At 41.1% G+C, this 72,089-nt stretch overlaps 2 long non-coding RNA genes across 4 annotated transcripts; one reads left to right on the forward strand and one right to left on the reverse strand.

Annotated features, from left to right (window-relative positions):
- Positions 1–26,391: 26,391 nt before the first annotated feature.
- On the reverse strand, positions 26,392–59,419 carry LOC131277728 (uncharacterized). 3 transcript variants are annotated; one of them, XR_009184839.2, is made up of 6 exons: positions 58,918–59,412; positions 51,079–51,168; positions 45,732–45,763; positions 45,456–45,625; positions 35,808–36,245; positions 26,392–26,475 (listed from the first exon to the last, which is right to left on the reverse strand). It is a non-coding gene; the product is annotated as an uncharacterized lncRNA (long non-coding RNA). The 3 variants fall into 3 exon arrangements; XR_009184838.2 differs by lacking the exon at positions 26,392–26,475 and having other exon boundaries at positions 35,690–36,245; positions 58,918–59,419; XR_009184840.2 differs by lacking the exons at positions 26,392–26,475; positions 35,808–36,245 and adding an exon at positions 36,278–36,329 and having other exon boundaries at positions 58,918–59,419.
- Positions 59,420–67,631: 8,212 nt separating this feature from the next.
- Positions 67,632–68,330, forward strand: LOC131277729 (uncharacterized). The gene is made up of 3 exons (XR_009184841.2): positions 67,632–67,660; positions 68,051–68,160; positions 68,247–68,330. It is a non-coding gene; the product is annotated as an uncharacterized lncRNA (long non-coding RNA).
- Positions 68,331–72,089: the final 3,759 nt, after the last annotated feature.

The following is a 72,089-nucleotide window of genomic DNA, read 5'->3' on the forward strand; positions in this document are numbered from 1 at the left end:
TCTGAAAAAAAAAAAAACAACTATAAAGGTAAACTACAGATGGGGAATAATATTTGCAAACTTAACTATGACAAAGAAAGAACAGATACCTAGAATATCTGGAGCTAATAATGGAACAGGTATCTAGAATATTAGCAGTGGATGTGGTTCAAGGAGTTGAGTGCCTGCTTCCCACATGGGAAGTTCTGGGTTCAGTTGCAGGTACTTGCTAAAAGAAAAAGAAAAAACAAGCAAAGAAATGAAAAAAAAAATTCAGGGGAGCCAATGTGACTTAGTGGTAGAGCACTGGCTTCCCACTTACAAGGTCCTGGGTTCAACCCCTGACCCTGACATCAAAAACAAACAAACAAAAACAAAAAAAAACACACAGATATATAGAATAAATTAAAAGAATTTCCAATATTGTCAAAATTCAACCATGAAAAAACAATTCTATTAGAAAATGGGCAATATATATGAGCAAACATTTCACCATAGTAGATAAATAGATGGGAAATAACTTCAGGAAGAGATGCTGTATATAATTAGCCATTAGGGAAATGCAAACTACACCATTATGATATATAACTACACATGATTAAAACAACTAAAATGCTGTTGGTGACAACACCAAATGCTGGTGAGGATGCAGAGAAATTGAATCTCTCATACACGGCATAAGAGAATGTAAAATGGTATAGTCACTCTGAAAACTAGTTAGCAGTTTCTTATAAAACTAAATATATATTTATCATACAGCCCAGCAAGTGTACTCCTGTACATTGACCACATAGAAATGAAAATGTATTCCCAAACTAAAGCATTTGTTTGTTGTTTGAAAAGATTTAATCAAACTGATAAGCCTCTAGCTAGGCTAACCAAACATAAAATAGAGAAGATAAAAATTACTAATACCAGGAATAGAAGAGGGGTCATCACTACTGGTTCCACAGACATTAAATGGATAATCAGATAAGACTATGAACATCAATGTGTCCAATAATTTGATAACTTAGATGTAATCACTCAAAAGTTCTTGAGAGGTGCAAGCTATCAAAACTCACACAAAAACAAATATAAAATCAGAATAGCCCTATAGCCATTAAAAATTTGAATCAATAATAACATTTCAAAATGAAAGGACCTGGTTCAGATAGTTCACTGGCAAATTCTACCAAACACTTAAGGAAAAATAAAACCAATTCTCCACAGCCTCTTTCAGAAAACAAAGCAGAGGGAACATTTCCTAACACGCTCAAGGAGGCCAACATTATCCTAATGGCAAAACAAGGAAAAGATATTACTAATAAAAATCAAGTGTTGAGGGAAGCGGACTTGGCCCAGGGGGTAGGACATCTGCCTACCACATGAGAGGTCCGTGGTCCAAACCCTGGGCCTCCTGACCCGTGTGGAGCTGGCCCACATCCAGTGCTGATGTGCACAAGGAGTGCCCTGCCATGCAGGGGTGTCCCCTGCATAGGGGAGCCCCACGCACAAAGAGTGCACCCCGTAATGAGAGTCACCCAGCATGAAAGAAAGGGCAGCCTGCCCAGGAATGGCACCACATACATGGAGAGCTGACACACCAAGATGATGCAACAAAAAGAAACACAGATTCCTGTGCCACTGACAAAGACAGAAGCAGACAAATAAAAAAGCACACAGCAAATGGACACAATGAACAGACAACTGGGGTGGGTTGGAGGGGAAATAAATAAATAAATAAATAAAAATCTTTTTTAAAAATCGCATGTTGAAAAAGCTACATAATGAAAGGTAAGTCTCCCTCTCATCCAGCCCCTGTTCCTTTAGTTCTTCCCCTGCCCAGACACCCACTTAACAATTTCACACATCTCCTTGCTGGATAGGCTGTCCAGGCAGAAGTATATATGCCTGTATCTGATTGTACAGCCTATTTTTTGCATTTTTTTACTTGAATTAAGTTATTCAGTCATTAAGCCAATGTTTCTTAAAGAAATGTCCAAAATAGACCTACCAGCATGACCATGTAACAAAGTCACATTAGGAAACTCTTAGTGAGAGGGAGTGACATGAAAAGGCAGAACAGACATAAACCAGGACTGCCCTAGACAAGTGGGAGCACACAGTCATCTTGGAGCTCATCCACCTGTTTAACAGCTCTATGGTAATCCAGTTCATGGACTTACTTTAGTTGACATATCAGTGATCTGGAGTCCCAAGGGTCCACGAAGACAAATGTACCACCTCCAACTCCAGCAGCAGAAGGTCCAGTATTAAAGGATAAGAAACTCAGCACAGGGTCTGAACCCTCCCTAGTGCACAGGACTAACACCTCCCACAAACACTCCAGGATGCAGAGCTCCAGGCAGCCTAGCACCTGAGGAGCCACAGACATCACCAAAGGCCTGGTGGAAGGAGCCTGGAGCTGAGCAACATGGGAGAGAGGGGCAGGACAGCTTCTAGCACTGCCCACATGCAGGCCCCACCCAGACCTCAGTACCCAGCCAGGCCTCAGACTGGGATGGTCCTGGCGACTTCTTGGTTCAGGTACCCAGGGCTCAGCTATTGGGTCATCGGAACCAATCCTCAACTTCTGAGGTTTTTTCCAAATCTTTAACATTCTCCATTTAATTTTTAGGTGCATTCAACTTTTCACCTTTGCTTTCTACTTAAGCATTATCTTGTCAACCTATTTTTTAGAGATTCCATTTCAAGTTTGAATTATGTTCCCATTTTTCTTATTTTTTAATTTCTTCTCATTCATTTTTTTGTTTTTTAAAATTTATCATGTCTTATATAATTTTCTTTTTTGTCTTTATTTTTTTTAATGTTAAATTTAAAAAATATGAGGTCCCCATATACCCCCACTCCCTCACCTCACTCCTCCCACCATAACAACAACCTCCTCCATCATCATGAGACATTCATTGCATTTGGTGAATACATCTCTGAGCACCACTGCAATCATGGTCAATGGTCCACATCATAACCCACACTCTCCCACAGTCCACCCAGTGGGCCATGGGAGGACATGCAATGTCCAGTAACTGTCCCTGCAGCACCACCCAGGACAACTCCAAGTCCCAAAAATGCCCCCACATCACACATCTTCCTCCCACTCCCTACCCCCAGCAGCCATTATGGCCACTTTCTCCATACCAAGGCCACATTTTCTTCTATTACTAATCACAATAGTTCATGCATAGAATATCAGTAAGTCCACTCCAATCTATACTCTATTCCTCCATCCTGTGGACCTTAGAATGGTTGTGTCCACTCCACATCTATATCAAGAGGGGGCTTAGATTCCACATGGATGCTGGATGCAATCCTCCTGCTTTCAGTTGTAGGCACTCTTGGCTCCCTGGTGTGGTGGTTGACCTTCTTCAACTCCATGTTAGTTGAGTGGGGTTAGTCCAATAAACCAGAATGTAGGAGCTGCAAGTCTGTTGAGGCTCAGGGCCTGGCTATCACATGGGCAGTCCAGAGATTCAGGTCCCCTGGGTATACATTAAACCCCAGCAACAACTACAGTTCTGGTAAAAGTAACAGGAGAGACTTGTGGACCAAGATCACATCTGAGTCCAGCTCCACCACACAGAAACACAAACTCCAAAGTAGGGGCAATTGGCATGGCACTGAACTCCATCTGCCATGACCATAGAACCTGTGGGTCTCTGTAGCCCTCAGAAGAACCAATACCTGAGGTTGTATCTACTTTATCTGTCTCTGGGACTCTGCTGAGGCATGCATAAGGGTGACCCCTCTGATAAACTCCCAGCTCTTTTTGGAGACTCATAGCCATATAAACTCATTTGTCCTTTCCATTTCCCTTTTCTTCAGGTCAAAATGTATTTTTAACTCCTGGTATTATATGTAGAGTGAGATATTCTGCTGATCTGAGTTGACCCTTTTATTCAAGGTCATTTTCTAGTTACATCATCAGCTGGTACTTGGTAGTAATCCCTCAGCACCAGGGAGGCTCATCCCCAGGAGTCATGTCCCATGCTGGGGGGAAGGCAACACATTTACATGCTGAGTTTGGCTTTGAGACTGGCCACATTTGAGCAACATGGAGGCTCTCAGGAGGTAACTCTTATGCACTCTGCAGCTCTAGGCCTTGTCCTTATTTCAGGTGCACAGGCTCACAAGCATAGTCATGGTCTTTTTTGGCCTTTGCCATTGCACTTGAGGGATTGTTGCTATTCCTTTAGGGACTGTGATAGAGCTCCCCTGGCCATTTTCTTAATGCCTTATATATTCTTTTCAGAAACTATATGTCAGTATATGACATAGGTCATGATGAAGAACTTTCATCCATTTGTTGTGGGTTACTCCACACTTACTCCTTTTCTCCCTATATTACTTTGGTACTTGAACGTAACATGAAATTTTTCTGTTGGTATGCATACAATTTTAAAACATTATAGACAAAACTGAGATTCAAAATAGCTTCAGTGAAGCAGAGATCTGTTTCTTTTCCTAGACTTTTAATGAAATTTTTTAAATTATGCAACTTTCTTCCTGATATTTCTGGATTCTCTACTTCTACCACTCTTAAAAATGGGTCCTCACTCTCATTACCTCTATTGCACCTTCTGTTGTTCATTTTCTTTCTCTATCTGACTACCAAATATTCCTTTTACATATACTCTATTGAGGAGAAACATTATTACATTGGCAAAATCTTGTCATTCTCTATGAATGTCTATATATTTTCAAAATCAATTACCTATAGTTTATTTCAATAAGTTACATTGGATTTCATTTCTGAATTATCTTATTATTGCATATTTATATGTATTGTATTTCTACAATCACTAGATTTTAGTTTCTTATATATATTTTATAGTGAAATTTCTTTGTTTTTATACTGAGTCATTTGACTACAGTTTTTAATTTTATATCAATCTATTTTCATACATACTTGGTATTAGCAATGGCAGTCTATATTCAACAAATTTTTAAAAGTATCTATTGCTTCAGATTCACAATCACATAGGTTCAGTGTCATTTATATCTGGACTACAATATTACCACTATATGGCTTTATCTCTATCATCAGGCAAATACACTGACATCCCCCAAAGTAATCTTTATATTTCCCATGGTCCTCAAGGATTCTGCTTAATACTTGCTCTTGCTATGGTTAAAAAAAACACAACAATATTTTATAAATAACCTCTAGAAAGAAAAATTAATTTAATAGGGTTTACTGAATTTTTAAAATTTAAGAACACAAACATTTATGTATATTCTGTCATGATCTTATTATTAAAACTTGAACACAAGTACATTAGTAAGAAACATGTAATTCAAAACCATACAAATATAGGTCTACAATTAGCTCACATTCCAGGATTTCAGAAATGCACTCCCAAGCATCCTATATCCTGGGGGTTTTCTGCTTCTCTCTGAGTGGATGGTCATTTGTGGAACTCATTCCACTCTGTTCTGAGCTGCATCTAAATAACCCACTGCTAAAATAAGCAATAATAAAATACTGAATGTCTTTCCCATGAGGTCAAGAACAAGATACATTAGTTCATTTTCATCACTGCCATTGAACACTGTACTGGAAATTCTAGCCAGGGCATTAGGCAACATAAAGAAATAAAGTCATCAAAATTGGAATGGAAGAAGTAAACTATCTTTATACACAGATGAAAGAATGCTTTCAACAGACAGTCCCAAGGAATCCACAATACAACTGGAAGAAATGGAGATTAAGCAAACTTGCATTCTACAAGACATGCACTCAAAAGTCCGTTTTGTTTATATAGCAGAAAATAATATGAAATTGATTTTTTAAAGAAAATCCATTCATTTAGCCTCTAACAAATAAAATATCTAAGAATAAATTTAATGAAAGGGTGAAGACTTGAATAACTGGCATACATACATGGAAGAATTTAAGAAGACATATACATATGGCAAGACAACCATTGTTAATGGTTGATGGGACTCATTTGCTCTAATATCAATACTACACACAGGGAACTACAGATTCAATATAATAGTTATAAAAATCCTGGCAGCCTTATTTTTTTCTTACAGAAATGGAAAAACCAATTCTCAAATTTACATGACATCAGTAAGGGGCTTGACTGGTAAAACAATCACCTATTTTTCTTGTGAGATTGGGTAGATTAATTTATGTAACATGAAGACATTTGGCTGACTTAGATATGTAGGATTTGTGGGATCCTATAAGGGATACTGGGGTCACAGAAAAGAGGGATTAATTCTTCCCCTTAATGGAGAGACATCATTTTCCTGCAAGTCTTGAGGGGACTCAGAGGAAAGGATGTGGAATATCTCGGAGAACAGAGCTGTGTCTCTCCTTTGGGGGATTTTTGTTCAGGCTGGGTAAAGCTGTTGGATCTCAGAAGGAAGTGGAGGTCTCTGAAAGAACTAATAATTCACCATGTCCCTTCATCTGTATACCATAGGTCATAGGACCTGCAGTGAGTTAAGCATAAGCAAAGGTATAAACATTCATTCAACAACACTACTGACCAGTAAAATTCATGTGAAAACTACAAGGTCTCACTGCTACATCTCTTGGGAAGGGCATGATCTGGGAGAGGAAGGACTGAAATAGGAAAGGTGCACACACCAAGCTGCTCAGAGAGTTATTCAGGTCTTTCAACAGGGAGCCAAGTGTTGTTGACCACCTCCAGATAAGTTCTCATATCACTGATTGGACTTTTCAAATGCAAAGTTTTTATTTCTGTTGATTTACTACTTTCTATCTCTTTATTAATATTCTCTATTTGGTGAGACATAATTCTCATATTTTCCTTTTACTCATAAAGCATATTAAAACTAGTAATTTATAATCTTTATTTATCAAGTTCAAAATCTGGGCTCCAGAATGAGGAGGATGGCGGTGGAGTAAGGAGCTCCCAGAGTCAGCTCCTGCTACAGAGCAGTCAGTAAACACCCAGAGCTATCTGGAGCTAGGTGAAGCATCCATCTGGGGGCTCAAGGAGGCCAGAAGAGCATCCTGCCACATCCTTGAAGGAATGGAAGGAGGAGACTGCCCATCTGCAGAGAAAACTTGTAAGTAGATCACTCCAAACCACGGAGGCCAGTGCCCATCCTCTACTGAAGGTATAAGCCACACCACAAGCTGTTCTATGGCTGGAATTGAAAGCTCCACTTCCAAAAATTGGGGAGGAAGAGATAGTTGGGCACCAACTTCAGCTGCTGATGAGTAAATTTAGTGGGCCAAAGTATAATCCTAAGAACAACTAAAGTTTGGGACTGTCCATGTCAAAAAGAGGCTGGTAGCTGCCATCTTCACTCCACACTTGGCATGAGGGGAAGCAGGGTGGACTGACAATCACAGAGCTGGTGGGGACCAGTTTCCTTCAATCCAGGTCAGATTGCAGCTCTAGCCTAGGCACCAGTGTCACCTCCAGCAGGGAAGAAGCTGCAGGGACCTGCATCAGCCTCTCCAGGAAATTACCAGCCAAGCCACGAAGGCCAGTGTTTATTCTACTTTGGCAGCATGAGCCACCCCAGGAGCTATTCTGTGGCTGGAATTGGAAGCTCCATTTCCAAAAAACAGGGAAGAAGGAGATGGTTGGTCATGATTTCAGCTACTGATTAGTAAATTCAGCTTACTAAAGTCTAACCCTAAGAACAGGTAAAGTATGAACCTGTCTAAGCTGGAAAGAGTCCAATGGCCACCATTTTGACTCCAAACCCCAGCCTGAGGGGAAGCTCGGCTGACCAAAAGTCATGGTGATGGTAGGAACCAGTTTCTTTCACCCAGATGAGCCTGCAGTCCTAGACTAGGCTTCAGCCCCACCTCTGGTAGGGAAGAGACTGGCCGGCCCTGCACCGTCCTATCCAGGTAACTTCAGGTACATTTGGCTGGCACAGACTGAATAATCAGAAGTCTATCAGGTCAACAGCAGTCATCTTGAACCTGCACTGCATAGATTGCTGCCCACACCTGCAGCTCCATCCTCACCCCAGGCAGGGAAGAAAGGGATGTGAAACTTCATCAGTCTCTCTGGGCAACTAGAGTCTAGGGCTGCATACTTGGGATTATTCTGTCCCAACCCTTGGAAAGAAGAAAGTTGGGAAAACCTTCATTGGTCCCTTAGGCAATGCAGGCAGTTTGAGCCTCCACAGCATATAGCACCTACTGCACAACCAGGAAGGGAGAAATAGCAGGAAGTCCTAAACTAAAGAGAAAACCTCACCCAAAATAAATACTCTAATAAGCCAGACGCCAAGATACCAACATAAAATCACAATGCACACCAAGACACAAGAAGAAATGGCCCAGTTAAAGGAACAAGATAAGCCTCCAGATGACATAAAGGAGCTGAGACAACTAATTGCAGATGTTCAAACAAATCTCCTTAATAAATTCAATGAGATGGCTAAAGAGATTAAGGATACTAAGAAGACATTGCATGAGCACAAAGAAGAATTTGAAAGCATACATATAATAATAGCAGATTTATGTGAATGAAAGGCACAATAAATGAAATTTTAAAAACTTTGGAATCATATAATAGCAGATTTGAGGAGGTGGAAGACAGGATTTGTGAGCTTGAAGAAATGGCCTCTGAAAGTGAACATACAAAAGAACAGATGAAGAAAAGAATAGAAAAATTGAACAAGGTTTCAGGGAAACTAAATGACAGCAAAAGAAATGCAAACATATGGGTCATGGGTGTCCTAGAAGGAGAAGAGATAGGAAAAGGGGCAGAAAGAATATCTGAAGAAATAATGACAGAAAATTTCCCAATCCTATTGAAGGACATAAACATCCATGTCTAAGAAGCAAAATATACTCCCATCCGAAAAAGTCCATATAGACAAACTTCAAGACACATACTAAAAAGAATGTAAAATGCCAAAGACGTAAATTCTGAGACTAGCAAGAGAAAAGCAATGCATAACATATAAGGGATATCCAAAATGATTAAGTGCTGATCTCTTACCAGAAACCATGAAGACAAGACAATGGTGTGATATACCTAAGATACTACAAAAGAAAAACTTCCAGCCAAGAATCTTATATCCAGCAAGATTGTCCTTCAAAAATGAGGGCAAACTTAAGATTTCACCATTGTAAATTATGTTAGCTGTGGGTTTTTCATATATACCCTTTATCATGTTCAGAAAATGTCCTTCTATTCCTATCTTTTGCAGTGTTTTTACCAGGAACGGGTGCTTTAGTTTGTCAAATGCTTTTTCTGTATCTAAAAATACGATCATGTGATTTTTTTCCTTTTCTGGTCATGTGACATATTAATTACATAGACTGATTTTATGTTGAATCATCCTTGCATACCAGGGATGAATTCCACTTGATCGTGGTGTATAATTCATTTGATGTGTTGTTGAATATGATCAGCAAGTATTTTGTTGAGGATTTAAAAAATTGGCCTGTAATTTTCCTATCTTGTGGTGTCTTTGTTTGGCTTTTGGGTAATGTTGCCATTATTGAATGAGTTAGGCAATGTTCCTTCTATTTCAATTTTTTGAAAGAGTTTAGGCAAGATTGGTGTTAGTTCTTTCTGGAATGTTTGGTAGAATTCACCTGTGAAGTCATCTGGCCCAGGACTCTTCTTAGTTGGGAGGTTTTAAATAACTGATTCTCTTTATTTGTGATTGGTTTATTGAGATCAACTTCTTTCATCAATGTAGGCTGCTTATGTGTTTCTAGGAATTTGTCCATTCCCACTAAATTGTCTTTCTGTTGGCATAGAGACTTTCAAAGTATACTCTTTGGATAGTTTCTATTTCTGTGGGGTCAGTGGTGATATCCTCTTTCTCAGGTATATAGAGTATATAAATATGTTCAGATATTCATTGGGTATTGTCCTTCAAGGTAGACATGACAACTGAGGGAGTGTTGAGCTCTACTGCATTCCCCAATTTAACAGCAACAATCGCCCAAGTCCTAGGGCAAAGACCAGAGAAGGATGGTAGAATGATGGGCCCTTGATACTGAGAACTATGCTTATAAGCCTGTGTGCTTGAAATTTCAACTAGGCCTAGAGCTGCAAGGTACCTAAATGTTACCTCCTGAGAGCCTCCGTGATGCTTAAATGTGGCCACTATCTAAGCCAAACTCAGTATGCACTACCTTCCCCCCAGTATGGGACATGACTCATGGTGATAAGCCTCCCTGGTGCTGAGGGATTACTACCAATTACTAGCTGGTGATGCAACTAGGAAAAGACCTTCAATAAAAGGGTGAAATGGTAAAGACAAATGAATTCATATGGCTAAGAGATTTCAAAATGAGTCAGGAGGTCATCAGAGGGGTCATGCTTATGCATGTCTCAGAAGGATCCCAGAGATAGCAAAGTAGATACAACCCCAGGTAGTGGTGCTCCTGAGGGCTATGGAAACACACAGGTTCTCTGGTCATGGTAGATGGCTCTGGAGTTCAGTGCCTTGTCAGTGGGCCATACTTTGGAATTTGTGCTCCTGAGTGTGATGGAGTTGGACTCCATCTCTACACATGCCTCTTCTGTCACTTTTACTGAACATGTGGCTGGCACTGGGGTTGGTGTATGCTCAGAAGAATTGAATCTCTGGACTGTCCATGTGCCAGCTCGTCCCTGAGCCTCAGCAGAATTGTAAAACCTACTCTCTGGTTTCATTGACCTTAACCAGGTCAGCTAACAGGGAGGTGGGGATGGTCAACTACCACACCAGGGAACTGAGAGAGTAGACAACTACAAGCAGGAGAATTGCATCAATCAACCATATTGGATCTACACCCCCTCTTGATTTAGAGGTGGTGTGGACATCACAATCCCAGGGTCCACAGGATGAGGAATAAAATATGGATTAGAGTGGACTTACTGGTATTCTACTATAGAACTATTGTGACTCTAGCAATGGAAGAAATTGTACCATTGATGTGGAGATAGTGGCCACAGGTGTTGCTGAGGACAGGGAGAAGAAAATGGAGGTGTGAAATGATGGCATTTTCAGGACTAGGATTTGTCCTGAATGATATCTGAGGGAGAGATGCAGGACCTTATATATCTTACCACAACCCACTGAATGGACTAGGAGAGAGTGTAAACTACAATGTAAACTATAATCCATGCAGTGCAGCAGTGCTCCAAAATGTATTCACCAAATGCAATTAATGTGCCACACTGATGAAAGAGGTTGTTGATGTGGGAGGAGAGAGTGGCTAAGGAGTGGGGTATACGGAAACATCTTATTTTTTTAATGTAACATTTTGTGTGATCTATGTATCTGAAAAAAGACAAGAAAAAAATTTGCTAAAAAAAATGAGAGTTTAAAATATTCACAGATAACCAGAAACTGAGAGAATTTCTAACCAACAGATGAGATTTTCAGGAAATTCTAAAGGGTGGGCTAGAGCCTGAAAAAAAAAGACTGGAGAGATGGGCCTAGCAGAGAGTCTAGAAATCAAGATTATATCAGTAAAATAACTAAAAGTGTAAAAAGAGTGATGAAAATAAAACATGCCAGAAAACTCAAATACTCAGGAATAAACTTAAACCAATGTTGTAAAGCACTTGTATTCAGAAAGCTGCAACTCAATGTTAAAGGAAATCAAGAAATGCCTAAATAACTGGAAGAACATTCCATGCTCATGGATTGGAAGATTAAGTATCTTTAAGATATCAATTCTACTCAAATTGATACACAGATTCAATGCAATTCTGATAAAAATTCCACCAACATTTTTAAAATTGAATACACAGGGACGTGGCTATGGCTCAATCAGTTGGGCTCCCATCTACCATATGGGAGGTCCTGGGTTCATGTCCCAGGGTCTCTTTGTGAAAGGCAGGCTCACCCGCCACCCAGCCCGCAGCACTGTTGAGAGGCAACTCAACAAGGTGATGCAACAAAAAAAGGGAGACAAGTGAAAAAAAAAACACAAAAGAGAGCACAGCAAATGGACACAGAGAGCAGACAGCAAGCAAGCTGCAAGAGGGGAGGGGAAATAAATAAATAAGTACACACATAGAAGGAACACAGTGAATGGACACAGAAAGCAGACAGCACATCAAAAAAGCCACAAGATGGGGGATAAAAATTTTTTGAAAACATGACTATCTAATATTTGGAAGGGTAAGTGGTCCTCAATAGCCAGAAACATCTTAAAAAGGAAAAATGAACTTTCCTCTCTAGAGTTTAAATTGTATTACTTAGCAATCATGGTAAATACAGCATGGTACTGGCAAAAGACAGTGGAACCAAACTGATGGTTCAGAAACAGGCCCTCACATGTATGGTCAAGTGATTTTTGACTAGCCTGTCAAACCCACACGACTCAGACAGAACAGTCCATTCAACAAATGGTGTTGAAAGAACTGGATATCCAAAGCCAAAAAAAAGGAAAAAGTACCCCTATTTCACACCTTATCCAAAAATTAACTCAAAATGGATTAAAAAAATAAACAAATAAATAAAACAAGAACAATACAGCTTCTAGAAGAAATTGTAGGAAAATGGCTTCAAGACCTGGTGTTAGGTGGCAGATTCTTAAAGGAGATAAGAGAAGGACTGAGATGGACTACTGATGTTCAATGTATGTAGTTTTAAAAGCTTTAATGTAAATGTGTGGAAATGCATAGAGTGGATGGAAACACATAGTAACAGCTAGTTTATAAATGGGGATATGGCTGAAAATGGTAGAAGTCTAGGTATGTAAATGCCAATGAACAGAATGCTAGAGAATATTCTGGGAACTGAATAGCACAGTAAACCAAGAGAGGCATGAGAATTAAGGTTGATGGTATAGATGCAAGATTGTCCTTTGTTAGCTGGAGTAAATGTACTTATTGCAGGGTTGTGGGAATGTGAAGAAGCATGGGAAAGATACAACTGGAGTGACCTATAGACTGTGGATATCAGTAATAATACAATATTCTTTCATTTATGCCAAAGAATGTACAGTACTGATAATGGGGCAGTATGGAAAATGTGTGCTAAATGTACACTATGGATGTGGTAACAATCAGATGATATTATATTATTTGTAATAAATGTCCCACCACAGTGTGGTGTGTTGATAGAGGGGTATTGTTTGGGAATTCTGCATGTGTGCACAATTGTTTTATAAATTTACAACTTCTGTCATAAAAATATATTTTAAAAATAATAGCATGGATTGGGAAAACATACATGAAATAGAAGATAAGGACTGTTATTAGGAAGATTTTGACAATATTCTTTCATAATTTGTAACAAATATCTCACAACAATGCAAGGTGTTGGTGAAGGATTGATGAATGGACGCCTGTATTATATTATGCACGTTTGCTATGTAAGTTCCCAACTTACGGTTTTGTATGTTCATATATAAATGATATAAAGATAATAATAATAGGGTGGGTTGGGGAAAATACTCCAGTTAGTAATAATACTTTGACAATGCTCTCTAATCATTAGTTAAAAATTCTAACAACAATGCAAGGTATTGGTGGTATGGTGAGGTACAAGAGTCCTGTATGATGTTATATATGTGTTGTAAGTTCACAACTATTAATATTTGTTTATTGTTTATGTATGTTTACATGAGTGATATACTTCAATAAATTTTTAAAAATCTGAGTTTAATGGGGGATAGTTTCTATTAACTGTCTTTTACCTTGTGTGTGTAGTATTTTTTCTTGTTTCAGTGCATGTGCAAAAAACTGGATCTTTGAATATTTTAAGGTGGCCAGTCTGGAAATCCCAGTGTGTCAGAGCTGGACTCAGTTGCATTTTCCTTACATGAGGCTTTTCTGTCCCTTATATCTGAACCTATTTTTAGTACCAGAGTTAAGAGGTGTATGTCCAAGAGACTTAAATCTTTGGTCTGTCCATGTACCATTCGGCCCTGACTCTCAACAGATTTGCAACACCCACTCTCCAGTTCATTGGACTCACCCAGGACAACAAGGAGATGATGATGGACAACAAGCATGTCAAGGAACAGAGAGAGTCTTCAAATGGAAGCAAGATAGTCCCATCCATCTGCCCCATGGGATCTAAGCCCGCTCTCAGAGGTTAAGTGGGCATCACTATCCTAGAAACCTCCAGTTCAGGGAATGAACAATGGATGAGAGTAGACTTATTGTTATTCTACTACAGACTCATTATGATCCTGGCAATGGAAGAACTTTTATCACTGATGTGGAGGCAGTGGTCACTGGAGGTTCTGAGAGGAAGGAGAGGGAAAAACAGGTCTACTTTGGGGGCATTTTCAGGATGTGGGAATTGTCCTGAATGGCATTATAATGACAGATATAGGCTATTATATATCTTGTGATAACTTACAAAAATGTGGAGAGAGGTGGCAGACATGGCCCAGTGGTTAGGGCATCCATCTACCACATGGGGGGTCCACGGTTCAAACCCTGGGCCTCCTTGACCCATGTGGAGCTGGCCCATGTGCAGTGCTGATGTGTGCAGGGAGTGCTATGCCATGCAGGGATGTCCCCCATGCAGGGGAGCCCCACACACAAGGAGTGCATCCTGCAAGGACAGCCACCCAGTGCCAAAGAAAGTGCAGCCTGCCTGAGAATGGCACCACCCACATGGAGAAATGACACAACAGGATGATGCAGCAAATAGACACAGAGAGTGGACAACTGGGGTGGAGGGGAAGGAGAGAGAAATAAATAAATAAATAAATAAATAAATAAATAAATAAATAAATAAATAAATAATAAATAAATGTATGTATGTATGTATGTGGAGAGAATGTGAACTATAGTGTAAACAATCCAAGCTTAGTGGTCCAGTGCTCCAAAATGTGTTCATCAATTGTAACAAATGTATCACAGTAATGAAGGATGTTGTTAATGTGGGAAAGTATGGGAGGGTAGGGAGCAGGGCATATGGGAATTCCCTATATTGTTTATGTAACATTCATATAATCTAAGTATCTTTTTTTAAAAAAATATATAAACTATACAAAAAATAAAAGAATTATCCCTTGATCAAGGGTGATTTATCCCAGGAACAAAAGAGGGGTTCAACACAATATCATTCAATGTTATAATCCTTACTTCTCATGTAAGGAAATACTGCATGAACATTTCAATGAACAAAGAAAAGTTATTTCCAAAATCCAATATCCTTTTATGTAAAAAAACACTCTGGAAAATAGTTTGAGATATTAACTTCCTCAATGTGATGAAAGATCATGTACAATAACTCACAGCTAAAATTATAGTCAATGGTGAAATTCTGAAAATCCACAACCCAAAGCCAAGAACAGGTTAAGGTATATCAATTTCATCATTGCTACTCATTATTGTACAGGAAGTTCTGTCCAGAGCAATTAGGCAAGAGAATATAAAAGGCATACAAATTGTAAAGGAAGAAGTAAAGCTACCTCTTTACAAAGATTACGTGATCCTTTATGTACAAAATCCAAAAGGAAACTTAAAAAAAAGGATCTTCTAAATTAATTCAGTATATTTGCAGAGTATAAAACAAAAATCCAAAAATTAGTTACATTTTGACACTCCAGCAAAGAATTATCTGAAATGAAAATGAAAAGATTCTACTCAATTGACATCTAAAAGAAAAAGTCCTAAGTATAAATTTAATGAAATAGGTGCAACACTGTACACTAAACTAGAAAAAAGACTGCTGAACACAATTGAAGACTGAAACCAAAGGCAGGACATCCATTGGTCATGTCTCATAAGTCAAAGTATTGTTAATGTGTCAATACTACCCAAAGTGAGCTACAGATTCAATGACATATTTATCAAATTCCTACTTTACTTTTACAGAAATGGAAAACTTAATCCTCAAATTCACATGGAATCTTTAATTGTCTCACATTATAAAAACAACTTTGAAAAAGTATCAAAATACAATAAGCATGCTAACCAGAATATTACCCAAAATTATACTACATAACATGCAGTGAACCAGGTAAATCTGTTCTCTTCTCCAGGGTAATGTCTTACAACAGAACTAGATAAATTTGCTCTCTTTTCAAGGGTAAATACTTATAAACAGAAACAGTCCTTAAGTAACCACAGAAAGGGTAATCAAAATACCTACTATATGTTGCTCAATGAGAAACCAAATCCTTAGAATGAACGGAAAGAAAAGAGTTCTCAGTAGATAAACAGAAGGAATTAAAAGATGTAAATGAATATTTCAGAGCTCAGACTAAATTATCAAATACAAAAAAATTACTGGTGGACTTAATAAAATGCAGGCATCAGAGGAAAATACTGTCATGCTGGAAGCTAGATGAGTAGAAATCATTTAAGCTCAGTATATACACAGAAAGAGGATACAAAATTAACAGTCTAAAAGAACTGTAGGACACTTAAAGTTTTTAATATTCATTCCAAAGATGGAAGGAGATAGAAGGAATTTGATGTGAAATAAATATGTTAAAAGTGACTGAACACCACCCAACTTGCAAATACAGATCCCAAAGATTTCAGAAAATGTCACCTGGAGAAAATCCAGTCAAACAATTGAAGAAATGAAGTCAATCTTGAAAAATCTTGAAAAGAGGCACAGGAAATGAAACATCTTGAAAAGAGGCATAGAGAAATGAACATTACATGTAGGAAAATATTATTTTGAAGGACTATTTCCCATCAGAAAACATACATGGCATAAGGGAGTTTAACTTTAAAGTGCTGAAAGAAAGGAATTGTTATTTACCAAAAAGAGTTTAGGCTGCAAATGTTGCTTACACTTTGAAGGGAAAATTAAGAAAGGACAGACTGAAAAACAGACTTCTTCACTAGAGTCCTTCCTCTATAAGGATGTGAAAGGAACTGCTTCAGGCTGAATAGAAATGATACAAGAAGGAAGCTTCAGGAATAAAAGATATAGTCCAGAAATGGGTAAAGGAAATAACCTATTTTTAAACTTTAAAATTGTTTCTTATATTTTAAAAGATACAACATTTTTGTAAAAGTTAGACTCTACTCTGGGTGGTAGGACACCCTCCATGTAGAGGGAATGTAGGTGACCACTATAAGAAGTGGGGTTGAAATGATCCAAGTGCTTCAAAGGCTGTCAGTTGAATTGCTATGTTAACTCTAATACATTTGACTAGATTGGTATACATATGTTATTCTCAGAGCAATCAGTTCAGTGCCATGTCAGTTGACCCAACTTTGGAGTTTGTGTTCCTGAGTGTGATGGAGTTGGACTCAGATGTGACCTTTCTACACATGCCTCTTCTGTTACTTTCACCAGATCTGTGGTTGGTGCTAGTGTTGGTGTGTACTCAGGAGACCTGAATTTCTGGACTGTCCATGTGACAGCCAGGTCCTGAGCCTCAGCAGACTCGCAACTCCTACCCTCTGGTTTATTGGACTTAACCCAGCGACCTAACAGGGAGGTGAAGAAGGTTAACCACCACACCAGGGAACTGAGAGTGCCTACAACTGCAAGCAGGAGAATTGCATCCATCATCTATGTGGAATCTAAGCCCCCTCTCAATATAGAAGTGGAGTGGACACAACCATCCCAGGTTCTACAGAATGGAGGAATAGAGTATGGACAAGAGTAGACTTGCTGATAATGTACTATGAAACTATTGTGATTAGTAATGGAAGAAATTGTAGCATTGAGGTGGAGAAAGTGGCCATGGTAGCTGCTGAGGGTAGGGAGAGGGAAGAGGAGATATGTGGGGGCATTTTCAGGACTTGGAGTTGTCCTGGGTGGAACTGCAGGGACAGATGCTTGACATTGTATGTCCTGCCATGGCCCACTGGGTGGACTAGGGGAGAGTGTAAACTACAATGTAAACCATTATCCATGTGGTGCAGCAGTGCTCCAAAATGTATTCATCAAATGCAATGAATATCCCATGATGCTGAAAAAGGTTGTTCATGTGGGAGGAGTGGGTGAGGGGGGTGGGGGATATTTGTGGACTGCTTATATTTTTTAATGTAAATTTTTAAAAAATAGAGAGAAAAAAACAATTGCAAAAAACTCTAGAAAAATTGTGACCTAAATAGTCCTTTATCTAAGAGACACATATAAAGCACCTAAAACATTGGCATACAACTTGTGGAGTGAGCAACAGTATTCATTTCTCTTCGCTGAATACCTAGGAGTAGGATTGCTGGGTTAGAGGGGAAGTTGGTCTTTTCCAGCCATCCTCCCTACCAAGGTTGACCATACTACAGCAGGATCTGGGTGGCCACTACTTTTCAGCTGTGCATGGGTTGTCAGTCACCCTGGAGAAAATGCAAGATTTCCTGGTGCTGACCCCACAGCTCCTCCTATAGTAGGCTTCCAAGAGTCTAAGACCAATGACCCACCTGATTCTGCCCTGCAAGTTCAGGGGACTCCTGCCTTACATGGATGATGGCAGTGCTGGTGCTGGAGCAGAAGGTTGGGTATATCTACCATTAAGTCCTTTCTCAATCATACCAAACATGATTTTCAAACAACAGAGTCCAGTAATGCAGGAGTGTCCTGGGGGCTGGACCACAGGCTTTGACACACCAACATCCTGCCTGTGTTTGTGCATGCTCTTTCCTCCATTGCACCCCAGGCACAAGTCAATCAGGGTGGACTCTGCCTTTAATAGAGTTTTTCTGGACCATGGTAAGATATTCAGAGGCCCACCCTATGTATCTGCTCTTTATGGGAACTTGCCTGGGCAAGCTTTGCCCCTGCCACCAGCTCTGCACAGTCTTAGATGCGCCTCTTCGGCTCTGGAGCACAAAGTTTACATTTATGCTCCAGGTGTCAGTGAGGGCCTCTCCTCCTTCCTGGAAGACCTGGACCTCTAAAGAGAAACCTCTGTTCCAATTGCTCAGAAAGCAGCTCCATCCAGAACTCACAGACCTCTCCCATGACTTCATGTGCCAAACAAAATGCCATTTTCATGAGCCCATACAGCAATACTGGAGGTTTCCCTGGAGGGCAGGAGTCCAGATCCACACCCCTCCCTGCTGCACCAGAGGTCCTCAGAGAACATGAGCTGGATGGCCAGAAGACAATCAACCCAGCCTCACAGGTGGCCAGAGGAAGGTTCTAAGAGAAGATGGTTTAGATTTGTCCACAGGAATAAAAGGAAGTCAAGGAATTGCTCACCCAAATCTGATAGTTATACACAGAGTGAAGTGAAGACATTTGACTGCCACACAGGCAAGGGGAGGCTCGGAGGTGGCTGCCATGCCCAGCTAGCTAAATAGACCACTTATGTGGCTCTAGACTTGAAGATGGAAGCACATTCCTGAGCATCAATGCACTGGGCAGGGGGGAGGGGTGAAAGAAGACTGAGTCCATACTGACTGCAGTGCCACCAAGCCTTTAAGTTCCTTCCTTCTGTCTACTGTTTAATCCTGTCTTTATTTTTATGGTCAACTTCAGGAATTCACATCAATATACCCATTTTAACCCCCATCCACAGATATTGTTGAGATTCTTGCATTTACATATAAGTAGCTGTTTCCTGTATGCACATTAAGCAAATGTGATAAGATACAACACAGGATTGTTTGTTTCACTAGAATCCCATGGCTGTGGTGAGATACATGAATGGAACTGGTCACCTTTGGGCCACACTTTATACACTGGGCCATTGATTTGTTTCTTCTATTCAGCTTTGCACTCACTCTATCTCCCTGCTTCCGTCATCTCTGCTAAAACAGGGCAAAGCCTTGTGAAAACTCATGTAGTGAAGCATATCTCTCCTGTGAGATTGTGATAGACTAAATCATATCACATGGAGTGATCTCTGGTTGAGCTTCAGTTGACCTAGATATGTAAGAATTTGTGGGACTCTCTGATGATGTAGGCGTGTAATTACCCTCCTTAACAGAGGGATGCAATTCTCTCAAAGGTCTTATTGGGACACATAGGGAAGGTTGTAGCTCATCTCACAGAACAGGGCTGGTTGTTTTCTTTGGGGGTTTTGGGATTGGGCTGAAAGCAGGATGGGTTCTCAAAAGGTTGTTGAAGCCTCTGAAAGAACAAATAATCCACAATGTCTGCTCTTCTGTGAACCATAAATCATTGGATCTTGTATTAGTCAGGGTTCTCTAGGGAAACAATCAGCAAGAGACATCTGTCAATAGTATGTGATTCTATAAGAGTCTCTCACACAACTATGGTGATGCACAAGTCCAGGTTCCACAGACAGGCTGCAACCAGGGGCTGCAATGAAAGTCCAATGAAGGTTCATGACAAGTTCTGGGAGATGTTGGCTGTTGAAGATGAGCTGGGAAATCCTCTCTCAATGCTGGAATTACTTCCCTTTTTTAAGGGATTCAACTGATTGGGTTAAGTGTCACTCACTGCTGATTGCAATCTCCCTGATTGATGCAATTATAACCAGCTATCTATGATTTACCACTAAAATAAAGTTAATGGTGACTGAAGTCCATAAATACCCTTGTATTACAGTTAGTCCAGTGCTTGATTGGCCAAACAACTGGGCACAATTACATGGTCTGGTTGACACAATAGCCTAACCATCACAGTCCACCCCTTGTCAACCTGGTAACCATACACATTACCTTAAACCATACTTAGTCTCTAAGCAAAAACAGTAACAGACATGCATATATCTGTATTTCTGCCTAACAATGTTCAACTCTCTTGTGTACAACTGGAAACATATTAATTCCATATAGAATAGGGTGCAAGTTCTTGAGTAATATTCACTCTCAAACTTGATATCCTCAAATATTATGACATTAAATTGATAAAACTTGTTATATAAGGCAAAAGTTTGGGGAAGAAGACAAAGAAATTTGTTTTGTGTACATATAAAATCATCATAATAATGAAACAAGGAAGAAAGATTCATGACCATTTACTTTTCTAACTGGTCACATGACAAAGTTCATATTTATCTGCGGTCACCCCTCGGGCTGAGGTGTGGTTTGCTGGCCTGGCGGGGGAGCAGCCGCGGCAGGCCAAGCTGCTGCCCCCATAATAGGGTGGCTGGTCGGACTCACCGCCACCCGGATCTCCCCTTCTTGGCAGCCATGCTTCCATGGCCGTCCCTCCTCCCGGATGGCGCCACACGATGCCTGTGGGGCGGCACCCTTCTTCTTCTTTCTCTCTGCACAGGCACAGGGCGGAAAATTCCAGTCTGCCCTTTTCCCCTCCCCCGACAGCAGCAACAGCCAGGCGTGGGCAGGAAACTCAAGTCTGCCCTCCACCCCAGCAACAGCAGCCACCAATCCCTAAACCCTGTCCCTTCCCCCAGCAACAGCGACAGCCAATCCCTAACCACCACCCCTCCCCCATCCAGTACCGCCCACTGACCTTTCGCCGGCAACCAATCAGAACAGGGCATGGCTTCGACCAATCAGCCTTCCCCAGCCCCTATAAAACTGTTGCCTCTCCCTCACTAAAGTGGACTTGCGTGTTTACCTTGTCTCCGAGGTAGTTTTCTGCCATGCGCCCTCCAGTCCTGAGAGCCCCCGACAAGGGCCTGGCCTCCCTTGTCCCCAGTTCGTCGCCTGCTTCTCCGGGTGACCCCTTCATCGCCGGCTTCACCAGGCGACCCCATCAGCCGAACCATGCAACCCCTGTGAGACCGACCCCTCGTCTGCTGCCGGACTGACCCCTCGTCCCAAGCGGGACCGATCCCTCGTCCCAAGTGGGACCGACCCCTCGTCCTGAGCTGGACCAACCCCTCGTCCGCAGCCAGACCCCACCTCTACCGACCGAGCAAACCGTCGCATTTATCACTTCTTCCACTACCCATTCCATGTTTCCAAACCATCAGAAAGCATCTCAGCTGGCCATGGTTCTTTGCCTGGTGGGGTGACTGAAACTTTCATTCCTGAAGAATATGGGCCATTGTTAGTCCTGCTTGGATTGGGTTGTTGCAAATTTCCATTGACATTAATCATAGGACATGGCAGTACTAGGAGATTCCCTACAGGATCTCGTGTATTCCAGGCAAACTCTTCTGTACTCCTATTATGTAGATGCAGTAGTAGTTCCCCTTGACAGTCAGGATCAATCACCCCAGCCAGTACAGTAATTCCCTTATTTGACTGTTGATTCAGAGGTAAGAGATCTGGTAGCAGTTTTAACTTCCATTTCAATGGAATCATTGTTGTGTTCCCTGGTGACAGCACTCCTTCTTTTGTGACTAAAACCTGTAGGCCAGCAGAGTTTGAGGTTGCAGGGACAGGAAGCAAAAATTTTCCTGGTGGGTCACTAGGTGTAATAGTCAGTGGTGCCACTCCCCCTTCTACCCCTTGATTCCTGGACCCATGGATCCTGGTTATGGGAGAAACAGTGCCATAGAGTGGACACTGATTTAAAGCATACACAGCCTCCTGGAGAACACTGCCTCAGCCCTGCAAGGTATTGCCACCTGGTTGGCACTGTATTTGAGTCTTCAAAAGGCCATTCCACCATTCTATCAACCTAGCTGTTTCAGGGTGATGGGGAACATGGTAAGACCAGTGAATTCCAAGGGCATGTGCCCATTCCCACACATCATTTGCTGTTAAATAGGTTTCCTGATCAGAAACAATGCTGTGTAGAATGCTATGGAGGTATATAAGGCATTTGGTTGGTCCACAGATAGTAGTTTTAGAAGAAGCATTGCATGCAGGAAATGCAAACCCATATCCAGAGTATGTGTCTTATTCCAGTTAAAACAAATCACTGCCCCTTCCATGGTGGAGTGGTCCAATGAGGTCATCCTGCAACCAGGTAGAAGGCTGGTCACCTTGAGGAATGGTGCCATTTCAGGGGCTGAGTGTGGGTCTCTGTTGCTGGCAGGTTGCGCAATCAGCAGTGGCTATAGCCAAGTCAACCTTGGTAAGGGGAAGTCTATATTGCTGAGCCCATGCATAACCTCCATCCCTACCTTATGGCCACTTTGTTCATGGGCCCACTGGGCAATGACAGGAGTGGCTGGGGAAAGAGACAGCATTAGTCACAGAGCAGGTCATCTTATTCACTTGATTAAAATCTTCCTCTGCTGAAGTCACCCCCTGGTGAACATTCATGTGGGACACAAATATTTTCATGTCTTTTGCCCACTCAAAAAGGCCTATCCACATACCTCTTCTCCGGACCTCTTTGTCACCAATTTTCCAATCATGTTCCTTCCAAGTACCTGACCATCCAGCCAAACCATTGGCAACAGCCCATGAATCAGTGAACAAATGCACCTCTGGCCATTTCTTCTTCCAAGCAAAATGAACAACCAGGTGCACTACTCCAAGTTCTTCCCACTGGGAGGATTTTCCCTCACCACTGTCCTTCAGGGATGTCCCAGAAAGGGGCTGCAGTGTTGTAGCTGCCCACTTTTGGGTGCTACCAGCACGTTGTGCAGAACCATCTATAAACCAGGCCCAAGTTTTCTCTTCCTCAATCAACTGATTGTAAGGACTCCCCTAGAGGCCAAAACAGTGGGCTGGGAAAGAAAAGGTAACAAGGCAGGAGTGGTGACCATGGGTATTTGGGTTACTTCCTCATGTAACTTACTTCAGGACCAGCTCGAGTCCTATCTCATATGTACCACTTCCACTTTATTATGCAGTGCTACTGTGCACTCCCAACTTTATGGTTTGGTGGGTCAGACAATACCCAGCTCATGATAAGAAACTCAACTCTCATGGTAACTTGATGTCCCATGGTTAAGAATTCAGTCTCCACTATAGCCCAGTAGCAGGCCAAAACCTGTTTCTCAAAAGGGGAGTAGTTATCTGCAGAGGATGGCAGGGCTTTGCTCCAAAATCCTAAGAGTCTGCATTGTGATCCTCCTGTAGGGGTCTGCCAAAGGCTCCAGGTAGCATCTTTATTTGCCACTGAAACTTCCAGCACCATTGGATCTGCTGGATCATATATGGTCCAAGTGAGAGTGCAGCTTGCACAGCAGCCTGAACCTGAAGTAGAACCTCTTCTTGTTCTGGTACCCAATTAAAACTAGCAGCTTTTCTGGTCACTGGGTAAATGGGCTGGAGTAGCACACCCAGTGAGGAATGTGTTGTATCCAAAATCCAAAGAAACCAACTAAGCATTGTGCCTCTTTTTGGTCATTGGAGGGGTCAGATGCAACAGCTTATCCTTCACTTTAGAAGGGATAGCTCAACATGCTCCACACCACTGGACACCTAGAAATTTCACTGAGGTGGAAGGACCTTGTATTTTAATTGGATTTATCTCCCATTCTCTCTTATGCAAATGCCTTACCAATAAGTCTAGAGCCTTTGCTACTTCTTGCTTACTAGGTCCTATCAACATGATATCATCAATATAATGGACCAGTGTGATGCCCTGAGGGAGGGAGAGATGATCGATATCCCTGCAGACAATACTATGACATAGAGCTATAGAGTTCATAAACTCATGAGACAGGACAGTGAAGGTATACTGCTGGCCTTGCCAGCTGAAAGCAAACTGTTTCTGGTGGTTCTTGCTAATAGCAATTGAGAAAAAACACATTGGCTAAATCAACAGCTGCATACCAGGTACCAGGGGATGTGATTTGCACAAGCAATGGTAACACATCTGGAACAGCAGGTGCAATTGAGGTCACCATTAGGTTAAGTTCACTATAATCTACTGCCATCCTCCAAGATCCATCTGTTTTATGCACAGGCCAAATAGGACAGTTGAATGAGGTTGTGGTGGGAATCACCACCCCTGCATCCTTCAAATCTTTGATGGTGGCACTACTTTTTGTAATCCATCCGGGAATCCAGCATTGCTTTTGATTTACTATTTTCCTAGGTAGGGGCAGTTCTAGTGGCTTCCACTTGGCCTTTCCAACCATAATGGCCCTCACTCCACAAGTCAGGGATCCAATGTGGGGATTTATCTAGTCACTTACTGAGTATGTCTATTCCAATTATGCATCCCGCAACTGGGGAAATAACCACAGAATGAGTCCAGGGACCTACTGGACCAACTGTGGGACAGACCTGAGCTCCATTAATCATCTGACTTCCATAAGCCCCTACTCTGACTTGTGGACCATAGTGATATTTTGGGTTTCCTGGAATTAATGTCACTTCTAAGCCAGTATCTAATAATTACTGAAATGTCTGATCATTTCCTTTTCCCCAATGCAGTTACTCTGGTAAAAGTAGGTCTCCTTGGGGAAAAGTGGGAGAAAGATTAACAGTATAAAGTTTGGGCAGCTTAATGGGATCCTTCCCCCAAGGAGACTTGGCCTTCTCCTCATTCAAGGGGCTCTGGGTCTGTAAACCATCTCAAGTCTTGGAATTGATTAAGGTGCTGTGATTCTCTGCATCTGTAATTTGAGTTAGGGTTTTATTCACTCAACCTAGAACACTTCTGTTTATAAAGATTGTGAAGAAAATTAGTAGACTGCTTATCTCACTGCTAGGTCCCCCATTATGTATTATCCAATACCATAACTCTATGCAACTCAGACTATTTTGAGTGCTTTTTTGAATCTGCCTTTCATGGTGGTAGCCATGCCCACCTTGACTTTGAGATTATCTGCTATTTGACTTTTACCAGACTGACATCCAATCATCCCCATAATGTTTAAGGATTCTAATTCCATCAGAGTCCCCCCTACAGTTATATCTGGACTACAGAGAACAACAACCACAGAGCTCTCCAGGGAAGATGGAGTAAGTCTTACAAAATTATTCCTTACAATCCTGATTAAAGGTGTGTCCTCTGGACATTTCTGGTGTGGGTGGGCAGCTCTAAAATGGTAAATCCATTCTAGCATTACAATCTCCCTAAGCCTTTGAATTCCTTCTTCTACTGTGTACAAGCATAAATCGGGTATCTCAACCTCAGACATGCTAGGCCATCTTTTGGCCCACGCTTCAATCAGCCACCCAAACAAACTGTTAAAGCCCTTTCTAGGTGGGCTGCTGGCAAGATGGTCGCTGAGTGAACTTGCCTTTGCAGTATTCCCGGGAGGAGATGGTTGGGCGCGGCTACAGGCTCTCCAAGGCCAGGCTTTTTTGGGATTTTTGCAGGGCAGAAGTGCCTGGACATCGATTGGGTGGAAAGGTAATGGAGAGGATTGGTCTAGTAGATATAATTTGGGTTCTATTGCCTGTAGGTGAGACCCACGCACGGGCTCCTCCCTATTGGGGGTGGGGGAAACCGCGGTCCAGCCCAGTGGCACCACTTTTAGACGGCTCTGAGCTGTTAAGGAGTTCACGAGTTCTGGGCGAGCTGTGCACGGGTTGATGCGACGGGTCGCCTTTGCAGAGGGATTTGGGAAGATAGACGGTGTTTTGTTGTGAAGCGGGAGAAACTTGTGATTGCGAACATAAACAATAGTGCTTCCGCCTGAAGCCCCGCCCCCAAAAGCCCGGCAGCCGGTCTCCGACCCAAATAGCTGTAGGCAATAAAGAGACATAATCAGAAAGTTGTTTTAGGCTGCGGCAAGGGAGGGGGACACGTCTGGAAGCTGATTAGGGAATATTTTGCGAAGCTTGGGAAATCCGGTTTTCGAATCTGTTTTCGGAGTCACAGGCCGGGCTTCAGATCTGTACTAGCAAAGTGGCTGTGGTGTAGAGGCGCCCTCTAGTGGCAGTGGTTTGGAATCACAGGACGGGAGCTGTCCAAAAGCTGAAGTGAGATATACTAATGAGCCCAACTAAGTAAATGAATTGCAGGGTTCAGTCATAATATAGAGTTTGCAGATCTGACTTCCCCCTTAAGGCTGCCACCCAGCTGTGGGGATCCCTGAGGGCTGTGTTACACTGTGGGGCTCCCAGGCTTTCTGTAGACCAGATTGGAGGTTGCCAGGTCTGAATTCCCTAAAATCTGGTGGCCCACACCACAGAGACTCACATCTCTTGAGACCTCAATATCTCAGACTTTCCATCCCTGAATCCATCACCCACTGAGGTCCATCTGAGGTCCTTAAATGCCCTAGCCTTCAACGTTGGCGTTCTTTCTTTATCATTTCATTTTGCTTTGTTTTTATTTTCATTTTGACTTATTCTTTACTTTTTTCAATTTCCTGATTGCTAACACCGCATTATCCCCTAGTCTTCTCTCACAGCGTATCCCCCAAAGTCTTTCTTTTACTCAGTTATTTAAGGCTTTTTTTCATGGTAGGTGCTGTGTACTGGGTGTTTTAATTCTGGGTCATGCATATCTCTTTTTTTTTTCTTTCCCCTACCTGTTCCCCACCCTTTGCCCATCCCCTTCTACTTTCTTCCTCTCGTCCCTTCCCCCACTTTCTTTTATTTATTTCTTTCTTTTTTTCTGTTGTCTCTCTCCCTCTTGTCCCTCATATTCTACTTAGTTTATTTTAACTCAATTATACAATAGGTGCGGCAGGAAACACCTCACATTCGCTGGGTTTTCTCATCCTCCACTGCCTCATTTCTGTGTAAACTGATTTAGGCTACCTACACTATCCTCTTTCCCCTACATCTTGATATCCGCCACCATCTACTGGCTCTCCTATATTCCACCTCCCACCTCCCTTTCTTCGATCCACAAAGGGTCTAAGTCTTAATTTCTAATACCTATGTTTTGTTTTCTGTCTGTTATCCACGCTTGAAACTATTACCTTTTTATTCTCTTTCCCTCTCTCACGAAATCAATAGCTTTTTAGCTCATACCATATTCCTCCCATATTCAATCATCTACCTCATAATAGGTACTCTACCTACTGCTATAACTCTACACAATTTACATGAATCTAACCTCCATCCTCCCAGATCTCATATTCTTGCTTTGTTAACATATATCACCAATACTACTTTACACTTTTCCCTTGCTTACACAATTGCCTTTCCCCAACACTAATATTTTCCTTTAAAGTGAACTTAACCAACAACAAGAAACTAGAATAAGAAGAAAAAAGTGACAAAGAGAAGATATAACACCTATACAAAAATAACAGCTAATTAACCTCCAAGAGCAGACAAAGAAGCTAAGGAACTGATTAAATCTGTCAAGATAAAGAGATGACCAGAAAGCAACAAAAATCTACAAAACAAACCAGTAATCAGGAAAACATGGCTGAATCCAATCAACAAACCAATAATCATGAAGGGGAGCAAAACTTGGCACAAGCAATGAAAGATCTCAGAACAATTATCACCGACAAGTTTGACAAAGTAATGAAAGAGGTTAACAACATGAAGACATCACTTGGAGGGGAAATTGCAGACATATGAAAAAACATAACAGATATGATGGAAATGAACACCACAGTTCAAGAAATCAAAAATACACTTGCAGCAAATATCAGCAGACTAGAAGACACAGAGCAGAGAATTAGTGATGTGGAAGACAGTACATCAGAAATCAAACAGACAGTAGAAGGGGTCAATAAGGAGATAGAAAAAATCCAATTAGGACTTAGGGACCTGAATGACAATGCAAAATGCTCAAACATACGTATTATAGGCATTCCAGAAGGTGAAGAGAAGGGAAAGGGGTCAGAAGGAGTGTTGCAGGAAATAATGGCTGAAAACTTCCCAAATCTACTGAAAGAGACAGATATACATATCCAAGAAGCACAGTGCACTCCACTAGTCATAAACCCCAACAGGCCCACCCCAAGACATATACTTGTCAAATTATCCAATGCTCAAGACAAAGAGAAAATCCTAAAAGCAGCAAGAGAAAAGAAAACCATCACATACAAGGGAAGCTCCATAAGATTAAGTGCTGATTTCTCATCTGAAACCATGGAGGCAAGAAGGCAGTGGTATGATATAGTCAAGGTACTAAAGGAAAAAAATTTCCAACCAAGAATTCTCTATCCAGCTAAACTAGCATTCAAACATGATGGAGAGTTCAAAATATTCGCAGACAAACAGAAACTGAAAGAGTATACCAACAAGAAACCTCCCCTTCAAGAAATTTTAAAGGGAGTTCTGCAGGAAGAAAGGAAAAAACAGGAAAGGCAGAATTGGAGGAGAGTATAAGACCAACAACAACAACAAAAAAGACAAAAATATATATATACAAACAAAATATGACAAACACAAATCAAATCAAAATATGCCTAACACAAATAATTCCTTGATAGTAATAACACTGAATGTCAATGGATTAAACTCACCTATCAAAAGATTCAGACTGGGACATTGGATAAGGAAATATGACCCATCCGTATGCTGTCTACAAGAGACACATCTTAGACCCAGAGACGCATGGAGATTGAAAGTGAATGGCTGGAAAACAATCATACAAGCTAACAATAACCAAAAAAAGGCAGGAGTAGCTATATTAATATCAGACAAAATAGACTTTAAATGTGAAACAATTGTGAGAGACAAAGAAGGATACTACATTTTAGTGAAATGGAAAATCTGTCAGGAAGATCGAACAATCATAAATATTTATGCCCCTAACAAGGGTGCCTCTAAATATGTCAGGCAAACGCTGGAAAAACTAAGTGAAACAATAGATACATCTACAATTATAGTGGGGGATTTTAATACACCACTATCAACTCTGGACAGAACATCTCAAAAGAGAATCACCAAAGAAACAAAACATCTGAACAGTATATTAGAGGAGCTGGATCTAATAGACATGTATAGATTGCTACACCCAAACACAGCAGGATATACATTTTTCTAAAGTGCACATGGATCATTCTCCAAGATAGATCATATGCTAGGCCACAAAGAAAGGCTGAACGAATTCAGAAAGATTGAAATCATACAAAACATTATATCTGACCACAGTGGAGTCAAGCTGGAGATTTGCAAGGGACAGAAGCCCAGATTTCACACCACGATTTGGAAATTAAACAGCACACTCTTAGAAAAACAGTGGGTCAAAGAGGAAATCTCAAAAGAAATCAATGACTACCTTGAAACAAATGATAATGATAACACAACATACCAAAATTTATGGGATGCAGCAAAAGCAGTACTGAGAGGGAAGTTTATAACCATAAATTCATATATCAAAAAAGAAGAAAGAGCAAAAATTGAAGAACTAACTGCACATTTGAAGGAATTAGAAAAAGAACAACAAAGTAACCCAACAGGAAGAAGAAGGAAGGAAATAACAAAGATAAGAGCAGAACTAAATGAAATAGAAAATAAGAAAGCACTTGAACAGATAAACAAGACCAAGAGCTGGTTTTTTGAGAAGATTAACAAAATTGACAAACCTTTAGCAACACTAACAAAGAAAAAAAGAGAGAAGATGCAAATACACAAAATAAGAAATGAGAAAGGCGATATCACCACTGACCCCACAGAAATAAAGACTATCATAAGAGGATATTTTGAAAAACTCTATTCCAAAAAAATGACAATCTAGAGGAAATGAACAAATTCCTAGAAACACATAAGCAGCCCATATTGACAAAAGAAGAAATTGATGATCTTAACAAACCAATCACAAGCAGAGAGATAGAATCAGTTATTAAAAATCTCCCAACTAAGAAGAGCCCAAGGCCAGATGGCTTCACAGGTGAATTCTACAAAACATTCCGGAAAGAACTGACACCAATCCTGCTGAAACTATTCCAAAAAATCAAAACAGAAAGAACATTACCCAACTCCTTCTATGATGCCAACATTACCCTAGTACCAAAGCCAAACAAAGACATCACAAGAAAGGAAAATTACAGACCAATTTCTCTAATGAACCTAGACGCAAAAATACTTAACAAAATACTTGCTAATCGTATTCAACAACACATTAAATGAATTATACACCACGACCAAGTGGGATTCATCCCAGGTATGCAAGGATGGTTCAACATAAGAAAATCAATCAACGTAATACACCATATAAACAGATTGAAGGAAAAAAATCACATGATTATATCTATTGATGCAGAAAAAGCATTTGACAAAATACAGCACCGTATCTTGATAAAAACACTCCAAAAGATTGGAATACAAGGAAATTTTTTGAACATGATAAAGAGTATATATGAAAAACCTAAAGCCAATATTGTGTACAATGGAGAAATTCTAGACTCCTTCCCTCTAAACTCAGGAACAAGACAAGGATGCCCACTGTCTCCACTCCTATTTAACATTGTCTTAGAAGTACTTGCTCGAGCACTGAGGCAAGAGCCAGAAATAAAAGGCATTCAAATGGGAAAGGAAGAAGTCAAAATGTCATTATTTGCAGATGACATGATCCTATACATAGAAAACCCTGAGAGATCTACAATAAAGGTTCTAGAACTCATAAATGAGTTTACTAAAGTTGCAGGTTATAAGATCAATGCGCAAAAATCAGTAGCATTTCTGTACACCAATAATGAGCAAGATCAGGAGGAAATCAAGAAACAAATACCATTCACAATAGTAAATAAAAAAATCAAATACTTAGGAATAAATTTAACTAAAGAAGTAAAGAACTTATACACCGAGAACTATAGAAGATTGTTCAAGGAAATCAAAGAAGACCTAAATAAATGGAAGACTATTCCTTGTTCATGGATAGGAAGACTGAACATTATTAAGATGTCTATCCTACCAAAACTGATCTACACATTCAATGCAATCCCAATAAAAATCAACACAGCCTTCTTTAAGGAACAAGAAAAACTAACTATGAAATTTATTTGGAAAGGAAAGAGACCCCGAATAGCCAAAGACATACTGAAAAAGAAAAACGAAATTGGAGGAATCACACTACCTGACTTCAAAACATACTACAAAGCTACGGTGGTGAAAAAAGCATGGTATTGGCATAAAGAGAGACACATAGACCAATGGAATCAAATTGAAAGCTCTGATATAGAACCTCACATATATAGCCACATAATATTTGATAAAGCCACCAAACCCTCTCAACTGGGAGAGAGTGGCCTATTCAACAAATGGTGTCTGGAGAACTGGATAGCCATATGTAGAAGAATGAAAGAGGATTGCCATCTCACACCTTATACAAAGATCAACTCAAGATGGATCAAAGACCTAAATATAAGAGCCAAGACCATAAAAACCTTAGAAAGCAGTGTAGGGAAACATCTACAGGACCTTGTAATAGGAAATGGATTCATGAATATCACACCAAAAGCACGAGCAGCAAAAGAACTAATAGGTAAATGGGACTTCCTCAAAGTTAAAGCCTTCTGCACCTCAAAGGAGTTTGTCAAGAAAGTAAAAAGGGAGCCCACACAGTGGGAGAAAATATTTGGCAACCATATATCTGATAAGAAACTTATAACTTGCATATATAAAGAACTCCTATATCTTGAAAATAAAAAGATAAACAACCCATTTAAAAAATGGGAAAAAGACTTAAACAGACACTTCTCCAAAGAAGAAATACAAATGGCAAAAAAGCACATGAAAAAATGTTCCAAATCTCTAGCTGTCAGGGAAATGCAAATCAAAACCACAATGAGATACCATCTTACACCCATAAGATTGGCAGCTATGAAAAAAACAGAAGAATACAAGTGCTGGAGAGGATGTGAAGAAAGGGGAACACTCATCCACTGCTGGTGGGAATACAGAAGGATCCAACCATTCTGGAGGACAGTATGGTGGTTTCTCAAAAAACTAGCCATAGATTTGCCATATGACCCAGCAATACCACTGCTGGGTATATACCCAGCAGAACTGAAAACAAGGACGCAAACAGATATATGTACACCAATGTTCATAGCAGCATTGTTCACTATTGCCAAAAGTTGGAATCAACCCAAATGCCCATCAATAGATGAGTGGATCAATAAAATGTGGTATATACACACAATGGAATACTACTCGGCTGTAAGAACAAACACACTACAAACACATGTGATAACATGGATGAATCTTGAGAACCTTATGTTGAGTGAAGCAACCCAGACATTGAAGGACAAATACTACATGACCTCAATGATATGAAATAAACAAGCTGCCCTAGATAGCAAGAGACTGAACGATAGGCTTACAGGAAATTGGAGGGTGGAGGAAGGATGTGAGCCGATGTCTGCAGGGGTGGAATTTAAGACGAGATGGTGGTAAGTATGAACACAAAGAAGAGATAAAAGGGGGGCAGGGGTTGCCTTTGGTTGGGGCTCTGCGGGTTTGAGGGAGGCTGGGGATGGGCGGATGGGTAACATTGCCCAAAAGTGGGGGGAGGGAGGGGTAGCATACGAACACAGGAGAGCGTCAGGTGTTGGTGGAGAGTAAAATGCCGAGAAAATCATATCAAAATATAATAAAGAGGGTTACCTGTTTAGAATGCTCGGAGGGGAGGGTCTGATGCAGGACGGGCTCCTGGGGAATGTCTAAATGCTCATTCTGCCAGAGTGGGTGACACCGTGGGGTAGAAACCCAAGTAGTGAGAGTGGGGGTGGACCCACATCCTGGGGAGGACTAATGCCATCAAATAGAGGGAACTGTATCCCTCGAAAGAAAGGGTGGCTCCCAGGGCATTGGGGCAGTTGAGCAAGTTAGACCCTGAACACTATTCCATCTATATCTGGAAGTGGCTCCTTGGGAAACGGAGGCTGGCTGTCACTGTGGGCACCAAGGTGGAAGGAAAAATGGACGTTAAATGTGTGGAACCAAGGTAAATGGGGGGTAAGAGAGGAGTTTCATGAGAGTACACAAGGATGGATATAAAACATGTAATATTACAGCATAACATATAGGAGATGACAGACTGATAATGTAAACCATAATGTAAAACATAGGTTAACTAAGAATGTAAAAAACTGTGTATCCTAAAGCATGCACCACAATGTAAGCACAAATGCCACCTTGTTTGAAAGCTATTGTCTCAGACTCTGTACATTAGGTTAAGTAAATATGATGTGAATAGGGTGTAAGAGTATCGCTGTGGAAGGGAAAGGTTTTGTGGTGGATGTATGGGAGTGCTGTATACTATATATATGCATTGCTGTGGTCTAGGGCTCCTGTGAAGAGAAGCTCAATAATTAGGGGGGGGGGAAGATAGGATGTAGAATTTTTTCCAAGTCAACACGTATTCTTTATATAACCTTTAAACCCATCGCTATATGCCATTTCCTAGTAAGGGACCCTGACATTATATTGGGCTTCAAATTTCAGGGAGTTCTGGATCACAGAGTGGTTCAACAAAGGCAATGGAGGAATACTGGTATGGGATACCATTGACAGGGGATATATGGCTGACAGGGAGCTGTACAGAACATATGTCCAGGGTACATGGCAATGTTTGGATATACTCATAGTGGCAACAATTGGAAACCGCAGCAGGGGGGGTACTGGGTTCCTGGCCAGTGGTGCTCTGTCGTGGTCCCTAGGGGAGCAGCGACAGTCTCCCAGGTGCAGCGGCGGGGACTGGGAGGGAGTGAGGGTTCAACAGTGAGCCCATGACGCTAATGACTATGCTTGTGAGCTGATAAGCCTAAAATAAGAACAAGGCCTAGAGCAACATTGTGCCTGGGAATTTCCTCCTGACAGCCTTCATGTTACTCAAATGTGGCCAGTCTCGAAGCCAAACTCAGCATGTAAATGCAATGCCTTTCCCCCAGCATGGGACATGACACCCGGGGATGAGCCTCCCTGGCACCGAGGGACCACTATCAACTACCAACTGATGATGCAACTGGAAAATGACCTCATACGGAAGGTTCAACGTGGATCAGCGGAATATCCCTGTCTACATAAAATAACATGACTTTAAAATGCTGTTTGATCTAATGTAAGGGGGAAATGGAAAGGAGAAATGAGTTTATATGGCTACGAGTCTCTAAAAAAGAGTCTGGAGGCTGTCAGAAGGATTGCCCTTATGCACAACTGAGCAGAGTCTGAGAGACAGATAAAGCAGATACAGCCCCCAGATATCGGTTCCTTCGAGGGCTAAAGAGACCCATGGGAGTTATGGTCATGGCCGATGGGGTTAACTACCAGGTCAGATGGCCCCTCTTTGGAACTGGTGTTTATGTGTGACGAATCTGGACTCAGATGGGATCTCTCTTCATAAGACTTTCATGCTAATGTGCTGGAGGTGCAGTTAGTGTCGGGGTTTAAGATATATTTAGGGGATTTGAATCTCTAGACTGACAATGTGATAGCCAGGTCCTGAGCCTCAACAGACTCCAGCACCTACAATCTGACTTATTGGGCTCACCACACTCAGCTAAGATGGAGTTGAAGAAGGACAACCACCACACCATGGAGCCTAGAGTGATTACAACTGAAAGTGGGAGGATTGCATCCAGCATCCATGTGGAATCTGAGCCTCCTCTTGACATAGAGGTGCAATGGACACAACCAATCCAATGTCCACATAGAAAAGGTGGCATTGGATTGAGAAAAGTGGATATGATGGCTGATTGGTATGGGGAAAGGCAGGAAGAGATGAGAGGTGGAGACATCTTTGGGACATGGAGCTGCCCTGGATGGTGCTTCAGGGGCAATCACTGGACATTGTAAATCCTCACAGGGCCCACTGGATGGAATGGGGGAGAGTGTGGGCCATGGTGTGGACCATTGACCATGGGGTGCAGTGGTGCCCAGAGATGTTCTTGCCAAATGCAATGGATCTGTCATGATGATGGGAGGGAGTGTTGCTGGGGTGGGGGGGAGAGGTGGGGTGGGGGTGGTAGGGTTCAATGGGACCTCATATATATATATTTTTTAATGTAATATTATTACAAAGTCAATAAAAAATAAATAAATGAAAAAAAAAAAAGCCCTTTCTAACCCATCCAGCTATAGCACGGAATCCAGAATTTCTGCTTAGTGGGCCCATATCAATAAATTCAGCCTGATCCAACTTTATATTTCTTCCACCATTATCCCATACCCTTAGTATCCATTCCCACACATATTCCCATGATTTCTGTCTATATAAGTTGAAAACTCATGCCATTCTTTCTGAGTATACATTACTTCCTCATGGGTCACACTTTGTATTTCACCTTTGGGGTCTTGTTGTGATTTTAGTCTAGTAATAGGTCTCAAATACAAGAGAGGTGGTGGGGGTGGGTAAGGAGAAGGATTAGAAATGCCTTGCAAGCTACTGACCTCAGGGCATTCTCTTGCATTTTCTTCTGGTGAGACAGGATTAATCTCTTCAGGCAGGGGTTGGAAGGTAGTTTCCTCAGGGCAGACTGGAGGCTAGGCAGTGCATGCTGGAGTTCAGCTGGTACATGTTTCAGTGCTGGGAGGAGGTCCAGACTCCTTGGGGCAGGCCAGAGGCTGGGCAGGGCAGGCTGCAGTTTGGCTGGTACCCACCTCAGGGCTGGAAGTTGTTTCAGACTCCCTGGAGCAGGCTGGACATTGGATGATACAAGGTTGGCAAGGTATGATCTGGACAGGGCAGGCCATGGCAGGCTTATGTGATAAAGTCGCAGCAGAATTCAGGGTTTCAATGTCTCCATCAATATCATCATCCCATATATCTCCATCCCAATTCTCTGAATTCCACTCTTTTCCAATCAAAGTCTTCAGTTTGAAGAAACCCTGCAGGATTGGGATTTTAGTTTCTTTTGTAACTCCATTACTCATACAATGAGAGTCTGAGTTTGGTTCTCAGATATTTCAAGCCTGTGGCACAGGAGACAAGATTTTCTTTCAGAGCACACATAGAAACTTTTGCATCATCCATGTGGAGTTTAAGTTTCAAATCTGAAGCCTTTAACTCATCTCTTTCTTTTGTAACACTATCCAGACTATCTAGGAGGAGCCAGCCAACATCATTACACTGTTTGACTGCACAGAACTCTGTTAAGGTATTAAAAACACTCTCACCCAGATCCTTGCTTCTTATAAGTATGGAAGTAGGGGAATCCAGTGATGCTATCTGTGCATCTCAATTGCTAACTCACACCATAAACCATCAGCAGCCTCTTTGTTATTGGAAAGGGAATTGTCAGTTCCCTTGAGTTCAATTAAACAGACTATTGCAAAACTCCCAAAACCACCTCAGACACCCCATGTAAAGACTCTGTTCCTCAAGAACCACTTCCAGGCATTCTTGGGACTTGGAGTTGTCCTGGGTGGTACCCCAGGGACAATTGCTGGATGTTGTATGTCCTCCCATGGCCCACTGGATGGAACATGGGAAAGTGTGGGCTATGGTGTGGAACACGGGACATGGGGTGCAGCGATGCCCAGAGATGTACTCACCAGATGCAATGGATGTGACATGATGATGGGGAAGAGTGTTACTGAGGGGGGAGTGGTGGGGTGGGGGTGGTGGGGGCAAATGGGGACCTCATATATATATTTTTTTAATGTAATATCTTTTAAAAAAATGAATAAATTGAGTAGAAATTGGAAAAAAAAACACCACTCCCTGTACAAAGCTGTATAAGTCAGTGTTCTCTAGGGAAATAGAATCAACAAGAAATTATGTCAATAGCATGTGATTCTATAAGAATCTCTCACACAGCCATGGGGATTCACAAGTCCAGGTTCCACAGGCAGGCTGCAACCAGGGGCTGCAATGAAAGTCCAGTGAAGGTTCTTGACAAATTCTGGGACATATTGGCTGTACAAAGATGGGCTGGGCAATTCTCTTTCAATGCCAGAATCACTTCCCCCATATATATATATATATAAAAGAAGTTGTGAACTTACAAAACAATCATGCTGATATGCAGAATTCCCATACTACAAGCCTTCAACAACCACACCATTGTGGAACATTCATTTGTTACAGATTATGAGATTTATCATCAGACTATTACCACTAAATATGGTCCATAGCATACATTTAGTATATCTCTTCTGTACTCCCCTAGCCTTAACACGTACATTTTGATATTGATGTAAGAATGTTACAATCATGGTTGTTAATAACTTTTAATTGGGTTTTTGCTTTCTTAATGTTGGGTGGCATTTAACTGATTGGGTTAAGCATCACTCACTGCTGATGGCAATGCCCCTGACTGATGTAATTATAACCAGCTATCCATGATTTACCACTGCAGTAGAGTCAATGGTGACTAAAGTTCATAAATGCTCTTGTATTACAGTTAGCTCAGTGTTTGCTTGACCAAACAACTGGGCACAATTACATGGCTGAGTTGACACATTAGCCTAACTGTCACAGATCTGTAGTGAGTTCAGCTTGTGAAACAGTAAAGAAAAAGGCATGTAGTTATCAGTAATGGTCAGTAAAATTCATAAGGACTGTAAGGTCTCAGACCCATATCTTCCAGAATGGACCTGGTTTGGTGAGGAAGAACACTTGCAGAGAAGGTACATAATTAGTGCTTGTGAACTCTATGCCTATTTTCAATCCAGGCTGCTCAGACAGGATTGAAGACCTTAGCCAGGGAAAAAGCTGGGGGCTTCCAGACTTCATCCATTGAACCAAAAAGTCCTGGTGCAGTGGGTCACTATCCCTGTTGATGAACATCAACTGATCACCCAGGGTTGCTCAGTGGAAGATGAAGCTAATCATTTGAGGAGCTGCCGTGTAGCAGTTGGTCTGGGATGCCCAGGGTTCTGCACCAGCTTGGGGAGCCAAATAGACCACCACTCAGGGAAGTCACTTGACTGTCAGAGAGGCTCACCAAAGTAGGTGACAGATAATGTAAAAATGCTGTGGGAAGAGGGCTACAAGTCTGGACTTCATCTAGACCTTTGGGGGGGGTTCATGTGAGGGAAATGACATAATTGTTAGGGTTTGAAATGTAGAGTCAGGAAATTGTGTCAGCATTGGGGCCATTCTGGTGGCTCATGAACATCCTTTGGGCATTGATTCTCTCCCCCAACAGCTTTGAGAAAGCAGCATTTTTAAGGACTGTCTCAACGGTGAAAGCAGGAAAGCAATTAGGAAACATTCTGAGATGATTGAAAACAAAACCACCACATACAAAAACTTACAGGATGTAGCAAACACAGTACTGAGGGGGGAATTTATAGCCTTAAATGCTTAAACTACAAAAGAAAAAAGAGCAAAAGTCAAACACCGAACTGCACATCAGGAGGAACTAACAAAACAACAGCACAAACTAAATCCAACACAAGCAGAAAGAAATCACAAAGATTGGAGAGTTTAAAAACCAAAAATGAAGGGGGAAAAAACAATATCATCTAAATTAATGCAGAAAAGGCATGTGACAAAATCCAGCATCCTTTCTTCCTAAAATCACTTAGAAAAATAAGAATAAAAGGAAACTTCACCAACATTATAAAGGGCATGCTTGAAAAACACCACTGCAAATACCATATCACTGGTGAAAGATTGAAAACTTTCCAAGATCTGGAATGAGACAAGGATGCCCAATGTCACCGATGTAATTCAACATTGTACTGGATGTTGTAGGCAGAGCCAAGTAAGCAAGAAAAAGAAATTAAAGACATCCAATTAGGAAAAGAAGTAAAACTTTCTCCTTGCAAATGACATGATCTTATATATAGAAAGTCCTGTATATTGTACAACAAAGTTATTCAAGCTAACAATTCCAGCAAAGTGCTGTTTGTTGAGATAAACATGAGCAAATCAGTAGTATTTATGTATAATTTCAGGAAGAAATGAAAAAAAGAAGTCCATTTCCAACTACCAGAATAAATTTAACTGAGGATGTAAAGGAATTATGCATGGGAAACTTCAAAATTATGAATACAAAAAGAATTTTTAAGAGAATGGAAGGATATTCCCTGCTCATGGATTGGAAGGTTAAATATACCAAGATATATGAATTACCGATGCTATGCAGTCCCAATGAAAATTGCAATAAACAACTTTGTAGAAATGGAAAAGACAAGTCAACACATTTATTTGGAAGGACATACAGTCCCAAAAAGCCAAAACCATCATGAAAAACAAACTCAGAGGACACACACTTCTTCACTTTAAAACATATTACAAAGCTACAGTGGCCTAAACAACATGGTCCTGGGACAAGTAGATACATAGACCAATTGAACTGAATGGACCCTCAAAATTATTCAGAAATAGACTCTCATAACTATGGCCAATTGATTTTTGACAAGGCTGCCAAGTCCACTCAAAATAGTCTATTCAATAAATGATGCTAAGAGAACTGGATATCCAAATGTAAAACAATGACAGAGGACCCTGATCTCATCTCATATACAAAAAATTAACTGAAAATGTATAAAGATCTAAAAGAACTAGTAAGATAAGATTTCTAGAAGAAAACATAGGAAATGATCTTCAGCACCTCGTGTTGGGCAATGGTTTCTTAGACTTTACACCCAAAGCACAAGCAACAAAGGAAAAATTGATAAGACCTCATATAAATTAAAAAGTTTTTCACCTAAAATAATTTTATCATGAAAATGAAAAGACAACTCATTCCATGGGAGAAAACAATTGGAAACTATATATCCAATTAGGGTTTAATACCTAGACTATACAAAGAAATCCTAAAACTCAACAATACAATGAAAGAAAACCCAATTAAATATGGGGAAAAGACTTGTGCCTCCAAAGAGTATATACAAATGACCAGAAAGCACATAAAAAGATCCTTACCTTCATTAGCTATTATGGACATGCAACTCAAAACCAAACTGAAATACCATGTCACACTCACTATAATGGTGTTATTAAGAAACAGAAAATAAAAAATATTGGAGAGGATGTTGAGATATAGAAACACCCATTCAATGCTGATGGCCAAGTAAAATGGCCACACAGCAGCAGTTGGACCTTGCAATATGGAGAATACATTCCCTTTGAAAATTCTGTGATGACCGGTTGCCATGGTTATCTCATGATGCACGTAAGGCTCATGGTCCTAACTGTCACTCTATGCCCAGAGAGATTTGGAGTTGGTAGCAGGTGGAAAAGCTCCCAGCTTAGTTTCCACAGTACATAGAGATGGGAAATCTCAATTGCTGCTTAAGAGGTATGATCATATCGGCCTACATGATTAATTCAATCCCCAAAAAATTGGCAGGAAATTTTTCCACAAAATATGATTCACTTTTCTTCTAGTTTCTCCTCTCCAATTTGTCCTAAAGAGTTTTAGATGTGATTTATAGTTTTCTCTTAATCCTTATTTTATATTTTAGATCCATCTATCAAGCTGGTTGCCTCAAAATGAGTCTCCCTTTAGAAAACTTTAGCATTTCTTATAAAGTTCTTTACCATTCACTCTCTTCCTCAAGACCATGTCTGTGTTAATGTTATTTTACTCAGCAGGGATGTAGTAAAATAATTATTGCAGAATATGGAGTGAATCTGGATTGGTAGGGACCAGAAAGGATGCATTTCATATGATGAGGTGTACTAAAGATGTTTTTAACACCCTTTTCAACCTCTATTCATCATTAAGTGTATATATAACTCAGTATACTTGGGGTATGTTAGTACCATTCATATAACTAGTTTTCCAAACCTAGCTATAAGAACTTGAGTTTCCAAATGTCAGTTTATAAACCAATATACATATTTCCTTTAATCCTTGGGGGTTATCCAAAATTTTCATTTTAGGAAGTTACCTACTGATTTTCTCACTGCCCTGTATGCTCTTCAATAGTAAGTATGGGAAAATAGAATAATTTTTTTCCATTGTGTTTTACATCACAAAATAAGCTTCTTTAGATGTTGACCATAATAACACATATTAGACTTGTTAGTGGTTCCATGGTTTAGGAAGCTAGAGCATAAGTAAGACAAATTTTGAAGTTAAATGGAGTGATTCCCTTCACTATCCTTTCTCATTAATGGATTGTCTATCTTTACCTAAAAGGGCATATGATTTTGCCAGATTTCATGGTGGGATTTCTCTGGGATAATAGCAGAGGGTGCAGGTAACTGAGTGCAGCCTGGGGGAGGGAGAAGAAGGGACATCCCTTAGTACATGAGCAATTGGGGCCCAAAGAAAGGAGGCTAGAGGTGCTGAGGAAAGTCCTGGGTGGGGATAGCTATGGATGGGACTCTCTACTCTGCCACTGCTTGTTCAGACTTGAGTGCAAGGAGAGCACATTCTTTGCAGAGCTCTCATGTGGCAGCTCTTTGTGAAAAGGTGGGTTCTGAGCCAGGATGGGAATCAAGCACACCCCTGATCACTAGGAGAGATTACATGCCCCCAGGAAGGCTCACATGAGGCAGCTGACATTGGGAGTATTTGGGGCACGATGTTCACAAGTTTTGTTCCCTGGTCCTTCAGAGGAACTCTATGAGGGGAAACCTGAGTTATGGTTTGGGTCAGAGAACTCACTTATGCAGAAGGCAGGGTGAGGGTTTGAACCACTCTCTCTCCTGTAATAAAGTAGTTGGCAGGCCTTTCTCCACAGCTCCTGGGAGGTAACTTGTAACCCCAGAATCTGCTGAGTGGGGGCACTGACTACATTTCCTGACTAGAATCATTCACTCAGCAGTGTTGTTTGACCACACAGGGTTGATGTGGGATCTCAGAACAGAGCACATGTTCTCTGTGAGCTGTAAAGGATCACCCCACTGAGGGCTGAAAGTCAGTGTCCATCCCCCTTGTCCTGGAACCATCAGGCACCCACTCTGGAGGGAAGTACTAGCAAGTTTCTTGAAATTCCTCCCAACATTTAATAAGTGAACTCTTCTGGGGCTTTTATGATATATTGGGCATTTTTCTTAAGGATTTCCTTACATTTGCTTATTTTTAGTCTCATAATACAAACTAATAAGCAGGTCTGGCTAAAATCTTCAAAAGACAGCATGGAAAACTGGACACATAAAGAGTTTACATAATGTTCCCTGTTTTGGGTGGCCTCTGAATGAGATTTGAACACAGTTGACCAGACCTTGGCACCCATGCTTTTGGTCACTGTGCTCTGCTGCCTTCCTATGCTGTGTCATCTATATAAAGTACCCTACATCTGTCTTTTGGGTGTCTAAAATGAACCCCAAACTACAACTTTTTTTGAAACCCACCTTTTACTCAAGTGGGACACCTGTGTAGACTGTAAATAAGGGATCATAGTGTGAACTGTAAATAAATTAATAATGATTTCCTACATTCATCTGTTGGTAAGATGTCACCTGAGAGTTCTGTTGTGAATGCCTTTCCCAGTTCTTGTCTCAAGCATGAAAAAAGAAAATTTGCTACCCAGTCCAAAAAATCTACTATCTGACAATCCCATTCAGTTGGGAACCTCAAAATCAGCATCTGGCCAAAGAAAAGGGAGTGTCCTCAAACATTCCCTAGAAAGTATTCCACAGACAGTACAGTAGAAATGCAATTATTTTATTGCATCAGTAATGTTGACTGTAGATACTAAGTATTCCATATTGAGAAAAACCTTTAAAAAGGTTAAGCCATGATTTCTTAATTCACATGTGAAATTTTGCTTTTAGTAATGAGTCAGTAGTGCCACAACCACATAATTAAAAATGTAGTTACAACTAAAGTTGGTTCACATTTACTGGTAGATTGTATTTTAAGTTAATGTTTGGTCAGTCTATTTCTGAACATTAGTAGGAAGAGTTATCTTCTGAAAAAGTGCTGTGAAATTATTAAAAATCTGATATATTTTTAAGAGAAGTTTTAGATTCACATAAAAACTGTGGAGAATACAAACAGTTCCCACATATTTCCCTGCCACCCTCCCAGTCTAGAGCCAGCAGTTTCCCCTGTTAATAACTCTCATCACTGTGGTATGAACAATTGAAGGGACAGTATTGATACAGTGTTTTGGAGGCTCGCTCTTCCTAATCCTCAGCTTTGTGCATTTTGACAAAGGCATATTGTCATGTACCTACCATGACAGAACATCAGTGGTTGAATTGTGTCCCTCCAAATTACATTGAGAAAACCTTGGTACCTGTGAGTGTGACCACTTTTGGAAATAAGATGTTTGCAAATGTGATTAAGATGAGGTCTACTGAATCAGGGTGAACTGCAATATAATACAACTTGTGCACTTACAAGAAGGGAAGAGACAGAGAGGAGAAGGCTGTGTTAAGATGGACCAACACTGGAGAAGCAGGCCAGGTGAAGATGAGGAAGAAATTAGAGTCATGCTGCCAGGAGCCAGGACACCTGGAGCCACCAGAAGCTGGAAGAGTCAAGGAATGGTTCCTAGCAAGGATCTTCAGAGAGAGACACAGAATATGGTGCTGTGGACACATTAATGCTGGACTTTTTGTCCTTAGACTTGTGAAGGTTTAAGTTTGTGTTCTCAAACCACCCAGTCTGTGGCAATGTATTATAGAAGTGCTAAGAAACTAAACACATATAGTGCTGGGAAGTAAGGTGCTGCTGTAACAGATACATGTGGAAGGCTCACAGAGGCTTCTAGGCAAAATATAACTTCTGAGCAGTCATGGGTGAAATTAGCCCAGATATTTCCAGCCTACCTATAGCCATGACTCTGCATTGAAGCTTCAGACTCCAGAAAGCACAAATGGACCTCATCAATGTGCCTGTCTGGATTGCTAAAGATGTGATACAAAAACCTACTGAAATTGTTGTATTCCACAATTTGGGACAGTAGGGTTTTCATACAAAATAGCAGCAAAAATAATGCATTAATAAGAAATTTAAAATGTATGCAGGACTGTATATTGAAATCTGATTGACCTACCCTCCATTTTCTTTAGCCCTCTAGGTTCTGTGTCTCAAGTAACAACAGTTAAGTTTTTGCACATCCTTTTGGATTGAGTAATTGAGTATTCATATAAAATTGACACTGTACCACAGTTTTCTAAGGGCTTTACCTATATGTACTCATGGTCTTTTTTCCCTTTACTTTTAAGGAAATTTTAGATTACATGAAAGTTAAAGCAAAATTAGGTGGGATTCCCATATACCCCACCTCCACCCCCTCACATGTTACCCATTAAAAACATCTTTCATTAATGTGGGATATTTTTTATAAATCTTGAAGCACTCCTACTAACCATGGTCCATAGTTTCCAAGGTAAGGCCCACTGATGGGTTGCCAATTTCCTGGGGATATCTGCCCTGGCTAGAATGTCCAGATGTCTTTAGAGCCCTCAGGAACACTCCTGCCTGAGGTATTATTTACTGTGACAGCCACAGAGATCCTCCTGTGACCTGCCTAAACTTTCCTCTGGAATGACTTCCTGACTCATATTGAAGTATCCTAGCCATAAACACTCATTTGTATTTAATATTCCCTCTCTTGGTCAAGGTCTTTTTACAAATGTATCTCTAGTTGGCAATTGGTAACAATCCCTCAGTGCCAAGGGGGCCCATCCTTGGGAGTAATGTCCCATGCTGGGGAGAAAGCAGACTTCTATGCTGAGTTTGGCTTAGAGAGAGGCCACATTTGAGCAACATACACATTTTCAGAAGGTAACTCTTAGGCAGTATATATCACTAGGCTAAGTTTCAATTTTACAAGAATGAAGTTCATAACTACCAGCATTAATATCAAGGGCCTGGCATATTGGTCTGTCCTATTTTAGCTAGGTTCTGATGATGTATTGCTATTCTTGCCACTGTATTAGAAAATGTAGCAGGGCTCCAAGAATGGGAATTGAAAGTTTTGTTGGTTATTGTATGGGTTCCATCTACTGAGATAACACCCCATGACCATATGGACACATTCATAATCCCTAGAGGCATGCCTGAGGTGCACCCTTTCCCATGCATCTGTCCCTCACTGTCACCCTGCACCAGTAGACCTCCCCTGCAATAGCTGTAACTTTTGTGTAGTTCAAAACCTCCCCATAAAGAAAGTCAAAAGTTTTTTGCATTGTGACTTTCATCACCTTAATATCTGTTATTTTTTATGTATACTTACAATTTCATCTGTATCTTCCCCCAACATCTTATTTTTTTTCACTTTATCTTCAAAGAAGCTTTAGGTTACAGAAATGTCACATCAAAAATATAGGGAATGAGCAGATGTGGCTTAAATGTTTGAATGCCTGCTCTCCACATGGGAGGTCCCAGTATGATTCCCAGTGCCTCCTAAAAACAAAGACAAACAAAAAATGAAAAAAGCAAACACACACACACAAAAACAACTCAAAGGAACTGATGTGGCTCAGTGGTTGACTACTGGCTTCCCACTTACAAAGTCTGGGTTTCACTCCCTGGTCCTGGTACCTAAAAAAAGAGAGAAGAAAATAGAAGAATATATAGGTGATTCCCATTTACTGCACCCCTTCCCATTTCATATTTATTCCTATTAGCAATATCATACATGAGTAGGGTTCATCTGTTACAATTGAAAAAAAAAAACGGAAGCATTGCTACAAACTATGGTCAATGGTTTATGTTATGGTTTACACTTTGCATCATACTTTTATACGTTTTCACACAATGTACAATCATCTGTATCCATCATTGCAAAATCACACAAAACAGTTCCAATGCCCTCAAAATGCCCTATGATCCATCTATTCTTCCCTCCTTCTTCCCTCAGAACCTATGTTAGCCACTAAGTTTCAATTTTCCAAGAATAAGGTTCATAGTCTTATGCATTAATAATAAGGCTTTGACATACTGGTCTGCTTATATTTGGCACTGCCCATGTACTCTAGAGATTCTTGCCCCTCTCTTTGAGTATATAGCAGGATTCCCAGGATGGAATTTTAATATTTTCTCATTGTTTGTTGGTCTCCATCCACTGATATAACACCTTATGACAAGATGAACACATTCATATTCCTTGAAGCATCCCCCAGGGGCATCCTTTTCTATATGCCCCCCTAGCACCGGTACACTGCACCAGTGACCTACCTGCTGCATTTGCCAAAAAAACATTCCCATCCTTGTAGTCCCAACACAAACCAACAAATCCCAAGTACACTTGTTCCTTCCTCCAAGACTTCCACAATTCCATACAGTCCAAATTAAATACCTCCACCATGCTTACCCTTCCATTCCAGTTCCATCAACCCACTCATATCCCTGCATCACCATCACCCCATCCACTGCCAAACCACCCCTTTCTGCCTTATCATAGGCTCTGCCCATATTGAGCTTGGTTCACCACACTCAACTCCCTTTCTGTCTCCTTTAATCTATCTTCCAGACTCTCTGTGAGACTCCTAAATAAACTTAGGTCATATCAGTGAGGTCAAGAAGTATTTGCCTTTAGTGACTGGCTTACTTCACTCAACATAAGGTCAAGATTCATCTATGTTGTCACATATATCAACATGCCATTCCTTCCTACAGCTGAGTAATATTCCATTGTATGTATAAACCATATTTGCTTATCCATTCATTTGTTGCTGGTCACAATTCTTTTGCATATATACCCAGTGGTGGGATTGCACAATCAAATGGCAATTCTATAATAACCCTTTTGAGCACTGCCAAATCATCCTCCAAAATGGCTGCACCATTCCACATTCCCAGCAGCAGTTGAAGAGGGTTAGTCTATAAGGAAATGGAGATTCCATTTTTAATAAGTAGGGTGGCTAATATTTTAGAAAGAAACAAAACTGGAAAATAACAAATAGAGATGTGTATATGAGTAAACTGGAGTCCCCATATATTGGTGATAGGAATCTAAAATAAAGCAGCCAATTCGGGAAATAGTTTGACATTCCCTCAAAAAGCTAAATCTAGAACTACTATATGACAGCTACCTATTAGGTTTATATATTAAAGAATTAAAAACAGAGGCTGAAAGAGGTACTCGAAACCAGTATTTATTGCAGCATTATTTGCAATACCCAAAAGCTGGAAACCACCTAAGTGTGCTCATATAGAGGAATGAGTTTTTTTAAAAAGTGGCATATCCATACAATGGAATATAATTGAGCCATAAAAAGTATTGAAGTTCTGATACATACTACTATATGCATGACCCTTAAAAACGTACTGAATAAGGCAGACACAAAAGTAAAACAGTTGGTGATTGCAATTATTTGAAAGCTAAGAAAAAGTAAATTCACAGAAACAGATAAGAGATTAGAGTTTATTACCAGGGACTAGCAGAAAGTAGAATGGGCTTAATAGCTAATAATTACAGAGTTTCTGTTTCAGGTAATGAGAAAGTTTTGGAATTGAATGTTTGGTGACAGTTACAAAACACTGTAAATATAATTGATTCAAGTAAATTGTACATGCTGTAAAAATGGGTAAACTGGCAAATTTTCTATTACATAGCTATCTCATTGAAATTTTTAAAAAAATCCTCTAGAATGGATGGGATATTAAAAGTCAACAAGGCTGTGAGGCTGAAGCAGTATTTCTTGAAATCAGTGTGATACTGACGATTTCCTTGGACTTCAGAATAGGTTGGATATATATCATCATACTGTATAGTTTAGTACCACTTATACATGAACTACTTCACATTGACTTAGATTGTCTTCAGCTACAAAGCCAAGGATTCTGATTATATTCCACTCTTTCCTTTGTCTCTCTTTCCTACATGAAGGGTTTCTGGGTAGCTCCACCATCCTTGTTTGCACATTGTAGCCTCTTGTCTGGGCAAAGCAAAGTAATGCAGGAGCTGCACCCCAGTGTACTGATCATTACTCTGTGTCCCCCTAGCTCCCATGGAAGACCTAGTAGAGGAGTCTTCTAGTGACAGGGTGGTTGAGGAGGTCCCATCTAATGTTGAGGTGAAGTCATCTGTTTTTGTCTAAGATAGAAATGTTCCTTTCTCAGATTTGTCCTTTTTTAAATTTGAGTACAGCACTTATTATATGATGGTATGAATTATAAATATTTTTAAAGATTAGGCTACAGCATAATTATATTTTTTCTTCTCCTCCCCCAGCCCCAGCCCCACCTCCATCCTACTGTTCTTACTGTCTGTGCCCATTCACTGTATGACCTTCTGCATTTTTGTCTTGTCTTCTCAACTTTCTCCTCTAGGATTCACTAGTACTCAGTCCTGGGGACCGCTGATGTGGAGAGAGGTACCCTTTCACATGTGCCACATCAGTTCCTGGTCTCTGCTGCCCTTCACTTTGACTTTCCCCTTTGTTTCTCTTTTGTTGCATCATCATCTTGCATCAGGTGTGACTCACCTAAGCAGGCACTGGCTCACCACAGAGGCACTCAGCTCACCATGTGAGCACTAGCTGACTGCATAGGTACTCACACAGGCACTTGGCTTAACACATGGGCACTTGGCTTACTGTGTGGGCACTGGATCCCTTTACGGGCACTGGCTCAGCACATGGGCATTCACATGGACAATCAGCTCAACACATGGGCACACAGCTCACCATGAGGGCACTTGGCTCACTACGTAGGCACTGGCTCACCATACAGGCTCACTTTCTCTTTTTTTACCAGGAGGCCCCAGTGATCAAACCCAGGTTCTCCTATATGGTAGGTGGAAGCCTTATCACTTGAACCACATCTGCTTCCCTGAACTACAGATATTAACTGTCTGATCCAGTGGGGGCGGATTCCAGGGGCCTGTGGGAAGAAGTGGGGGCAGGGAATGAGAAGAATGGAGACAAGACAGGATTCTGATCAAGCCTCATTTATTGGGGGTAGAACATGGGAATATATACTGAGGGAAGGGAATGTGTCCATGGGTGATAGGTTGGTCTTGTGGGTGGCAGGCGTCCAAGGAGGGAATTGGCTGAAAATTTGTGCCAGGTCTGCAGAATTTCGCGCCTTGTGCATGCGTGCTGCTGTGGTTACCAGAGTTGTGGCGGGAAGGGGAGAACAAAGAAACAAGGAGGAAGAAGAAGAAGGGAATGGCAGGGCAGGGCTGAGGTAGTTGTGAAATCTGCCCATGTTGTTGGAGGCTGTAAATAGATTTCACAGTGGGTGGCTCCCCACAGGTCCCCCTTCTCTGTTTAATATGTTAGGAACTGAAGTGAAGAACAGCTGGTGATGGCTCATTTTAGGGCAGGGCTTATGCTCATTGGTGACATGTGGCTGCAAGGTGCTCCCGTACTGAGGGGGCTGTGCCTGTCTTAGGTTGGGGCTGCACCTGTTAAGTGATCAGTCTTACCTGTCATTGGGAATCATGGCAGCAAAAGGCCACATCTGTCTTAGGTTGACTGATGGGTCAGCCCAGTTGCCCGTCGTTGGCTAACCAGACCAGCGCCTCAGCGATAAATGACTTGCAAATATAACAAGCTATAACAGGGAGCTCTACACCATGCATGACATGCATAATGTACTGAGATTAGTGGGTGAGGCCACACCCACCCTGGTCTTGTTTGGCTAGGGCACCTGCTGCTCATTTGAACCACTAAACTCCTCACTGAAGCTGTTTTCCTTACTGAAGCTGTTCAGTGATATTAATTAAACAAAGAAGGGTTAACTGCAATAGGGGCAGTTGTGACCATGGGCAGGGAGGACAGGCAAGGAAACACCATTAGGGTACAGGTTGGTGATGAGGCAACATAAGAGATTTGCATTTTCAAAGGTTGGTTGTTTGTTCTTCGGTCTGGATAGGCTGGTATTGATGAACAGCATCAAGATACATCACATGGGCAGAAATTTGCTTCATCCTTTCTTGGAAAAAATTTAAGGAGGCAAGGTGCAAATGCACAGATTAAAAGGAGAGTGATTAGGGGGCTGAGGAGGGGACCTAGCCACATTACGAAGGGGGAGGTGAGCCAGGCAGATAAGGAGAGGTTGATTGGGAGGGCAGTATTCCTTCCCCCAATTCTCACTATTTCTTAGCATTTTCCTCAACAATACCAGATTCATTTATATAGTAGCAGCCTTCCTCCTGGAGGAAAAGGCAGGTTCCCCCCTTTTTCAGCTGTAAGTTAAGGGCCCTGCAGTTTTGAAGGACTACTTGGGCGAGGGATGTTAGTTGCCACTGCAGAGAGTCAAGAGACTGTGCACTGGATTGTAGGCTAATTTGTCATTCTTGTTTAAAGTATTGCAAGCTGATGAGGCCATGACCAAGAGCACCACCTGCTGTGGCAGCTGCAGTGACTGAACCTGTGAGGCTAATTTTTTACCAATATAGGGAGGAAGGCAGCTCTCTTTGACACAGATGCAGATAGTAAAATTTTTAGTTTGCCTTCTCCATAGTATGTTAGTTGCGGGGTACTGGCTATTAGGATGCAAGGCCTCATTTTTACAGAATAGAGCATTTTTGGGTTATAGTTAATTTTCCGACAATCATGAATAGGATTCTTGGTTATGATTAAATTGTAAGAGGGAAACAAAGTCACAATAAACTGAATATTACTATTTTTGAAGATAATTATGGTCTGATTTTTAACCTACATACAGGAAGGATGGTTACTAATGCATAAGGGTTGATAATCAAATGGTAATATGAGATTATCAATTCTTCGTCTTTCTTTATAGGGTTTAATTGGCAATCGATTATCAATTGGTTTAGGGAATATATGGGTTTTATTCAGATATCTATGAAAGAATGGATTTTTCCAGGTTAACACTCTAAGTAATGGGGCTTTAGGTATAAAGGCCTAATAAGTGTAATTACTGGCAGCTTCCTTATTACTTACGATCACCATCATCAGAAGTTGTAGAAGACTCCATCTCTTCATTCTGGGGTTTAATCCTTTTCAGAGATAACTAAATTTGTTCTCCATTTTCTGAAATGATAAGAGCATAGCCTCACCCCCTTACTTTAATCCTGCCTTTTTTCCATTCATTGCTTTGCGGTCACACCTCCGGCTGAAGTGTGGTTTGCTGGCCTGGCAGGGGAGCGGCCACGGTAGGCCTAATTCTGCTGCCCCCATAATAGGGTGGTTGGTCGGGCCCACCGCCACCCCTGAAGGAAGCTCGGCATGGGCGCAGAGTGCCCTCGGGTCTCCCCTTCTCGGCAGCCATGCTTCCGCGGCCACCCCTCCTCCCAGATGGCGCCACCTGATGCCTTGTGGGGCGGCACCCTTCTTCTTCCTTCTCCCTGCACAGGCGCAGGGCAGAAAATTCCAGTCTGCCCTTTTCCCCTCCCCCGACAGCAGCAACAGCCAGGTGTGGGTGGAAAAATCCAGCCCGCCCTTTTCCCCTCCCCCGACAGCAGCAACAGCCAGGCGTGGGCGGAAAAATCCAGCCCGCCCTTTTCCCTTCCCCCGACAGCAGCAATAGCCAGGCGTGGGTGGGAAACTCAAGTCTGCCCTCCACCCCAGCAACAGCAGCCACCAATCCCTAAACCCTGCCCCTTCCCCCAGCAACAGCGACAGCCAATCCCTGACCACCACCCCTCCCCGTCCAGTACCGCCCACTGACCTTTCGCCGGCAACCAATCAGAACAGGGCGTGGCTTCGACCAATCAGCCTTCTCCAGCCCCTATAAAACTGTTGCCTCTCCCTCAATAAAGTGGACTTGCGTGTTTACCTTGTCTCCGCGGTAGTTCTTCTGCCGTGCGCCCTCCAGTCCTGAGAGCCCCCGACAAGGGCCTGGCCTCCCTTGTCCCCAGTTCGTCGCCTGCTTCTCCGGGCGACCCCTTCGTTGCCGGCTTCACCGGGCGACCCCGTCAGCCGAACCGCGCAACCCCTGTGAGACCGATCCCTCGTCTGCTGCCGGACCGACCCCTCGTCCCAAGCGGACCGACCCCTCGTCCAGAGCTGGACCGACCCCTCGTCCGCAGCCAGACCCCACCTCTACCGACCGAGCAAGCCGCCGCAGTTGGCGCCCAACGTGGGGCAAGGCAACTCCACCACAGCCTCACTCCATAACCTGGCGCCCCCCCCTCCTCTCTTCTCACCGTGGGACTTCTCTCGTGCAACATTGCTGCTACCTGAGCCTTGGCTACCTCATATGATCCACGGCGGTCTGGGAGAATCGCTGGATGGCTTTCTCCTTCCATGTCGGGGGCTTATACCGACCCGCTATGAATAAGAGGAGCCTTGGATTTCTCGGGAGCGTGCGCTTGCACGTCTGAAGTAATCCTACCACAGCCCTACCCCCTCCTCTCTTCTCACCTTGGGACTTCTCTCGTGCAACATTGCTGCTACCTGAGCCTTGGCTACCTCATACGATCCACGGCGGTCTGGGAGAATCGCTGGATGGCTTTCTCCTTCCATGTCGGGGGCTTATACCAACCCGCTATGATTAAGAGGAGCCTTGGACTTCTCGGGAGCACGCGCTTGCACGTCTGAAGTAACCCTACCATAGCCCTACGCTCTCCTCTCTTCTCACCCCTATCTTTTCGCTCTGCATTGCTGCTCCTGAACCTTGGTGACCTCATATGATCCACAGCGGTCTGGGAGAATCGCTGGATGGCTTTCTCCTTCCATGTCGGGGGCTTATACCGACCCGCTATGATTAAGAGGCACCAATAAAACTCTCAGGAGCGCGTGCCTGAGCACCTCCACCCCTGCCTTCACCTCTGCCTCCTCCCCTCCGTGCTTGCTCCACTGCTCATCGTCCCACCCTCCCCTCGTCGGGGCCTTCTCATGGCCCGCGACCACCGTTGGAGCCCCACCGGCTCCGACCCCTCATCTCACCGCGCACCTTGGCTCCCATCGCCACGCTCTCAAGGTAAGGGCCCCTTTTCTTATCGGCTCCAAAAGGCCATTAGCAATGGGTAACATCCTATCTGCTAAGCAAGCCCCGCAAGTTCGGGCTCTCGCCAGTCTCCTAGACACTCACCGGTGTAAGATCTCTTTGAAACAGCTCCAAGTATATTGGGACCTTCTTCTCCCCTTTAATCCCTGGCTTACCACGTGTCAGCTTTGGGACCCGGACACCTATACTCGCCTTATAGATAGGGTCACTTTTGCTGTGGAGCAGGAAGGTAAAAGATTCCCTCCTGGCTTATTACAGGCAACATAAAGTCCAGAAAAAAATCTTTTTTTTTTTTTTTTTTTTTTTTTTTTTTTAATTTTTTTATTTTTTATTGACTTTGTAATAATATTACCTTAAAAATATATATGTGAGGTCCCATTCAACCCCACCCCCCCACCCCCCCTCTCCCCCCCCCCAACAACACTCGTTCCCATCATCATGACACATCCATTGGATTTGGTTAAGTACATCTTTGGGCACCTCTGCACCTCATATACATTGGTTCACATCATGGCCCATACTCTCCTCTATTCCATCATGTAGGCCCTGTGAGGATTTACAATGTCCGGTGATTACCTCTGAAGCACCATCCAGGGTAGCTCCATGTCCCGAAGATGCCTCCACCTCTCATCTCTTCCTGCCCAGAAAAAAATCTTGAAGGGTATAATCTATGATATGCTATATAAAAAAAGGATTTAAAAGCAGCTATACCAAGAAAGTAAGAATTATGAGTCAACTGTAAATAAATTATATATTTCTGTTAATGTGTTGTAATTGTTCTGTGTTTGTCTGTCTGTTCGTTCAATGTCAACATATATCGTGATACCTCCGGATGGTAAATATAAATTACTAGAAATCTTTAAAAGAGCTCTATTCAAATGGCCAAAAAATAAATAAGCGCTTATATTAATACTTAAGTTTATTATATTAATACATAAGTTTAAATGTTAATAAGATATCTACAATTTTAAAAAAAAAATTGTAAGTCTTAATTAACAAAATTAACTGTACGACTTCATAAAAAGTTGTTCTTGCCTAGATTAAAATGAATAACTTATTTTTCTTCACAGGATAATATAAAGAATGTAAAACTTATATGAATATTAAAAAGGTTAAAAGTTTGTAAAAATGCTAACGGAAATGTAATAAGTTTTGCAAAAAGACGTATTTTGTCCTAAAGTAAGATGGCTAATTTTTCATAAACTCTTTGAAATTTAATTTGCATGCGGCAAGTGTAAAAGGTATTGTGATAACTTTACGTAAGGTAATGTGCTCTGTAGAGATAAAATTTATCTTCAATAGTTTACATTAAGGTATTAAATGGCTAATTCCAAAAGGTCATTCTTAAATATATATATATAAAACTGAATTGATGATAATAATAATAAAAGGTAATTTTATAACAGGAAAGATTAACAGCAACCAAGCTCCCCTGCCAACTTGCTTTTAGGAAACGGTTTCTAATATTGCATGCTACTAAGTATTTAAAGAAAAGTTATTCTTAAGGAAACAGAAGATGATTTTGTCTTTGCAGCCATTGTCTATTTAGCAACACCCCTCGCTATCGGCCTAGCCACTGTTGCGCCGGACGATTGGAACCTTAAACAAAGACTCCTCCTCACTGTCATCTTCCTATCTATCGTTACTGTACAATACTAATACATACTGTTGATAACAGTGTATATATGGAAAAATATACCAAAGGTACAATATGTACCATAGTTAGTGTTAATAGTCTAATCATGTCCTGTCAAAATCTGTAACAAATATTCCATAACAGTGTAAGTTGTCAGTGGATGGGTGACGTATGTGAATTTTGCACATTATGCATGATTGTTTTGTAAGCTCACAACTTCTCTAATAAAAATTTTTAAAGATGAGAAAAAAGAATGATTTCTGAATAGAGAACTATCCTCAAAACTGGAAGAACTGGTAAAAGAAGGGCAAATTAAACCCAAAAGGAGCAAAAGGAAGGAAATAACAAAGCTTGAAATGGAGATGAATTAAATGGAGAATCAAAAAACAATATATGGGAAGTGGACTTTGACCCAGTGGTTAGGGCGTCCGTCTACCACATGGGAGGTCTGCGGTTCAAGCCCCGGGCCTCCTTGACCTGTATGGAGCTGGCCCATGCGCAGTGCTGATGCGCGCAAGGAGTGCCGTGCATCATAGGGGTGTCCCCCGCATAGGGAAGCCCCACGCACAAGGAGTGCACCCATGGGGAGAGCCGCCCAGCGCGAGGGAGGGAGCAGCCTGCCCAGGAATGGTGCCGCCCACACTTCCCGTGCCGCTGACGACAACAGAAGCGGACAAAGAAACAAGACGCAGCAAATAGACACCAAGAACAGACAACCAGGGAGGGGGGGGGAATTAAATAAATAAATAAATCTTTAAAAAAAAAAAAAAGAAAGTCTTAGCAAGTTTTAAAACAAAGTGATAGCTGTGTTGGACTTTAACTTTTTGCAACAAACTAGCAGTGTTTGGGATTGCTGCATACTAGTGTTGTTACTTTAATCTATGATAAGAGGTTGTTTTTGTGACACATACTCTTTTATTATAATTAAAACCATGAATAACCACACTGTACTTCTCTTTAATATTATGCTGAAATATTGATAACTTTATACACTTTTAAGCATTTATAGAAACCTTTTGCTCATATGACTTTAATTAATAGAGGGTTTAAGGGAAGAAAAAACTTGTTAATTTTATAACACTGTAAAACACCTTTTATTTACTTATAACATATTAAAAGAACTTAATTATTACTTTAATTTTTCTTTCAAGGTAAAAGAACAAATCTCTTATAATTAGTTTGGAATAAAAGGCTACTGTTCAGGATTAGGTTTTGAGAAAGCAGTTTTGAACATTATGTTCCTTTAAAAGAGATAAAACTTTCCTTTCTTGGAACACTGAGGAAATGATAAGCAGAAGAAGCACAAGAAGCTATTTTGATAAGACAGACTTTCTTTGTATACTGATTATTGAGGATAAGAACTTTTACCAAAACAGATTAATGATGAGAGGCCTTGAGAAAGAATAAAAATTTTCAACTTTGCATCAGCATACTACTTGATACTAAAGCCTTTAAAATTTTATAGATAGACCCATCAAATCTTATTCAACTTTAACTATAAAATTTCCTTTTTCACGAACCTTCTGCACTTTTAGTGGTCACTCAGGTTTTGCTCCATATTTTACCCTTTCTTAATAACCAATCATTTTATCTTAGGACAAAATTATCCCGTTTCCTTAATAGTAAAAATACATTCCATATAGCCTACATACAAAGTTATCAAGCAAACTTTTTATAACATAATACCGTGAACACTAAATGAGCTTGTTAACATAATGAACTTTACTTTAAATACTTAGTAGCATGCAATATCAGAAACAGTTTCCTAAAAGCAAGTTGTCAAGGGAGGCTGGCTGCAGCCAAGCTTCCCTGTTAGAAAATTACTTTTTATTATTATTATTATTAATTCAGGTTTGTTTTATAATGACCTTTTGGAAATAGCCACTTAAACACTTTAATTTAAATAATGCTTTATAAGACCTTTTATAATTATTTATAACCATATAGACTATAATTATATCATTTTTAGACAAATTTTATCTTTACAGAACACATTCCCTTACTTAAAGTTATCACAATACCTTCTACAACTTGCCACATGCAAATTAAGTTTCAAGAGTTTATGAAAAATTAGCCATCCTACTTTAGGACAAAACACACCCCCTTGCAAAACCCATTAAATTTCAGCTAGCATTGCCACAAACACCCAACTCTTTAACATTCATTCAAGTTTCGCATCCCCCACACCACCCTGCAAAGAAAAACAAGCCATTCATTTCAATCTAGGCAAAAACCATCCCCTATGAAAAGGCAAAGTAATTTTGTTAATCAAGACTTACAATTTTTATCATTGTAGATATCTTATTAACATTTAAACTTATGTATTAATATAATTAACTTAACTATTAATATAAGTGCTTATTTAATTTTTGGCCATTTGAATAGAGCTCTTTTAAAAATTTCTACTAATTTATATTTACCATCCGGAGGTATCACAATATACACTGACATTGAATGAACAGACAAACACAAAACAATTACAACACATTAACAGAAACATACAATTTATTTACAATTGACTCATAATTCTTACTTTCTTGGTATAGCTGCTTTTAAATCCTCTGTTATATATCACATTTTAGATTGTACCTTTTCAGATTTCTTCTGGAATTCATGTCGCCTGTAATATGCAAGCTTGTGCTTGGAAACATTATTAGTTATCAGCAATCAGTTAAAATAACTTGAGCAGCATAAATATAGTTAAGTTTTTATTTTGCAGTTTAGACAGACCATTAACACACATTTTTGGATTATTACTGTAAGACTATACTGAGACTTGAAGTTCTGGAGAAAACTATTGATTTAAAACTGAAAATTCCTTTTAGACCTTGATACAAACTTCATACTAATTTTATTATCTTGGTTAAGTAAGCCCAATCAGAATTAGCATGGAAACAAAACAAAACACAAATTTTGCCACATTTTTCTCTCTTTCCAGTGGCTTAACTATATTAGCCCTCACTAGCCCAGAGCTACATTGTCATGTAGACAGCAGGGAGTTTGAAGAGTTGTGAAAGGGATTGGCATTCGCTGGAGCAAAGTTGATTGCCTCATAAGCTTGTTTGGGTTTCGGGGCCTGTAGCTGGCCTCATGTTCCATTTCCCTGATGGGGAGGGAGAGGTTGACCCTGCATGTTGATTTGGGACCAACAGCCACTAGCCCAGTGCTGGCTGCAGCAGCAATGAGGACAGACTTTAGGGGCACTACTAGGCTTTTTGTTAATACCGGGGGTGGGACAGTCTTGGGTGAAATGGCCAGGATCACCGCACTTAAAACAAGTTCTTATTTGCTGCGGCTGTAAAACCTCTTTTAAAGCAGTGGCCGTAGCAAGGCCTTGTTGGTAGGTGGGGCCAATTTCAGAACAAAGCCTGATGTAACCAGACAAGTCCTCCTTCTTTCTATAAGGTCTAACTGTGGCCTGACAAGCTGCATTCACATTTTCAAAGGCAATTTGCTTTACATAGTCTGTTTCTGTATTGATATCACCAAACAGTCTTTCTGCAGCCATGCACAATCTGCCTACAAAATCTGAAAAGGGTTTCTCTGGCCCCTGCTTAATATTAGTGAGGGAGGAGGCAGGGCGTTCTTTTGTGAGCAACCTTTTGCAGGCCCTAAGGGCTGCAGTTTGAATTTGGGTGAATAGGCCAGGGTTATAATTCATATGCTGTACAGTGCCTTCATAATCTCCTGAGCCTGTTACAGAGCAGTGGGCCCATAGGTGGAGGCGGCAGTTTTAAGCTCTTTTAAAGATTTAAAGGGGAAAGTGGAATGCACACGAACTATCTTCACCTCACCATCTGCCTCATTATCTGCCTCATTGTTTTGCCCCTCGATTTGCCTTTTGGTGATCCGGATATGCAAAAAAAGGGGGGGATTTTTCACTGCAGGGGATGCATGCCTGGGTGGCCTTTCTAAGCAGGCGCAGGTGGGTGGGAAGTTGATAAAAGGATTGTGGTTAACTGCCTTTCTGCATTTATGGTGTTGTAATCCTTTTAGCTGCTGTAGCTCCTTTATGAGTTGTAAATGCCCCCTTCCTGTGGAAACCAGGGATAAACTTCTTTTAGGAACGCAAAGAATTTAGAGAGTTCTTTAACATTAACCTTTACTCCTCTTGTCCTAAGTGGGGCCTGCAGGCCAGACAGGAAAAGGGAACAATTATTAGAGGATGCCTGCCCCATCCTCGCCGATCACTTACCGAGCCTTCAGAAGATAGGCAGTCTTCTGAAGGTCTCTTCCGCCCAAGCTGATAGCTCAGGCCTTCTGCCCAAGCTGATGGCTTAGGTCTTCCACCCAATCTGATTGCTCAGGTCTTCTGCCCAAGCCGATGGCTTAGGTCTTCTGTCCAAGCTGATTGCTCAGGTCTTCCGCCCAAGAATTCTCAGGTCTTCCAAGTTCGCGTAGATCACCTGGCCAGGTTTTCCGTTGTGTTGGCATATCAAGAGTACTTCATTCCTGGCCCCACCCACGTAGGGCACCGCTTGCCCAATCTGGCGGGGGTGGATTCCAGGGGCCTGTGGGAAGAAGTGGGGGCAGGGGATGAGAAGAATGGAGGCAAGACAGGATTCTGATCAAGCCTCATTTATTGGGGGTAGAACATGGGAATGTATACTGAGGGAAGGGAAAGTGTCCATGGGTGATAGGCTGGTCTTGTGGGTGGCAGGTGTCCAAGGAGGGAATTGGCTGAAAGTTCATGCTGGGTCTGCAGAATTTCATGCCTTGCGCATGCATGCTGCTGTGGTTACCAGAGTTGTGGCGGGAAGGGGAGAACAAAGAAACAAGGAGGAAGAAGAAGAAGGAAATGGCGGGCCAGGGCTGAGGTAGTTGTGAAATCCGCTCATGTTGTTGGAGGCTGTAAATAGATTTCACAGCGGGTGGCTCCCCACAATTAACCACTCTTTAGGGGAAGGATAGTTGGGAGATGCCTACCAAAAGATCTCAGAAGATGGAAGTGTTAAAATGGCAGTGTTGTTTCATAAACCATATGGTAGTGGATTTATGCTTGAGCACCATTATTCCTGATCAGATTAGGACTTAGCTAATTGCCATCAAAATGGATTTGAGAAACACATACTGCAGAAAAAGGTTGACTCCCAAAGTTAGTTGCCAGGCTTATTCATGGGGGCTTTGACTTTACTAGTGCTTCCTATATGTTTTTATAAAATCACCATCTGAACAGACCCTATTCAACATCACAGTATCCTCATACTTTTCTTTTCTACAATTGCAGGGGAACTCCAGAGCAAGTGAAAAAGTAGGTGTTCTGGGCTCATCCAATGTCTGATGAGAAAACAAATATAAGAGACTCGGGCTTCAAACTAGAGACTCAGGCTAATCACAGCATCATGGTGAGATGAGGATTAGGGGTATGATGAAGGGTTTCCATGGAGGAAATGTGCCCTTGTTACGACATTCTGTGGTAATGGCTGTGATCTCTCTAAGTTGTGCAAGTTTTGCATGCAAGGGGGTTTGCAGGTACTCTAGTTTTAGTTTCTGTGGTGTAATTTTTAGTTTGTCTCTGAGCAAAAGGGGTGACCATAAGCAGCTCCCTAGATGTTAGGTGCCATTTACACTGGACAATTACCAGGGACAGTTTTCTCAAATACAACCCATCACCACAGCATGCTCTATGTATATGACCTTGTTCTGTCCTCACCACAGCTGGATCTGGGGTTTGCTTTCTATGATGGCAAAAAGATGTAAAAGTGAGGTGCAGATGTGAACTCACTCTTGCACTGCTAAAGGGAAGGTCATAAATGTGAACTCAGCCATGTGTCATAATACTGTGACCTACAGACATGAACTTACCACACAACCATATGCTTGCTAGAAACCATGCAAGAGAGTTCTAGCACATGTGTATGTACCTACACCCTAATTACCTGGGCCTACAAAGAGACCAAAACTGCCCATCATTATAAAGTAGCCTCCATAGTCACATGGCCTAGGGAAGTTAGCTGTCCAGAATATTACAGACTTTGGCATAGTTATTAGTACCCAAAGCACACAGTACTCCCACATGCAAATGAGCAGCTCAAAATTCTGAGTTGTGTGGCAATACATAGGATAACATGGTCAATCCCAAGAGGGCTGAGGACACAGCTCAGCAAGTCACCAAAAGCAGACAGGCAGGAAGTGGCTGTGGCTCAATCAGTTGGGCTCCTGTCTACCATACAGCATGAACCCAGGGCCTCTTTGTAAAGGCAGGCTCAGCCACATGCTGCAGAGAGCTACTGGCCCAGGTGCCATGGAATGCCACGAGCCCGCAAGCACTGCAGAAGGTATCCAGGCCTGCAAGCACCATGGGGCGCCAAGTCAGCAAGGTGACATAACAAAAAGGGAGACAAGCAAAAAAACACAGAAGAGCATGCAGCAAATCGACACAGAGCAGACAGCAAGCAAGCCACAAAGCGGGGGGGAGGGGAAAATAAATAAGTAAAAATACAGACACAGAAGAACGCACTGTGAATGGACACAAAGAACTGAGAGCAAGCAAAAAAAAAGCTGCAAAGGGGTGATTAAAAATACATATATATTAAGAAAAAGCAGATAGGCATTGAGAAGACAATACAGTGCATTTGATAACATCATCCCAAATGACACCATAGATGCTCAAATCATGAGTCAACACAATACTGTCACTGAAAAATAAGAACTCAGGAACATCATCATTCTTAACCTGGTTTCTAAAACCCTTCTTGAAACATTCTTAAACAGCTGTCTTTATGGGTGTTGGCACTCAATCTAGGCAGCCCTCTATAATGAGCATCCCAGAGTTGATGGCCAATAATGAACAAACAATATTTCAATGAATTAACAAAGGGGGTTGCAAAGAAAGACTGGAAGAAAATCCATATGATTAATAAGCAGTGACATTTAAATGTTAATATTTTAGATCATCAATCTTCTACAATTGATTATGTTTATTACAATATGATACTGAATAAATGCAATGGAATGTACAATGTAGGCTGGAATCTAGACCACCAAAAAAAAGTTGCTTTTAATCAAGTGGAAATTCCTGTGGAACAAATGGTAAATGTAGCATCAGTACATGTATATCCAAGGAGCTGAATTTGTTGGATTTGTCAAGAGGATACTGGCAATTTAGGTGAGATACACTATAGAGAGGAGATGTGATAGTACTAAGCCACTGGGCCACAGCATGTATTTTTGTGCCATTTGTACACTGGGTATGGCCAATTGCTTTAGGCTTCCATTAGCTACAAAGCTGGGGACACTGAGTTTTGTTTCTTTCCTCCTACTCTCCCTGCCATCTTTCTTTCATGATGGAAGGCCCCACAGCAGCAAACATCATGCTTCTTAAATTACCATCTCTACAAAATTTAGCATCTTGTCCAAGGCCATAAATTTCTTTAGCAATTCATAAGCAACCCACACCACTGCATATTTCACATATATTAACCTGTAAAATCCTCACCAGAATCATTCTTGCAATGATGTACACTCTCCCCATCCCTTACATGAAGATTCTGAGGGGCATTGATTAATGACCCAAGACTTCAAATTCCTAAGTGGTAGAGTCAAATATTCTACCACTAATATCTGTGATAGTGCTACCTATCACAATATATACTAATATTGTGATAGTATATTACAATATACCAATATTGTGAGCTATCACTTACATCACAGGCATGATTTATTAGTGACAATGAAGGAGTTTCCATCATCTGTATATATGCATGTGCCTTAGACAGTTCTTAAACACTGCACTTATATATTTGATATACTCAGGGGTCATATAACCCAGGGTTGCATTAGTTGCATTTTACCAAATCTTTTAGTTATTAGTTTGAAAAGCAAGAGAAAGCCCAAAATGTTTCTGGTAAATTCTGAGACTTGTGAGGCATCAGTAGAACAAGTTGCCAATCTCTGCCAATGTTGGGTCACAGCTCAGTGCATGGCCCAAGTAGACAGGTATTGGGGAGATATTTTCATCTACTTGATGACTTTATTGCCACAGCCATACAAATGATCATTCTGTGAGTACACATTGGAGGAACAGTAACCAGGAAGTAATCAAACTCCATCTTAGTCATAAGCTTCATGTTCATCACTCTCATTGCCACATTCCTGCATAGGTGGGATAAAGAATCAATGCTCAACCTCTCAATACAGTTAATCCAAATTAACTGTCCCACAGTGGGCTGGTTCATGTAAGCATGGAGAGTCACATCACTCAGTGAATACAAAAATACAGTAATGAAAAGAAAGAATGAAGGAAAAATATAAGTTGAACATGTTACTTTTAAATGGTAATGCTTCAGTATAATGACAAGCTCTATAAAGACTATCCTTATGACACATCTCAGTGACTCAATACAAAGAATAATTTACCTAGAATTATATCCAGTCCACCAATACACACAAAGAAAAATACTACACAACAAATGAGTATTTTAGTAGCAGCATTTTGTAGTAGTGGAAATTGAAATGATCTTGTGAAGTACAAAAGGACACTACAATTAGCTTTGATTCAAAAGAGGAAGGAAGAGTGATAGGACTCTGAGGGAATAGCATCTATTTCATACTATTTGTGGGTTGGATATATCATGTTGTTCTTGGATGCCTTAAGCTACATAGCCAAACATTCTTGTTTCTCATTTGTTTCCTGTTCCTCTCCTCCTTTAAAATCCTTCTTCCACCAGAAAGCATGGGCTACCACACATCATTCCAGGCTTATTGCCCTCAGCTCCATATTTTCTTGCCCATTGCAAAGGCATGGCAGCTGCCTGAATAATTTGTGAACAACACCCCTGTAAAGATACTTACTCTGTGTCCTCCCAGCAACCCCCAAGGGTCTGTTAGAGAAGTCCCCTAGAGATAGGGCAGACAAAGACATTTCATCTAACTCAAAGTTAAGGTCACCCTTTCGTTTACTGAAATAAACTTCCTAATTTTAGCTTTCATTAAGATATGAAAATCAGACCAAGTAATTATTCATGATGTATACAATTTCCTTGGTCAGGGGGAGTGTTCATTTGGAGCCTGTTACTAACTTAGCCCTGACACAAGAGGAACCACAAAGAATCACCTGTATGATACAGGGCTAGTTTTTCCTCGTAGGATTAAGATTTTATTTCCAACCTAAATAAATAGGAGAGATGGATCAAACAGGAAAATCCTGTGCATTTCCACACATCTGTTACAGTTACTTTACGGGCATTTCACTGGACCACTTTTTATCATCAGCTTTTCTAAAGGAAGCAACAGAGTAAAATATTTGTGCAAACATAAACAGCATGGTCCAATCCTCAGTGTTTTCATTTCTCTAATTGTAAGTGGCTTCAGGAGTAAGTGCAAATGGTGATATTGGTTACACGTTAAGAAAAAAAAATCTAGATAATTTAACCACAAGGTTTTTCATGCTTACTTTACTGTGGAGAGAAGCCTGCTTTCAGCTTCCATGGGGACATAAGAAATAGGAATGTGCTTCTGTTTAAGGTGAAGACAAATGGCCATGTACTACAGTACTTGGAAGCAGCTGTGTTCCCATTAGGTGGTTTGGGATTTTGCTCATATTCCACCACAGTTGCACATTTTACATATATTTGCACAGTCAATGGTCAAACTATAACACTGGGCTTCAAAAGGGGCAGGAGGAGTGGTAAGAATCTCTCATTGAACAAACTGCTGCAGTTTAGTCCCTTTGCAGGGTTAGTTCCTGCTAAACACCAGTGACAGCTTCCCTTGCTATTGCTGCCCCTCCATGGTGTGGTTCTTCCTCTCCTCAGCAGCTCACTTGTGCTTGCTGATTACCTGCCTCATAGACCCTAATCCCTGCTCCAAATAAGGCCTCATGACCAATCCAGGAGGAACACACCCAAGGTACTGACTGTGACTCCGTGTCCTCCAAGATCCTCCTGAAGGCCAGCTGGAATAGTTTCTAAGTGCCAGGGCAGAGAGCATGCACCATTTACTTCAAGGTGAGGTCAACTTTCTTCATCTGAGTTAGAACTGAGCCATTCTTCATTTCTTCCTTTTCCCATCTAATTCAGACATGAAAATTTGATCCTGTGCACTAGAGGTGGGAAGTACAAATGTCTGGTGGGTCAGTGATTAGTGGGCATCTCTTAGCTAATCACTATGTCAAGGGTAAAATCACAAAAGGCAGCATCAAGTTATTAACTATATGGTAGAAAAATATATTCTACTTGGGTTAAAAATTTTGGACTTAGTAATCAAAATGGACTTGAGAGATACATCATCCAGGACAAGCTTCTGTCTTTTCCTGATGTGTCTCCTTTCCTTGAGTTCTTTCCCATCCTGTATTCTAAAGTCACCAAGTGGACATAAGCTTCTGATATCACTATACAGTGATTTCTGATCCTTACAGTGCTTTCTTTTTTTTAATGAGCATTTATTTTTATTGTATTTTTTGTAGACACAGACCACAAAAAATGTTACATTAAAAAATATAAGAGGTTCCCACATACCCCCCCCACACACCCTCCTCCAAGGTCAACAACTTCCTTCATCACTGCAGCACATCCATTGCATTTGGTGAATACATCTGGGAACACTGCTGCACCACATGGATTATAGTTCACACTGTAGTTCACACTCTCCCCCAGTACATTCAGTGGGTTATGCCAGGATATATAATGTCCAGCATCTGTCCCTCCAATATTTTCTTTGTAATTGCAGCCAGCCCATAGAGAAAGCAACAATGGTAAGTATTCTGAAATCTCACTAGCTGAGGAAAAAAATCCACATAGTGAAAAAAAAAAAAGGGGGGGGTCCTTCCATGCTAGTTTAGTCTCAAGAAGTCCCTGATTATAGCCTCCTGGTAGGAAGGAGAATTGGGGTGTGGTGAAAACTGCGGCTATTCCAGGTAAGACAACAATTATGTTTCCTGAGAAGCTGTGTTCTCTTTCTTTGGCATTAGTCTGTGTGCACCAGAGTGGCACATGATGAAATGAAAACAGACATATGTGGCCATTCATTAACATATGAGACAGGGAAGACTTGAGAAGGTGTACAAAGTATTCAGAGCTGCACATCTAGTGAAAACAGACCCAGGCACTGGAGATATTAGAGGCTTAGATTCCTAAACCACACACTTTCTTCATGCCTCTTCTGCCTGGCAGGGTCTCTAAAGTTCTAGTATGAATTTGTCAACATTTCCTATTTTAATTCCTGGTCCTGAGCCCCACAAGGTCAGTGCATGTACAGCAGATTGCAATTTTTGCAGATTTTCAAAAGCCCAGTATCCATTTGTGCTAGTAGTTATGATATGGACAATAGAGAGAACATATTCACCCTTGTAAAATGATCTCCAGGACAGCTACCCAGAGTCTAGCACTAGGTCCATTCTTTGTACTCACCTTAGTGTGTGTGTCCAGTCAACATTTCAGGGTGATAAGATTTGAGAAGAATGCTGTAACTTTTGAGCTAAATGAGGCAGTGAGAAGTTGAGGGCTGATTCCTTCACCTCTTCTTCCACATTTGCAAACTGCTTGCAACATCTCATTGGAGGCCTGGGACTCCAGAGAGCACAGGGAATGTCTCAGGACCCAGGCTAGGGAGCTGGGATTCCTATGGTAGCCAGCACGGCCTCAGGTAGAGAAGAGAGGGTGGAGGCCTTATTTTAATAATGTTCCTATGGATGCTTGTGTTCCTAAAAGACTGACTTGTGGATCAGAGGTACATCTCCACCAGAAGCAAAGATGATGACAATCCAGGTAGGTAACAATTCTCAAGAAAGGATCTAATGGAGAGGATTCCAGATCAGTAGTTATACCTGGTGCCAAATCCAAAATGCTGGATTAGGAATTAAACCTACATTTCATCACATTTAAGAAAGGCTTGATTCCAGCTGCCCCTTCAGTGCTAAAAAACCCTAGCAGGTTTTTGTAGGACTTCTGTGAATGGGCTGCTGGATGGCTTCACACACTGGCTCTCCAAATCCTACTCAGCTGGAGTCCTGGAATTGAGCAGGCCCAAGAGAAAATCTCTGGACAGCAGGACCACAGCTTCCCTGCTCCTCCCTAAACCAGTGCTGCTGCCAGGCATCTCTGCTATGTCCTTCACACAACATGTGTATCCCTCCCTATACCTTTCCCCAGGCTTGTCAAAGCACCCAAGGTACCCAGTCCTAGAGAGGCTTGATGAAGTCACTTCTTTAATTGGCCATGCATCCTGCATAAACCCTATTATGTCAATTGCAGGACAAGGAAATGTGGGCAAGTTACCTCTAATCTTGTGTTCATCCACCCAAAAGGGTTAGGAAACCTATGGGGGCATTGAGAGGACAAAGGTGTGCCCAATTCCTAAGGTCATCCCAGGCACTTGACAGCCACTTGGTTTGTGAGGTGGGTGGTAGCTCTCTTCCCCAGGATCTGATTCAACTCCAGGTTGCAGAGTTGCCCTGGAGATGGATGAACTGGTAAGTGAACAATTTATTGACTGGAGAGGACAACAATATACACTTGATCATTCCTCCATGTTCTCCTATGGAACAACAACACGAATGGAAATTAAAGCAAATAAGCACTAATTAGGAGACAGAAGAGAGGCAGGGAGGTTCTGAGCCAGGAAAATGGGAAGGAAAGCAATAGCATGCTTAGAAAGACAAGGAGACACTGACTGCTTTCTTAGTGCTCAAGGAAGATATGAGCATTTCTCCCTAAAATTAGAGCATGTGAGGTCTAGAACACAGACCCTATATCTTAGGCAAACCCCACAAGGCAGAAGAGAAGCAATTGAAGCTCAAAATCAGGATGAGATGAGGACAGAATTGTATCCTAGGTGCATGTCATGTTATGACATCAAAAATAGGGGCTTGAGCTCCCCTTTCAACCTGAACTTTCTCCTTTCCTTTTGCAAGGCCACCCCATCACTGTTACAGCATTGTGCATTCAGAAGCATTTTTCACAGATGAAGAAGATTCAGACATAGAGAATGGCAACTTGCATGTAATTTATTTCCTTTCTCCCTATTTTTAAAATCTGTTTCTTATCTGTAAGCATTTCTTTGTAGCTCTTTTATCCATTCTTTATATAATTATCTTGAAGGTCTCTTCCAGGAAGATGAGTTCATACCAATGACAATGTTTTTAAAACATGTCTTCAACTTCCTACCTACTATATTTCTACAATACACTGATTTTTCAACCTACTCTGCACCATGAATCAACTCATGGAATCCATATGGGCCAGACAAGTAGCTGTGCTGGGATCAGAAGCCTGGATCTCCATTATGGGGAAGGGGACTCTGTGAAGTTGGTTCTGGGCTGGGCTATCCCCTCACGGTAGTGATGCTGCACATGCAGCTCTGGAAATGCAAGTCTGCTCTCCTCCCTGCAGCTGTCTACACTCTTTGAGGAGGAGAAGGAGTCTCTTTATGTCAATTGTCTGTTCCTGGAAAGCACAGATGGCATCCAAGATGTAGAAAGAGAAGAACAAGAAGAGGAAATGTTGAGTGTGGTGTGGGTAGAATGAGGAGAAGGGAAACAGGTCAACTAACACTCCACCGATTCTTTACTTTCTCTTGACACTTCAGGAAATCCAGCCTTCTTGAGGAGCTTACTGAAGAGACTGCAAGTGTGGGAGCATGGAGATAGAGGTGAGAATTGGATGGTGAAAATAAGTGCAGACAGGTGAAGGATGCCCTGAGACCCTCACCCCAGGGACTAGAAACCCATTCCACAAAAGTCCTAATTTGCTCAGCTATGGCTCCTTAGTTAAGAGGAGAGAGCTCTAGCCCAGTTTAAGAACAGAGTTTGCCCTCCCAATCCCCTTAAAGTCCACCAGCTCTTCCCCTCTCTATTATTGAGTGTGGTGGATAAAGTGGAGTGTCATTGAGTGCCACCTAGTCAGGTCTCAAGGGAAAAGGTTGAGTTAGATTGTTAGTTTGCCAGGGCTGCTTTACCCAATACCACTGGCTAGTTGGTGTATATGCAGGAATTGACTGCCTAAAAGTTTCAGAGGTTAGAAGTAAACTCTAGGTGTGAGCATGGCCATGATTTCCCTCAAGCTGGTGGCAGTTTGCCAGCAATCCATAACTCCACTTCTCCCTCCATCACCTATCATCTCTTTATATTTGTCCCCTCTGCTCCTGCTCATGAATTTCTCTAGACTTGCTCTCTTCAGGACTCCATGCATAAAGGACTAAAGCCGCCCTGTAGTAGACTGACATCACTTACACCAATAAGATCTAACAGCCCTATTCACAAACGAGTTCACTTCCCTAGGAGTCAAGGTGAGGGTGAAATCATGGCTTTATGGCTGGACCTGACTTGATCCAACAAGAACAGTGATGCTCTGAGGTCCCTCTTAAGCAAGAAGGGTAGCTACTGTGGCCATCTGTTCTCACTGGGACCTCTCAGTTGCCCAAGACATGGGGTTCTCAGCCTCTGCAGTTCTCTACCCAGATACCAGATTAGCTCATGCACCTTTTCTACAGATGCAGGTCTTCAAGATTTCTCTATGTATGTAGAAGTCAAAGAAACAAAACCTGAAGGAAATTTCCCTGCAGAGCTAACTTGGGATGAGAGAAGCAAGGGAGATTTCGCATTACTCATTTCCCCTTATTAAAGATTGCAATTATTAAAATAACTCTATTATACTATAATGAGGAGTGTTTTATAATATCTACATTTTGGAATATATTAATGTAAGAAAATTTGTTTTTGGTATCACAGTATAACTTTTTAAAAATGGAAAATGACAGGTAAGCTTTATGTTTGATTAAGAATGAAACTGTTGATTAGGAAAAGGAAGGTTTTTTTTAATGTGAATCTTTCATGACTGAACTCTGTTGGAAATTTCTAGACAATCTTTGTCACAGACAGCACCCTCTGCAAGGAGCAGCAATAGGAATTCAATGCCTCCTGGATCTGGCTCCCAGGGATATCAGGGACCTAAGGTCACTTCTCCAGGGTCTGAGGTGCCTTCTGGGTCTTGCAACCCACCTCAGGTATTCCAGATTCTGTATTTGTGTTGCAGATCCTACAACTGACAGCTGCAGAGACCTTGACTAGAGGCCTCAGTTTGAGGCTAAGAGGAGCTGGAGATCTCACAGTGTTTGGAGATGCCTCAGTACTCACTCTTCTACTCCACTCAGAATGAGTCAATTTAATGACAGTTCAGTTTTACTTCAAAAGATTAGGCTGTTTTAGAAAGAGGTTAATTTAATTTTACTTATTAAACAATATTTGTATCTTTAATACATGTATATATATAGATACGCACCCTAAACAAAGTTAGCACTATATGAATTATATTTGGTCTCCATAATGGCTCCCAATTCATACTCTCACTCCTAGAATCCTCATTGTTAGTTGAATAATGGTAAATTGAGTGTGTATCATCTATCCTCCTGTCAATGAATTTCAGTAATTTCATTTACTTAACTCTGTTCACTCACGTGGAACATGTCTAGTAGGATAATTGAGTTTCAATGAATTTTTTGCTGTTTTTTCTCTATTTTTTTAATGTTACATTCAAAAAATATGAGGTCCCCATATACCCCCCACTCCCCTCACCCCACTCCTTCCACATCAACAACCTCTTTCATCATCATGGGATATTCACTGCACTTTATGAATACATTTTGGAGCACCGCTGCACCACATGATAATGATTTAAATTGTAGTTTACACTCTCTCCCAGTCCACCCAGTGGCCAATGCCTTTTTTTATTACATTTCTGTGTTGCTGGGTATAAAACCACAAATATTGCTTTCCACAAATATACTGCCCCATTTGCATCTGGCACAAAATATTGTTCTCAAAAATGTTGATGAAATAGTAATTACTTTGTATAATGCATGTATAAGGGTTTTTATATTTTCTTTAATGCGTAATTTTCCTAAAATATGCCTTGCATTTAGCCTTTCTTAGTCAGTGCTCAGTGTGCACTTTTGATATGCAGCTTCAAAGAATTTCATATCAAACAAAGGAATTGTAATTTTTAGTATTTCTTTCAAGTCTTTCAACTGGTTTTCTGGTTCAGACATTCTATACCATTCCTCATTGTATTAACTCAGGGTTCTCTATGGAAACAGAATCAACAAGAGATATCTGTAAAGAGTATGAGATCTTATAAAATTCTCTCATGTATAGTGGGGATGCACAAATCCAGATTCTGTAGGCAGGCTGCAAAGCCAGGGGCTCTGATGAAAGTCCCACGAAGTTCCCAGGAGACGCTGGCTGTCCAAAGAGGAGCTGGGAAATTTTCTCTCAATGCTGAATCACTTCCCCTTTTTAAGGCATTCAGTTGATTACATAAAGCATCACACATTGCTGAAGGCAATCTCCCTGGTAGACTGTAGACATAATCAGCCATCTATGCAGTAAACTCACTGATGACTTAAGTCCACAAATGCCCTTATATTACAATTAGCCCAGTGCTTGCTTAACCAAAAAAGTGGGCACACATTCTGGCCAAGTTGACATATTAACATAACCATCACACTCACCTGTTGACTTCTCTTTCAAATCTTTAACATTCTACACTCAATATCTTTTCAGCACTTTCCACTTATTACCTTCTCTTTCTACTTAAGCGTTGTCACCCTATTTCATATATATTACATTTCAAGTTTGAACTGATATTTTTCCAATTTTCTTACTGCCTAATTTCTCCCCATTCATTTTTTGTTTTATAAATAATTTATAATGTCTTCTCAAATATTGCTTCATTTTCTTAGTGCCTCGTATCTTCTTTTCAGAAAGTATATTTCAGTACATAATATAAATCATGATAAAGAGCTTTCATTCATTTGGGGTTATTCTGTACTTACTCCTTTTCTCACTATATTATTTGAAAATAACATGAATTTTTTCTTTTGATTTTCACATGATTTTTAAAAATTTTAGACAGAAGTGAGATTCAAAATACCTTTTCCAACAACACAGAACTGTTTCTGTGTCTAGATGTATTATGAAATTTTTTTTAAAGCATGGAAGCTTTCTTCCCAATATTTCTGGATTCTGTACTTTTACCACTCCTAAAAATGCATCATCACGCTCATTACCTCTATTGCACCCATCATTGTGTATTTTTTTCCTCCATGTGACTACTGAATATTCCTTTTAGCAAGTGAAACATGAATTACCACTTTGCCAAAATCAAGTCATTCTCCATAAATGGTTATGTATTTTTAAAACCAATTATCTGTTATTTTCAAATATATAACTTGCATTGTATTTCATTACTGAATTAACTTATTTTTGAATATTTATATACATATTATTCCTATACTCATTAGGTTTTAGTTTCTTATATTTCTTATATATGTAAATTTCTTTGTTTTTACACTTTATATCTGAGTTGACTTCAGAGTTAACTTCCTTTTTATTTCATTTTAAATCAATCTATTTTCATACATATTTGGTGTTAG

Source organism: Dasypus novemcinctus, unplaced genomic scaffold (genome assembly GCF_030445035.2).
Source record: "Dasypus novemcinctus isolate mDasNov1 unplaced genomic scaffold, mDasNov1.1.hap2 scaffold_344, whole genome shotgun sequence".
Classification (NCBI taxonomy): domain Eukaryota; kingdom Metazoa; phylum Chordata; class Mammalia; order Cingulata; family Dasypodidae; genus Dasypus; species Dasypus novemcinctus.